Source organism: Aphis gossypii, chromosome X (genome assembly GCF_020184175.1).
Source record: "Aphis gossypii isolate Hap1 chromosome X, ASM2018417v2, whole genome shotgun sequence".
Taxonomy (NCBI): Eukaryota; Metazoa; Arthropoda; class Insecta; order Hemiptera; family Aphididae; genus Aphis; species Aphis gossypii.
In genome coordinates, this window is record NC_065533.1 from 41,915,093 (window position 1) to 41,987,181 (window position 72,089).

At 33.4% G+C, this 72,089-nt stretch overlaps 1 protein-coding gene across 1 annotated transcript; it reads left to right on the plus strand.

Annotated features, from left to right (window-relative positions):
- Positions 1–1,362: 1,362 nt before the first annotated feature.
- On the plus strand, positions 1,363–58,404 carry LOC114125104 (G1/S-specific cyclin-D2-like). The gene is made up of 5 exons (XM_027988600.2): positions 1,363–2,017; positions 24,123–24,338; positions 40,005–40,170; positions 54,027–54,163; positions 54,900–58,404. The coding sequence occupies exons 1-5, from the start codon at positions 1,823–1,825 to the stop codon at positions 55,041–55,043; spliced, it is 858 nt and encodes a 285-aa protein (XP_027844401.1). The 5' UTR covers positions 1,363–1,822; the 3' UTR covers positions 55,044–58,404.
- The last annotated feature ends 13,685 nt before the right edge of the window (positions 58,405–72,089 follow it).

Genomic DNA, 72,089 nt, shown 5'->3' on the forward strand with positions numbered 1-72,089 from the left:
ATAAACAGATGTATTTGAATAAAAGCCTTGAAAAACAAATTGTTCGGCAGTCGTGTATGTTTAACACGAGGACGTTTCGTTGTATTTAAAGACTTGAAATAGGTATAAAAATTCTGAAAGTTTCACATTTTATACTTCAAAAATTTGAAATTGTAAAAAAGGTTAATATCAAATGATTAAAGAAGTATTAAAACATGACTATCGTCGACAACAAAACATATAAAAAAAAAATGTCAATAATCTTAAATTATATAATATTTGTAAAACTTGTAAAATCAAAACTAAATTTGGGCATTTTCTATTATGACGATCGTTTATTATACGTGCTGTTGATACTATTTAAATTTCAAGTAGAAAAATTGAAGTGGATATTTGGGAACCTTCTTTGTAAGTTAATTTGCACTTTCCAATGTAACTAAAATATAATAATAAGCAATAATAGGTTTTTCAAAACATTGAATTGATTTTTAGCAAACTAGTATTTTCTCGAGTCGTTTATGTTTATACATTTAGAATGGAGAACGGGTTAGGTTAGGAACTTTCCGATTCTCGGGGCGCCTACGATTTTCTTCGGTTTGAGACGGCGATTGTTCCCGAGCTGTCGGGAAAAATCGAATGACGTTTGTACGACGACATTAAAATTATTTTAGAATACGCGTAATGGGTAAACGCGGTATAACTTGGTGTACTACAGCGGTCGCGGTATTCACAGTACTTTGGTGCACGACGTATGTTATATACCTACCTAAATAATATTATAATATGTGGCCATATAATATTATGTATAATATACAATATACACGACGGCGGTAATTGTATAATAATAATTTTTTTTTTATTTTTTTTTTTTTTCTGTAATGCGTACACCAGTGCCCCCCCACACTCTCGTTTTCATTCTCACGTGTGCTCGCTTACTCCTTCTCTCTATCCCTCGCTCGCTCACACGACGACACGAAACCGGTGCTCCGGCCGCCGCCGCCGCCACCACCGCCACCACCGCCACCACCGCAGCAGCAGCAGTCCCGGGTTTTTTCGTTCGTATTTTATTTATTCTTATTATTATTTTTATTATTATTATTATTTATTTTTTTTTTCGGCATGTGAAAGAATTTTTATATATCGCTGGTGGGACCTACCACCACATACGGACGAGGGTCTGCCTGCGCGCGCGCGCCGCGCATCGAGCTCGCGCGTCCGTATTCCAGTGCGCGCGTGTGTGTAAAAGCGGTCGTGTAAACGTGAGCATGTGTGCGTTGCGCCTCTCCTTTGACTGCGTACGGTTCGCCGGCGCTATACGTACAGACAGACGCGCGCACACACACGCACACACGCACACACACGCACACAAACGCACACCGAACGGCACACACTCACACGTCGCTGTCCCACTGATACTGATTCGATTCCGACGACGAGACGCGCGGCACACACGCATTCTGACCTGGTCCGTTGCCGGGTTCGGACGTTTCAGCGCGCATTCATTACGCATACGCTCTTCCACTCGCACACACACACGCCACACCGTTGTCGTATATTATTATAACATAACATACCGGTATCCCGTGCGTACTACCACGTCTCTGTCGATTTTTTAATATTTTGTGATTGACGATTATTAAAAAATAAAATACATATTGAAAACAGTTCTCTAAATTTAAACTATATAATCTCGTGGTATTCTGTTCCTTCTCCGCACACGGTATCTACCTCGCTCGCGCAAACACACACGCGCATAAACTACCAATACCATATTATTATACTCAGACGTTATATATATTATATAATATAATATTATATTCACTGCGAAATCATCGTTTCAATCATGGACTTGTTGTGTTGCGAATCCACTTCGAAGAGCGTCGCGCAAAAGGATCCGACACTGTTGTTGGACGACCGCGTATTCGACACCATGCTCAAGTCCGAGATCAGGTGCTTGCCGGCTCCCGACTATTTGGCGACCGTCCAGAGGGACCTCACGGCCAACCTCAGGAAGATCGTCGTCGATTGGATGTGGGAGGTCAGTATTTAATATTTTTATTCGGTAGCTACACCTATTATTGGTTTAAGTTGTACCGGTAGTTATAATCGAGTAGACTTAGCAGTAAATATTATACTTTTGTGTACTGTACGACGTGTGTCCTCGTTTTCGATTTGTCAAATTTTTTGTGACTTCTAAACTTATTGATATTTTTAAATAGTAATATAAAACAAGAAAAATTATGTGCACCTTTACAAAAGTTGTTAACTATTTGGTAAAAAATACGATATGATATTTTTAGCCAATTCGTTTAATGTGTCAAGTGTTTTTTTTATTATTATTACTTAAACGACAACCTAAAGGGTTATATCATGAATTGTTTGGATGGAGAAGGTATGTATATTGCTTTCGAGGCGTTTGTGCCAGCTGTTTTTTTACAAGCAACAAGTGGTCGGGTGTTACCGCACTATTCCCAATCGCGCTTTGAAAAGGCAACTGGTGACAATCTGACAATCGTACCGGTTATCGACACGTAAATATAATATATACTTAGGTGCCAGTATTTAAAACTGTTTTCCAATTATAAAATCGATTTGATTTACTATTTTTAATTTTGTAATATATTATACATTTACAATTATTTTAATATTAAGTGCAATTAAGTACATAACATATTAGTCTAGATATTAGTATTACATAAAAAATATACACGTCTATATAAGTTCATTAACTATAGATACTTTTATCTAAAACCTACTCGTTTGATTATTCTTTGTCACTTTTCATACCCGTTTAGTTTCCTTTTCTAATCACTTTCTATCTTGTTATATTTCTTTCATATCACTAAACCATTATTCATTTTTTATCAAGTCTTCAAACTTCGTAAAATAATCTTTGGTTATCTCAATGACTCATATATCTAATTATAATTTGATTTTGAATTTAGTTAATTCATTATATTTTAATTCGTTTTTTCACTTTTACAACATAATATCCAATGTGTTAAAGAAATGTCTAAATTAATTAATTATCAAAACAAGTTAATAATTAATACTACTATATAAATATATTTAAATATCTAATAAGCTAATAAGTACAATTTTGTTAATAATTTACTAATATTATGATATGTATTTATTTTATATTTAAATATGTTATATCTTACTAAATTAAAAACTGGTTTTTATTCCAAAATATTATAAATGGTTTTTTAGAGTATAGTAGAATATCGAACGGTTGTCATGAAACACATCATAAATATTAATAATTAATATCAATTTAAAAGTATAATTTTTTTAACTTAAGTGAGATTTAATATTTAAACGATTGTTAAATTAAAATTTGAAACTTAATTCATAATCAGCTTTAAAAAAAAGTTACTGACAGCTGGCGAATTAAGTTTTAAAGCTTCAATAAAATGCAGTTTTAATGTTTTTTTTATATAAATATATTTTACGGTACCTAAGTATATTTTGGTCTTTTATTTGCGCTAAGTTAATAAATATAACTTACCTAATATTATTAATGAAACACGAGCTTTTCATGTCCGACCAACCGTATGTATTTACCATTATGAACGTTTGGTCGTTATATTTTTCACCAGTAGCGAATTCAAAAATGATCGCCTCACGTTGGCTCTATGCCAAAAAAAAATGCAACATGATTAGCTTATGTGTGTTTCACTGTTTGTATAATATAAAGGACAACTTTTTAAATGTGGGCTATATTGTAACATTATAAATTGTCATGTTTGTAGTATACTATAATATTATATACCGAACACGTTTTAGTACTTCGGTGAATTCGATAAAAATACAATTTCCAGATGATTTTCAGACTCATTGTAGCAGCCACTCAATCGAACAGGAATTGTTAGACAGGTGCTGGGCGTGTATGCTCTCCAAAAGGCCCAAATTGTTTTTATAGGACGTGATTTTTTGGGGAATGTTTTTGGGAGTCCACGTTTAAACGACGTCTTTGTGAAAAAAGAACACACGCAGGTTATTTTTGATTGTAAATCACGTTGACGGTTCAATTGTGGGGTAGATAACGGTTAAAACATAGTGGAGACGTATCTATAACAATAGTGTCCTTTTTTTTCGTCAATTTGAATTCAATTATAATTACTGCGTGAAGCGGAGGAAGTAATATAAAAATCTGAATAGAATTTCGTACGTATCCTAAAAACTGCTAATATTGTTACATGTGAATTTGAAACTGAATTGAAAATATTACATACGTTTTGAATAGTTTTCAAATTGTGCGACATCAGTGTATCATTTTATTTTCCCGTGTTATTTTCAAATTTCTAGTTTAGACAAGTATTAAGTTTTAAATGTAAAAATAAAAGAGGTGTCCGTCAATAATAACGACGATGATGGTAGGTAAATCCCGTCTATATTATACACAATCGTCGTATATAACGCCCAAAGAGGCCGGTCCTGGGTAAACTGCTGGTTAGGTTACACACTAGAGGCGGCGAATTAAATGTTATAACTCCCGACTCTCCCCTCCGCTTATTGCCTAAAAATACGAGTATAATAAGTAATAACTAATAAGTAATAAGATTTTATTAATAATTGTAAATTGTAATATAATATTATGTTTTTAATATTATATAGTGGATATACCTTTCACATATTTATTAAGTGCTAGCGACTGTGTTTGTGTGATGTATGTCGTATGTATCTCTGTATATAAGTAAGACCTGTGTGTTTGTACACGTAATGTTCCCGAATAATTATTTTATTATAGTGTCCTATTAATTTTATGATATTCTGTGAATTGAAGGTAGTACGTTATAACTTATAACTTTATAAGATTAAAACTAAGTAAGACTTATTATTATTATTATTTTTTTTTTTTTTTTGATGAACTCGTTGGTGATTTTAAATATTTATCTGAAAAGGGGAATTTATTACATAGGAAAAGAGTTTATTTCCTCTATAGTTTACAAGTTTAGGTATTTTTAACCACTTAACATCACAAAACTCTACATTTTGTTTTATTGTTAATGTAATATGTTGTAATGTTTTTGTATATTTAAAAGACAACTCATACTTTTAGGTTTTCTGATTTTAATAATTTTTTCAAAAAACATTTCAATGATCAGAAATTACGTTTGATTACACGTTATTATAGTATGGTCACGTTTTCAAACATTTATAATTAAATTATAAAAAAGCCTTATTAAAAATATGTAATATTTTATTACAATATTAAATTGTCAACTTAATGTAAACAGGTTTTTTTTTTAATATTCATTGGAATACATTAACTACATTACTTCGTAAAAATAATCACGATAATAATAATTGTTATTACTAATTGGTTTGTTAAAAGGCAAACAAGAAATCTATCGTAAAAGTTTTTTTCCGCTGACAAATGTATGTGCGTACAGCAATTAAAGTAATACTTAATGGGAATCGTTTAAAATAATGAACCAGGCTCGTAAGATGGGAAATATACCTTTTTGGTTTGGTGTACTAAAATATTGCATTTGAATGCTTAAAACAGTTCAAATTATATTAATATTATTCGGTATTTTTTCGTACACTATTATTTTATGTTAATTATTATACTTATATGAATATAAGATTATTACTTTTATTTTCTTAAACGGTATCTGTATATTTATTATTTAGGTTATGTATTACTACAAAAATTTTCATAGCGGCATCGTTATTTGGTGCGATGTCGATGAATATTAATCAAATCGAGCGCGGTAGAGCTATGTGTTTAGCACAAAGTCAAACCGCCCGAAAAACTGCACTGCGTGACGTTCGGCGCGCGATCGGGAAGGCTGGTTGTCATGGTAGGAGTGAAGAGGACACACACAATGTCGTAGTCACAATGTGATATTCTTATATTATTTTCTTTTATCGGACGAATACGTCTAATTAATGAGTTAAAAAATAAAATTAAAAAAAAAAGTATAATTTGTTCAGCTGTTTTCGCATGCACATACACATTCGGTATGTAGTGATACGTCGTTCCGAGGTCATTTCGGGGTGGGGGACCCTCGCCGAGTTCCCCTCTGGCCAATGTTCGATGGTGAACACGTGTCGAAAAAAGGTGTCATGTCGACATTTGTGCTTTATTTAACCATTGATGCGTAAAAATGCTATTAAACCCTCCTCCCACTTTACTCAGAAAAACTCCCGGATTAGCGCAAACGATTATTATATTTACAATAGATAAGTAAATTTTTAATATTAAACAAGGGATTATCGGATTTCGGGACTAAAACAGTTCAATGAAGCTGCTCATTTATACGGTTTTTATAAATTTCAAATACGTACAAAGAACTTGTTTGCAATTTTATTTATTATAAAAATATGTTCTTATATACTTTAAATTCAACTTTGGTAGTTTATGTCGACTTTTTCGTTTAACCGTAGACGATTTTAAGGGTTCTGAAAATACCAACTATCTGGCTTCTAAAATTGTTGACATCGTCATCGAACATTAGTCCTCTTTTCAATACATTCACAAATTTATTCATTTTTTTTTGAAAATTTAGTGTTATGCCGTTATGCACATAATGCGATAATAGTTTGATAATATTAAATATTTTGTTGTATAATGGTACAAAAAAAAGATGTGATTTTATATTGAAAAACTACTATCAACTACCTCCTGCCGTTTAACATTGAACAATATTCTTAAATACGGCTAATAAATATTAAATTTCAAAATCGTGTATCTCCATCCGACACCTTGATCACTCATGCAGGAGTATAAGTAAACATAACGGGTAAGATATAATATTTATGATATTATTTTATGTGCTTAGCGCGGACGAATATTCAGCGTAACTCCGGCACGAATAATGGGCGTACTACTCGTGGGGATCTGCCGTATCCGAAATCGTTATCGCGTAATCGCGCGAACCGTGTGTGCTCATTATCATAATATTAATATCGATCGCCGCGTTAATAATCGATCGTATAATTTATTTTATGGCCGTGTACTTTTCGGACGGACGAGCGTGGTCGCACTCTTGTTTTTTGTTATTATTTTTTTTTTTAAATTTACTTTCGCATAGAACTGCGCTTGTAATAATTACGTTTGCGCCTTGGCCCTCAACACAGTGCTCTGTTATGTGTCGTTGTTTAGTGGTCACAGGCATAGACGACGACGATTCTACTCACGTTTAAATGTCATAGGAATTAATTACGACGGTAATAATTGTATTGTAAAATATACGAGACGGTGCAACGCGGCGTACGCACGCGATTCCCGAGAGATTCCTAGAATTATTTCCGCGCCTCGACGACGTCGATTTGCATTTATTCCGTCGCACACGTCTCGTGTTAATTTCTTAAACACGGGTACCCGATGTATTATTAAAGACCATATTATTATTTATTAATACGAGTCTTAACATTCGCTCGACCCGACCGCGTTCGATTCCGTATTGTCACGGCACATCCGCGATAATAAATAATAATATTGTATTATTGAATTGTATCATCGGTGTGATCGGTAGGTACTACGAGCACGACTATACGAACATACGATTCGTTAGATCGGCTCGTCAAAAATATTATATTTTACACAATATTATCCTCAAATTATGCGGCCGTCGTCGGTTGTTATACAATCTCGCGGGCTCGTGTTTAGGTGCGTGTTGGTAGGGGGGAAGCCCAGTGGGTACGTCGGTGGCGGCGGACGACGGGTGAAGAACAAAGTGGCGTGGAGGAGAGTGCGCGCTATCAAATTCTTACGTTTCTCGGGTTATCGGACGACGAAGTGTGCATGACACACACGTATATAATAATATGTGCGCGGGTTCCACTGACGCAAAAACAGCTGATTATCATATCGCGACCGCGGTAATGAACGTATAATATACGAACAACAATAATAATTATTATTATCGAGTGGTTTCGTGAAAGTCATCTTTGACGGCAACGAACTCTACTCTTCTATAGGTAAAGAAAAAAACAACAATGTTCGATTTGTTTTTTCTTTTTTTCGCTTTCCCATCGTGTACATAATACGATGATATTGTTATACACTGTTATTATACTCTCCGTTAAATCGATATGCCTAATATTATAAGACCTCGGAGCGGCGATTGCGACTTTTTTTTGGTTAATCAGGAACCCACTACCAAATTTTCTGTAAAGTTTCAAAACTTTTCGATTTAATTCCTAAAAACACCTTTTTTGAAGCTTACATTACTGGACTAAATATTCTTCCACAAAATCCGCGATTCGTACGAAATCGTCGAAATCCAACACCGTTACCACCGGATAAAATACGCATGCGTAAAATGTGTATGTACACACGCCTAGGAATTTTTGTCCTATACAGCCGTCGTGTCTTGTCGACTGCGATCACAAATAATATCAATAATGGTATTCATGTCGCCTTCGTCGTCGTTACGCATGTCACACGCACACATGCAATACACACATACACAACCGACCGAATAACTCGTAAAATAATTTTAATTTTTCTATTTGAATATTTCTACATACCGCGTGTGCGTGTGTGCATTTCGAAAAAAAAATATACCTATTCTATACCTTATTGCGTTTTAGTTGGTTTCGTGGAAGAGAACGCATCGCTTTTTTGGTGGGGAACTATTCAAAACATCTGCGTTTTTCTAGTCAAATCGTCCAAATCGCACTTTGCTTTGGATAAATTAATGTCAAGATGATGGTTGTAGAACTTTCTTAGGGATTTATGGAATAAATAGGTTACGTCGTTAAAAGGGTAATGCTTAGTCTAGAACATACTGAATTCGGGGTGGGGACGCTTTGTTTTATCGATGTAGACATTATATTATGTGTTCAGCCGATTTACAACTGCTGTCGCCCGTCGAGTTATCTCTCGTGTCTCATCGTATATTATGTGAATAAAGACAAGAGATAGGAGCAGACTGGGAAAGAGAGCAAAGTACGAAGTTTCGTTCGCCTTTGATTGTTAACCCCTATTATATAGAACCATAATAGTATAATAATATTTAATAAGTTGTTTGCCGCGGCCGTCGTACACTTTCAGTGGCCTTCGTCACTTCCTTTCGGCTGCTACGCTCATTTTATGAATGTGTTGAGTCCCCGAAGGTCTCTCGTCGACATTTCGATGAAATTATTAAAATTTAAAAACGCGTCTATAGATATGACACTATAATGGTGGTCAAAGTGACAACCTGAAGTCAGTAGCTATGATTATGAGTTAATAATTATATTTAAATATCAAACATTGTCACTTGTAGAGATGATAATATTCTATTTAACGTTTTTATTAAATTAAATTTGTTATTGAAAAATCATGGAGATCATTACAATCTAACATATCGATTATTGTGACTATATTATTTGACGATATTTAACGCGAATTCATTGGTTTTTTTAGTGACGTAGGCTAATAGACTCTTCCTTATATAAAATATAAAATATTTCAAACCCATAAATATTTTCACACAAACGTGTAATCATACCATTAGTATAATTTTTTACATAATACATAATTAAGCTGTAAATTGCACAAGGTTGTCGTCGTTTATTGGAGGTTACGAAAGTGGTCCTGTAGACTATCATTATATATCTACTATGTAAATACGTGTACCTACACCCGCAAGTGAACCGCCCAAAAAAAGGACGTTGTATTGATGGAAGCTGCCTATTGATTTGTCGTAAAATTATTTTGTTCATTAATAAAAATACAGTTTTACAATCGCATTCAATTTTTGAAACCAAGCGACTACCGTTTATTAATTGTTACTACTTACCTGTACTATCAAGAGTCAATTATTAGTTAATTTTTTTTTTTTAATTAACCTATCATTCGTTGTTTGAAAACGATAACATTAATACATTATACAATATATTATATTGATAATGCTATTTTAACTTATTTGGCAATATTTTTGTGGGAAATGGAAATTAGGTTCCGTTTAGAATTGAAATCGACGCTGTATTCACCAACACTCGCGTGTTGTGTTATCGTTTCAATAAATATTCGTCACTCTAAAGTCTAAAGTATATAATACGTCATGTGCATAATATCAGCTGTTGTATAATATGATAGTATGCGTTTTCGCTTCGAGTTTTCGTTTTGAGAATTCTTGTTCGTTAATTTATAGACGTGTGTGAAGTAGTATGGTAATATTGCGATTCTCAAAGCATTTAAAACGATAAACAATTGTTTATACACGCACATTACGCCACCTTGAAATGTATCGACGTTTAATGATTTAGTAATCCGCCGTGAACGTATTCCGTCAGGGACCTTATCGTCCTTGTAAGATAGTTTTGACTGTATGTCTGTACGTGAAACGACGGCGTGTGTGGTTCGCCAACTTGTGTTCTAATAATAATATAATATCACAATATGCAGCATTCATCGTACATTCGTACACTTGAATACTATTGTCACAGTAGTTGTCTGTATATAATATTATAATGTGACAAATATAGAGTATTAATGTCTTATCTACGGTTTTTTCCCTAGTATAATATAATCGAAACCGGGTTTTTGTTGTTAAAAAAAGGTTTAACTGTTCAACCCAACAGTAAAGAGTCCCCGTAACATCTGACAAGGCAGCGGGATCTTACTGTTGTGTATCCGACGTTGAATAATTTAGAAGACGTTTTTGACATTTACTGTGATTTAAAAAATAAAAATGACGCTGGACAATTTAATGAAATAGGTACCGTAATATGTTGATGTTGGTTTTATTTAGACTTAAGCTATAAGTCTACAAGAAACGTCACAATGTCGTTTTTGGATTTTTTCTTTTACCATCATGTGTTATACCCGTGACCCGTAAAATAAACACGGTTTATGATCAGTGGTGGTATGCTTTTTATTTGTACCTACGTTATTTTCGCTTTAAAATGAAAAAAAAATATGCGTAATTTCTCTACCTAGTGTTCGCGTGGCACGCGTGAGTACATTGTTTTCTTCGTTTGCATGTATTCTTCGAATTCGTTGTTATTCGTTTAACCAGGTTTTGGGGGGAAACGTGTGACGTGAGAAATATTGTTAAACCGCGTGTTTGGTGTATGAATTCCAAACGACGGGTAGGTTTGGTCGCGAGTTATTATGCTATGCGCAAGACAATGATATTTGTTTAAAACGCAATGCAATACAAATCTAAAAACTTCTAAATATTTTTTATATATAGTTTTGTTTAGAAATATCTTATCGGTCGTAACGCAATTTATGCTGCCGCGACACCACATTGCGTGACCCCTATAATAGTCTCGATATAATATTATATTGAATTTGTTGGAATATCATCGAACTGTGAAAATGTAAAAAATTAAAGAGTAGGAGTTGACAGTAAATCATTTGATAATTACTAATGTCTCTTGGAAAATAATTATTACATTTTTCCGGAAACTCGGAATTTTATTTGTTGTCGCAGTTGGTCTGTTCGTAGTAATTTACATAGTACCAAATCATAACATACTTTATGGAATTGGTGTTTGTGTCAAAAGAAATGGGACAACATTAGAAAAATTGGTTTTTGTACAAAACAATTTTGATAAATTAGTCTTAACGTAACGTTTACCAAAATATAATTAATAGGTATAATATATTGTTTTAACTTTTTGTGTAGGTACTTTTTCACCATTTATTTATTTAATTTTCAATAATCGTTCTCGCCACCCCAATTATCGAGAATATTATATATTAAACGAAAATTCGAGCGTCCCGAGGCAATGAAAACTAAATGGAAGTTTTCAAACACGTAGCGCTACACGTAATATACATTATATAGAAACGCGCGCGCTCGTTCGATTTAATGACACGATTATGTTTTGTAAAATCGAGAAGTATTCAAATGCGTGTTGTACATATTATTATTATATCCAATTATCGCTATTATTTTGTGTTCTAGTTAAACAGTTATAACACTTGATTGTTAAAATTACACGTAAACAATTAATAATTACATTAGAACGACAGCAACACAGTGTTTAATAAATAGGAGGTCACGAGTATTTTCGAAAAAGTATATTACAATTTAAGGACAACTCCGTCGAAACAATTATGTGGATTCTAGTAGTTATGGTGTGTGTATGTGTGTATATTATGAATGTTATGATGGTTGATGGGTAATGAACATAATTATAATAATGATGTTATTTTCGTGTTATTTTTATTATTTCTTTTTTAATTAATATTTTATGAAGATTTTATTATAATGTTAACGTCATTCGTTACGTACATTAATAAATGTATTACGATGAACATTTTTTATGCACTATATTTTTACTGTTTGAGTGTATACATTTAGTAAATGCGATAAGAAAAATTAGTAATTTGCTCTATCGAACACTTAAATATTAATTTATAAGTTTATTCGACGAATATGATAAATCTTAAAAATAAGATTATATAATAAGATTTATAATATATATATATTAATTATATTTATTATATTTATAATATATATATTGTATACATAATATATATATATTTATTTAATATTCTGTTGAACATGTTCTCTGATTATTGCTGGATATAATTTTTCATGTAATATTGTTTATTTGTTTCTAAAAACAAGGATCATTATTTTCGGTCCAGTTGCTCTAGACCTATTGATTTAAATTTAGTCATTTTAACATTTAAACGCTTGTTGTTATTCGAGTTTTCCGATTTTTTGTCATATTGGTATTATTGAACAATGAACATAGTGAACTGATCGTGTAATACCTATCGACTTATGAGATTAAATTTCAATTTTGAATTTAATTATAATGATAATGTAGAAAGCTGAAAGAATAATTTTCCACTTCTATGGTGTGCGGTGTTTGTGTTATTTATATTTGTCGGATGCTACAAAGATATAACTCGTATGGTTATTGAAATCCATGTGTATTATGTGGATTCTATACTGTGTGAATTACTTTGGAGTTACACCAAATGTATTTGTGTAACACGCAGACACAGAATTACATAAATATTTTATTATGATACATAATATTATAATGTACGGCGGACGAGATAAGGAACTAGATAAACACATGTATAGGTTCCCTGATCAGCGTAGACTTCAAAGCAGTCATTTCCGGCAGTTTTCAAATGGTTTGAAAATTAGTGTATGTGTTCTTTCGTTGCAACGTGATCACGCACGATTGTAATGAAATTGTTTAATATGTTTCAATAATAGTTTTTATACTTTCATTATTAACATGATTCATGGCCCGTTTCGCGCGTTCATAATAGTGAACAGTGACTTCCCCTCTGTTCAATAGTAAATAAGCTATCGGTATTAATACTGCACGATTGCTATTTACTTTTTTAAACGATAATAAAATTCTGAACAGCATAAAATATCTCTTCGAAATGTAATCGTTTAAATAAGTTTGTAATAACACACATATTAAGCCATAACTCATAACTCATAAGTCATAACATAACACATAACACATAACATTATAATAGGTACAAGAAACTATTTTCGATTTAATTACTAAACTATTGAACGACAACTAAAATATATTCTAAATCTATTTGCATTATAATTATCAACCGAGCATTGTCGTAATATGTGATCTGGCTAATACGTGTCATATCACCAATTAAATAATGTTGTCCGTAATCCCATGTTTTTTACCCAAATGTATCTATGAAAACGTTTATAAACACCTTATTTATGTTTCAAGTATTACTCTATCAATACAGTTTATACTTTGCCAGGGATGCATTATAATATTATAACATGCGGTTGAATGAAAGACTATAATATGAATTAATGAATTAATTATAAAGCAAATCGACGGCGGTTCTCCGTTATTCCGTTATCATCCTAAACTGACTCCCACTTCTTCCTACCAACCGGACCACCGAGTACGCGCGTCGTATTTAATGTTAATATTAATACTACCGACTATATTATAATAATGTCGACGATATTTAGTATTTATGCTTGTCCGGTCCACCGGATAGTTAGGTTAGGACTACACAAAACTAGTGTGTTGATTGTGAATACCCTTTGTGTACCCAGGATCACAACCCGAAGGCTTCCGGGATGGTTGCGCTGATGGGGTGGAGAAATTTTTCAATTTCGGTATTTGTTGATGAGTGTGAGTGAGTAGGGGAGGAAACAACGCTTTCTGAATGCATACGTGACGTTGCAGTCAGACTGTACGAGCGAATTTTAGCTGGTTAGTGGTTACTATTGTATAGTGTTTGCCACAACCAATAGTAGGTATACAAAAACATTCCTGAAACCAGTTATCGCGAAAAAACATAACAAATTAAAAGACAAATTTGAAGTTTTTTTCTATGTAATGTGTATGTGTATGATGTGTATACTTTGTCGTCAAAGTCGTCGTGTGGCTGAAACGTGTTTCTGAATGTTGTGTGTACGCGCATGCGCGCGCGTGCGATACTTCACCGGCAGCTTAAATTACATAATTATTGTACTTTACCTACAACTATCGCTCCGTGCGTTATTACGATTTCTTAAAAATTATCACTTGCTAGTTGGTTGTAGTATTTAAGTAGACGAGAACGCAAACACTGACTTCACTATAGATAATGCCGCTGTAATTCTAAAAATAGCAAATATTGTCTTTCTTTATAGAAAATATTATCATTGTTGTACTTTGGTAGGTCGTTCGTATACTAAGTAAGTATGGCATACGATGAAAAGGAAAAAAATCGAACGCGTGTCGGTTTGTTTAATTGTGTACTTGAAGAATTAAAATAAAAATGCATAGCGCCGTCTTTGAGAGAGTATTAAGTACTTACTCGTTTAATTTTGCTCTTTATAATAATATATCAGTAAAGCGTTGTGTCTTATACACGATTTGGATATTCGTCGTGTGTGTCTTATAACAATTATGAATCAATTGTACGATGAAATATTAAATTGATTAAATTGCCGAAATTGCCAGAGGATCGTTAATTAAACAGACATTGATTGATTTGTCGTACCGAAATAGTAATCATTAATCATCCTACCGTATTTACTGGACTTATTAGTTTTTTTAAACGAAATCAAAGGGATCGTTTTGTTTTAGTTCTATCTCGTTATGGTTTTAAACGGGATTATTTTTTACTGAACGTGTATCATCCACCAGAGTATTTTATTGAGTCAGTGTAGTAGTTATATACGCTAAGTTATGCTGTTTGGCAATCAAAAGATGGCCAACGTTGTTAATACGCGTGATTTCAAAAAGAAAATCTTCAAGGAACAGAATATAATATAATATGTTAGTATGTTACACACATACTGTAATGTTTTAAATGATGTGAAACAGAAAAAAAAATGAAAATTTAAAACACCTAAGTCGGTTTGAGACAGAGTATGAAAGATAGTGTGTTGTGTATAATATAATACATAAGTATTATTTAAAAAAAAGTCGCTTAGGTTTCATTCAGTGTTCGGATCAGCGGTGGTTGACCGTGGTGGCGTGTACTTGTAAGTCGTCGCCGAACGAGTGGCGAGTCGTATTTTATAAATCCAATAAATCGTGTGTGCGTGCGTGTGTACCCCTGTAAGTTTACTAAACATTCCGTTGAAATCCGTTTAAACTCCATCTTGTTGTTATATCTTATCCAACTGAGCGGTTTTATTTTTATTATTGTGACGTACGTATACGGCGGCGTAACATGATAGAGCAAAAGTAACAAAATACGACCCAGTCTATTAATGCACACATCCCTGCCCCCCTCGCAACCCACCGTTTTATTATAATTGTTATTTCGGCTTTCTCGTTGCATCGTGTTTTTTAACAGCTCAACATATGAAAACCAATTCGCGTCGTTATTTATAAAAACTAAAAACTGCTAAATGGGATTTCCTGTATTTAATATTCGGATAACACGCCCGTCGGGCTTATTTTAAGACGAACGAAGTCGCGACCAAAGGAAGGCAAACGATCGAAAAATAGATCCTTATAAAAAAATTATAACTTAACCATTCAGATTCAATAATTATTTGCATTTGTTTGTTTTTGAAGTTTTAAAAATGTGACAATTCCCAGTTTCCGTTTTTTTATTTTTACTTCGATGCAATGGTGGTTATTCGCCTATTCGAATTCACTTCACATTAATTTTCATGGAGTTAAATAAATACACATAACGGCAAGAACAGACCGCCCCCATCGATAATGCTAAAAGAAATGAAAACAAAAAACCATAAAAGAAACGAATGGATCCATCAAAACGACTAAAAATGGACGTAAAAATAATTTGGTCCTCCGCCGTCGTCGTTGAGTGCCGACCAAACTGGTTGTCGCGTTACCCGGCCACCGCCCTTTGTTATCAACATTTTAAATCTTCCCACTAAAGCAGTTCATCGTACAGTGTGTGTGATTACTGATTAGTATTATCGTAATACAACAAACAAAAATTGTAATACTAGTGATTTTTTATTTTGGATTTTAGTTTGAATTGAAACGATCGACCACTCTAGTCCGTTTGGCGGTATGTTTCGACGACAACCGAATGTTCGAGAATTTTTGCCATAGTATCATGATCCCTTGTAAACGTTTTCAGTGCGCTAATTATAATCGGTAATGAATTTCTAACAATTGTCGGATAAAAAACGATTTTCTTTTAAAGCTATACGTTGTGGTCGTCAACGTATGTTAAAAAACCACAATTTTGCCTCAGGTATCCCGATCTTGGTCGTATATGCAACGTAGATGGGAATTATGCTGGATGGATCTTTTGATAATAATTACGTCGCGGCGACGTGTTTTAATTACAGGGACGCGCACAGCCGTGTTTTGACGGCATCGCGTCGTCGGTATAAACGAGATAATGTTGTTATTATTATTTTATTTTTTTCTCTCAACTCGGGCCGCCGAGTTGGGCCCAGATTTCGATCGCCGCCCCGCATACGGACATTGTATCCTTTCCTTTTCGTCCATTGTGTAACCATCTTAACGTGACGTCGGCACTCGTTAACTTGAAAAACAAACGATATTTCTACTATATACTCTCGTGCCGTCGATGATTGGAAATATCGTTACCTATCATGCTATCATCTAGCTATGCCTTATTTACTTACACGCAAGTCTTGGTGTTTTCGTATAATTTTCAACCGTACCGTATATTGTATTTATAATAATATAAATAATACACGCAATGCCTTGGATAGTTTTTTTGAATCAAACAAATATATTTTTGGTATGTTTTCAAAAATGAAAGTACTCGCATTCGACCAACGCGAAATTCCAAAAAATATCGCAGACAACTGTAGTACTATTGTACTATCATTTTTATCTAGTCTACGTCATTATCGAATAAAATATATTATGTTTGATAGTAAACGACAATAACGCACTTCGAACATAGCTGCGTTTTCACATCAATGAAATAATTTATTTATTATTATTTATTATTTATTTAAATATATTAATTATTGTATTGTTTTTTTTTTGTATCTTCGTTGTAGGTTTAATATAATTTATAATATACATAACATAAGTGATGTGGTCATGTACAGTGGTTAATGGTTTTTGTGGTAGTCGCGGTCAGGAGCGGTGTTTAACGCGTATGATTTAAAATATAATATAACACTCTTCGGTGTTTCGATACTGATATTTTTTCACCGCGTTTGTTTATTACACACGTTCGATTTGTTCATTCGAGAAAAGCCTAATTTTTGCTGTTAGTTAAGCGATACATTTTTATTTAATAATCATCACCATACCGACCACCCGTCGACTGTCTATTTTTAATTTTTTTAATATTTTCATATTTTCTTTGATAATAATATATATATAAATTTACGTACTTGAATGTAAACATGACATGAACACGAAGAAAACAAAATTAAAAAGAATCTATTATGGTGATTTAGCATTTTTATTTCTTTCTATTTATCTGTTCCGTTTTCAACACATTGGCAACTTTAGTATAATAAATTTTACTACGAAGTAGAGTAGGCATTTCTTACGTATAAAAATATTTATACACTGATGGACGGCTTCAGCTGTTATAATACCAATATTTATAAAAATATTTCTTTTTGGCGCTGACTAGGCAAAGTATGATAATATTATCGAGGTTGGCCGTCATTGTTCTACCAAATTATACATAAATTACAGTACACAAACTCGTAATCAATGTTGCGCTTCTCTACTTCCCTAGACAAATAATTTATTTCCGGTCATTGATCAATAGCACCGCACAGTCGCTGTGCGATGGACCCAATGTATATTTTGTGTATTAAAAACATGGAAATGGATTTTAAATTAAAGGATGGAGCGGTGATTCTCGATTATATCGCAATTTTTCTTTTTCGGATATCCTCCAAGTATGGCGAACCACAATTTTTTCCTTGCTTTATCGTCGACAATAACGCAATAATTTCAATAGTAATTCTTCATTAACTGTCAACTATCCTCGTTCTTATTTTCTTTCTTCTTTTATTGTTAAATATCGTGAATTCAAATTAGTTATTATAGTCGATAACAATCAGTATGGAGGGAACATTTACGCAGAGTAGATGGTGTGTACGGGTAATTATTAATTACAGACATCGTTAATTATAAAGTGTATACGTCACAAATATTCACATCGGTGCAGTTTTGAAAATTACTCTAAATATAATAATCGACGTGCATTAAAGAAATTAAAAAACTGATCGCGCTTATTATACGAAAAAGGTGGTCTACTGTTCCGACTATAATCGCGCTGACGTAACGTGTACGTTGGAAAATGCATTTTATTGTTTCGCACACATGGAAAATGTCGATCTGTTCATTTTTATATATAACGGAACGTAAATAACAATCAAGAATGCTTTGGGCGTGCTTACCTATATACAACGGATAATCCTGCATTATTTGCCCATTGTATATAATTATAATCGAACGATAACTGTATTGAAAACATAATATGCGTTTGTGGGTGTAAATCCCCTCCGGATACCTTTTTTTCTGCAGAGTTATGTCTTACAACATTAATTATTAATAAAATTGTTTTTAATCATTTTTCAAATAGTAAAAATAGTTGTACATACCCAGTCGTAACATTTTCTCCGACTATTTTGTTGTGCGTGTGTACTAAACGTTTTTATAAATTTAAGAATAATTAAAACTTTAGTTATTATATAGTTTAATTTATAATTTGTGTAGCTTTTAAGTATGTAACTACGGTCGAATCATTAAAAAGCGTGTACGTGTGAAGATGGCATGATGCTCTTCAGAGAAATTGATAAAAAATTATAATGATCACATTCCCGTCTAATACCAATAACTGGTAAATTGTAGGTACATTTATAGTATGTGGGTTAGACGCGGTTAATGTACATAAATGATTACCAGTATTGTTATCGTTATAACTTATAATTATATTAATGTTTGTTTGTTAATTTGAACATTTCCGTCGTTTTTGTACGACTGCAACCGTCGTAGATAAAAATATAACAAATATTATATAAAATAGCATATATTTTTAGTCCACAACACTTCTATGCGTTACCGGCTTGTGTTTTTTTTCTTCGATGGGTTTCTGGTGTTGTGCACTGCGAGAGAAACACCATCACGTATTCACGTACTATCTTATCTCTCTTCTGGCTTCTCATTTTTATTTTCGGCGTCCGACTGTTGGCGATGACGCGTCTAGCAATCTCGTACGGAATATCGAGTTTAATACACTGTTCGGGAGAAGTTTGGCGGAAATATGCTAAAGCCATCTGAAAAATTTACTTAGTCGCAAAAAGTTAGTCGACGTCGTCACGTCGTCTATGATTGGCGATTAGACCAACGGACTACGAGTTATTGACACCTGTTATTATTTGCACGCAACACACGACTAATAACGGGCCAGGGCTTGAGGTTATACTGTATTATTAGAAAGAAAAGATAAAACGATACGAAAACTAAATTAATAGCTCTTTCCGAATCTTCTGAACGTAATATTATAATGTATTAAACGATGCATATTATTTAAATCCATCGTCTGGTGGCCGTCGGTGGGACTACTCGAGTTTTCATCAGAACGCGTTTGTTTATTGTTTTTAACCATTCTGAATTTTTATTTTTCGGAACGCACGCCTTTGGGGACGTATACACGTTAACGTACTATATACGTAATATTTTGTGTATAATATAATAATATAATTTATTTCGTCGTCATCGTCGTTGAACGATGTCAATAAATGAACAGAGTTAGTGGTTGTGGAATGGGTGGACGATATGGTCACTCGATATATTTTATTATTATTTATTATTAACGACCGTGCACCTATACGGACGTGGATGGTGGTACACACATTATACGTTACGCGCGTGTTCGTACACCAACGGCGACGATTTTCTACTCCGGTCGAGACGGCAGTGGACTTATTTTATTATTAAGAAAAAATGCGATTTTGCGACGAGTAATATACCTATCGCGTCGGCGTTGATAAGTGCGGTGCATTTGGTTGAATTGATTCAAGAATAAAACAATAATTATTCACATACCGAATAATATTAAAATATCGTTGTCTATTATGTGTTTTTTAAAATTTCGAAAATATCTTTCTCGTTGTAGTTATGGGATTCTTCCGTGGATACTTTTGAATTGAAAATAAAACCGATAAATAGTAAACTGATATGGACACTTCCACAAAAACTCTGATCTCTCCAACCCTAAGTTTATAAAATTATAATTTATGACCAATGTAAACTCGAAATATCGCGCAAAACCTTATTATTATACGTCGTGTAGCGTTTTAATTCGATGACAGGCTTTATGCGTATATATATATATATAGCTCCCCTCCAGCCGCGGAAGTACGCAGTATCCCTTCCTATACAGGATAAATATCTCAATTCACACGTACAGACCTTGGGTAGACGCGCAAAAAATCTATATGCGAATAGACAAGGTCGAAACAACGATTTTTTTTTGCCACACACATACATTTACAAACACACACACAAATACATGCATAACATTTTCGGCACAAAGACAATGTCGTATGGTCGTATACACGCGCGGTTTTTTATACTTTCCTGTTCTCTTTTCATATTATACAATATATAACCAGTCGATGCCAGTTCATTACCCAATAAGTCCTATCAGGTATATATTATAATAAAACCATAATGATAATAATAATAACATGTATTAACGCGTTATGATGGTTTTCTATATTTTGCTATATTTTTAATTTTTTTTACCAACACGCATGTATGTTCCCGTACGATATTCGTATGTATATTATATTATATATCAATTGAACGAGCGTGATAAATTTTGATTAAGCGTTTTTTTATTATCCATATGCCCGGTGGCAACGTGCCAATTATACGTGATCCTAGAACCTGCCGTGTACTGGTAATTTGCACCGAATAATATTGTATTAGCTGTTTTATTTTAAGTTTCAAGTAATAATATAATATGACGCTGTCGTTGTCATCGTCATCACGAGCAATCCAGTACAAATTATTCTTAAATGACCTGCTGTCCACGTGTCGTTGTCGCGTATTGAAACGTGATTATATGCGGTACCTATTCAATATATTTTGACGCGTCCGCGTTCTATAGATCGATAATAAACAACGGGAGTTTCTGTCCATTTTCGATATCACCATAGCTTACGACGATGAATTTCCGCGGAAAACGATAGTGTAGTTTTTCTTTCCTTTCAGGTCACTTCTAACATAGATCGATTTCGACTATCGCGCAAGTAGAAGTAGGTGCATCACACACGATACACATACAAACGAGTCTCCTCTCCCCGTCACTTGTCTACCGGTAGTACTATACACAGTATACACACCGACCATCGGCGTCGGTGATTAAAATTCTATTTCTTATATAAAAGTCGTCGGTTTTTAATTTTCTAATTTATTATTCCCCACCACGGGCGCCGTAAAACGGAACGGACACACGCACTAAAAAAAAAAACCGAAAAGAAACAACCCGAAAACCCTATCCTTCAATTACGTGTACATGCGTTTCGGGTTTAACAACATTCCAACGTCCATTGTCGGCGTCCGGGCCCCTCGTCTCTCTGACAACAACCCGGTTAGTGGTACTACCGCCGCCGACGACGACGACGACTTGGCTCCACCCATAATCTCCGAAAGCATTATAGTATTATACATTATAATATACAGACTGAGATGCTCATCAATCTCACAATAAAATCTCTCACCTCCAAGCTAAGCCAATGGTCGTCGTCGTTATCCCTTGGGTAATTGACTGCTGCTGCGCCACGGCGGCGCGGAGAAACGTTATTATGTATATATCATCCCTCGCGATCGGGATTCGGATAAATACTGTCGACTAGCCATCCAGTCAGCCCAGCCACCCGGAGGCACATTCCATCGGTGGTAGTATATAATACCGTAATATATATATAGGTATACTAGTCGTTATGATCGCACGCACACATCATATATACATATATATATTCATTTGCGGCATAGCATTCCCACGTATTATTATTATTATTATTATTATCGTCGTAGTCTTAGTCCAGGTCTCCACCTAATTTATAAATTAATTTCTCGCTTCGTTCGATCGCGCGTCTTAGACGCCGCCACTACCCCGTGACAACACGTGTGCGGCGGCGCTCTGTATAATTTAGTGCCTCATAGTCGTTTTTCGTGTCCTGCGAACGGGTCGACCGGACGCATATATCACGCGCGGTCCAAAGGAAATGTCCGAAAACGCCGCCACTTGTTGTCGTTACGCAGCGAGTGCATGTTACACGGATCCTGTATGTATACTGAGAACATATAGTCCTAAATAACAAAACGGTGCTCCCCCGGAAACTGTGTATTGTATATACAAAAACCTACAGTCGCCGCCGGTTTCTTCCCATGGTTGTCGTAAAAATTATTTATATTTTATTTACCCCATTAATGATTTCGCTCGACGAACGAGAACATTGCAGCTCGCAGCCACTTCGCGTAGTCTTGTGTAGTCGAGTACCTTACTAATAATACGTATACCTCTATGCAATGCAATAGTACATATTATTATTTCAATAGTACATGAAGGTGTATTGTTTATGCACCGTGTTTGCCGCGTGTGTGAATGCCGCGACCGCCTCCACCGGTATTGTTCGAGACAATAAGACCATCGCTCGAAACGTATATCAAAACAAGGGAGGATGGCCCTTCCTGAATTTTTTTCGGAATACGTGTCGGATAGAAGCGACGTATTTCGTGTGTAATCGTGTCTTGACTTAGGCACCCTGTAATTACTCGTCAACGTCAACGACGATTTGACTTGAGGCGACACGACACCGGTTCTTTCGACCAAAAAACCAGATAATTTCATAATTACAATTTTTAAAACTTATATTATGTAATATTATAATATAATTGAGCAACCTAGTGCCGTATTATAATTTTTATTATAAATGTTCATATAAATTTAATGTGTATTATTATCACTAATCGATATATTTTATTATTCCGTCGACGGTTGTATGACGTGTTTCCTTTACAATACAATGAACATAATTCATTATATTTAACGTGTTCACTTCAAATGATTATTCAAATCGATTGCTCGTAAGAACAATATTTTCATTCTTAGTTATTAGGCCGTATACGCTGCGATTAAAAAAAAGTCTGTAGATAGTACACTTTTTATAGTTCATTATTATATTGTATTCAAGTTTCAAAGGTTGTTAATGCAGTGGCAAAAACATGTTATACGTATTTTATCGAACATATTATATTTATCAATGTTCTTTTCCGGTTCAGAGATGATAAACGATGATTACGAGTGAAAAATAACTCGTGTAAATAATAATAACAACGTTCACAAATTAGTCGAAAATATTTTGACGATAAAAATGGTAATAAAATTAATAGGTGTAGGTTTATTTGGAATTTTGAGTACACGAGTAGAGCGCTCGTCGCAATAATTTTTAATTATTATGATTGAACGGTTGCGTTCTCGTTTCTCCGAAAACTAACCAACTCGTGAATATCGTATGCTTAATATTAATATTATTTTCAATATTATAATAATGACTATCATGACGTGTCTTGTACTCGGCGTTTAAATCGAAAGTATAATAAATTATATACCTATATAGTATTTATAAAATATATATAAATGATATAATATCTATATGTATGTTGAATTATATTATTGTAAAATTGATTATTCCATGAGATATTATACTATTAATTATATTCTCGTGCCTATTTTATTTGACTTGATGTTGTAAACGTTTTATGTTATTTTTGTTGCGCAGGTCTGCGAAGAACAAAAGTGCCAAGAAGACATTTTTCCATTGGCCGTCAACTATATGGACAGGTTCCTGTCGGTAAATCCGATCAATAAAAATCACCTACAGCTGCTGGGCACCACTTGCCTGTTGGTCAGCTCTAAACTTCGGGAGTCCGACTGCCTTTCCGTCGACCTTTTGGTTCTGTACACGGACAATACCATTACTTCTGAAGAACTGTTGGTAAGTCGTTTGCTCGTTATATTTTTTCGTTTAAGTTATCATTATAATATTGAATCCGATGGGTTCGATGTTTTCTTGTCTCACAGCTCATTGTCCATCGTCATTGCAAACCCATTGTTTTTTTGTCGTCTCCGCTTACAATTGTTTGCTTGTTTTCGATGACTAAAAATAATTTTATTTTTATATTTTCTGGAATGGCTATTTGGGGTATTTTTCTAACTAATTCGTTCTAATAATACTCATTAATGTGTTAAATTTAATGTATCCGATAATTAATTAAAACAACTATTAATTGTAGATATTTTTCAATTATAGATATTTTGGTGTCTGAATATACACGAAATCGGGTTTTATTATTAGTTATTTTTTTGTCTGATATTATTTCAAACGCATTATTGTAATCTCGATGATATTTTCGCAAAAAAAAAACTGTCAATTATGCACAGTAGATTCATTCATTTCGGTATACAACATAATAGACATTATGAATTATGAAATACACGCTTTGTTGAATTTGTTTTCTGTTTTTTTTTTTCTTAAGTAAATCGGCGTAGTGTTTAGTATTCGGTGTTGCACACAAACCGCCGACATATTTTAACGACGAATTACACAAATACAAATAAACTGAAATTCGTTTGGTCGATTTGGCTCGGATAAAAGAAACATTTATAAATGTGTATGTGGAAATGATAAAAAATAATATACGTTTCTTCGAATTCATATCGTCGCGTATTTGCTTGCCATATATTTTTTTCATTCGCTTCAATCGGTTAGTACGTGAAATTTAAAAACTACGTCACGAACGCCGTCTGTTTGAGGTACCAAGGTGGTATGTGTAGGTATGTGATTTCGTGCTTTAGAAACGTAAAAACCAGTTGAACGGCGAGTACCTCCTAGTTTCATTTACCACCATCTATGCACCCATTTTAGAATATTTACATACTTTTAATATGACGTTTAATCGTTTGTTCATAATATAATGGATTTACAATAAATATATCTGGCGTGGTCAGGGTTTACACTGTTTACAGACATAATGATAATAGCAAGTTATACTGCGTAGAAATACAAAAAACGCATAAATCTTGTGTTACGAAGGTGAGTGGGGAAGGTCAAAGGGGAAAGCGTAATTTCGGGGTATACCCTTTCACGTGAATGTCTGGCGACGAAATAAGATCTCTCCGCCTTCGTTGGGAATTAATATTGTTGTGCGGGCTACTCCGACGCGTGCGAATCTTGTGTGGTGTGACCGACTTTGTAGTTTGTATTATCCATTCGGCTATTTTTTTCGCGAGTATCGTATTATTTTTGTGTCGTAGTTGCGTGCGATCTCGATAAAATAATAGTCAGTCAGTATGATATTTTTGGGAAGAACATAATAATATGTACCGATTAAAAAATAAATACTGAAGAAACGACGACTGAATTCTTTTACTGTCGTGTTTTGGATGTAATTAACAGCGGGTGTATCGCAAAGGTGAGACGGGTAAATGTCCGGTGTGTGTGTGTGTGTGTGTTGTGTGTGTGTGTGTGTACCCGCGCGATATTAGACTCTGCTGCCGCAGACGAACACGAAATTGGGCGACAAAAAAAAATATTCGAATAAATTATTATCGACCAAGAGTGGTGTTACCACTGCGCCGCCACTATCCGTCGTCGATTATTGTCGTTGTGTGAGAGTGTACTTACTTTTTTATGTATATAATATAGGAGTTATGCTAATAAAGGGCGGTGGCGGCGTGTGGTACATGCTACGGCGACGCAGGAAACGTTGGCCAGTTTTTTTTTTAAATTCCTTTTTTCCCTCTCGCGCGCGTGCGAGTGTGTGTGTGTGTATGTGTTTGTGTGTCTTTCGTGATTTGGGCGCGCACGGAAGACCACCACAATGGTATAGAGTGTGCTAGACAGTGTGAGAGAAAATCGGTGTTTTTGAAGGAGAAGAAACGATCGTTCGCGCGCTCACACTACTACTACCACCTTATACATATTATGTATAACAACCGAAACGTGAATGGTCGAATAACCGAAATATTATTACTGCGTGTCGTCGTGGGAGGATTCTGTCGAACAAAAGGCGACGGTAATAATAATTACTATTATTGTAAAGGAGACGAGCCGGACGGGATTCGGGAGGGCGTAATAGAAATAAAAATAACGCGTAGTACGTATATATGACGAAACGAATCGTTTCAAGAACGAAGCGCCGCTGCCGCTGTTGGATACCGCGACCGTGACGTACACAATTGTGGATTATTCGTTAAGATTTGATAAAAAAAATGTCCGCATTGAAACTCGCCGTCGTCTTTGTCAAGTTATGTTTTAGCATAAACAATATGTCAAAGTCACTTCAATCACTGTTAAGAAAAAATACGTTTCCTCTTAAAGATCGACAATTCTATGATATTCCGCGTGTGGAGTGAAGGAACAGATCGATCTATCGATTAACCCGCTCGATGGGATAAAATTATATAAGTAGGTATGCGTCAGACGATAATAGTAAGAACTAAGAACAATATTGATATGCATAGAATAATATTGTACTTATACGGTCCCGTTAAAAAAAAAAAACGAAATTCTTTTAATCTCTTCGATCGCGAATGGCTCGATATTATTATTATTGTCGTAAAACAACAAACACGCAGACGTACGTCGTATTATAAATTGTTTACCTTTATGCGGTGCCCGCAGACGATGTTGTTTTTGTTGTTTAAACGCGCGACGTCGACCGGATGCCGGCCGTAGTCGTGTTTTCCTGGCCGCCGAAATGTTCGGGTTGGAATTTTTACTTTGTTTTTTTTTCAATTGGACCGACAACGATAAGTCGAATATTATAATTTGACACGACCGTGGTAGTCTACTAGTATAATATGTGAATAGAATGGATCGGGCCGGACCGGGTCGCGTGCGTACACGCGCGCGCGTGTGTGTAATGGTGTCTGACGGGCGTCTTCGGAATATTATATTATTTTTGTTATTATTATTATTATTGTTGTTGTCCTGTTGTAGCTTTGTGCCCCGCGGGTGGGTGTATTGACGACACTATTATTACCACGATTATTACTACGTATCGCTGGTCGCATATAGTCGTGGCATCAGAGACTTGGCGCTCGGCGTCTAGGAAAAAAAAATGAAAAATAAGAATACGTGTTTACCCCTTCGCGCCCACATCCCGAAAAAAAGACCGTCTACACACGTAATGATTATAGTACATTATACACGTATATAGTTCACACTGTCGCCGACGCCACTATACTCGTTTGTTATTGAAATTATATTTCTCGACCAGGTCCGTTGTTGTATGTATATATAGTACGCGCGCATTGTATGTGTAATACACGCTAGCCGATGCGTGTATTGTTGTTTTTATTATTATTATTGTGCTTAGATGCTGCCGCCGCCACGTATAAGGAAATCGTGATAATGCGTTCGCGCCACTTTGTTTTTTCTTCTTTCAATAAGTCTTCCTGCAAGTCGTGTCGCTCGCGACTACAATATTTATCGATTCGGACACACCGAGCCTCGCAGGTTATTATTACCGTTGCCGCCGCCGCCGTCATAATAATATCGTATACGCACCACATAATACTTACACTACGTATCTTGTCTCGCGCGTGGTCCTTAAGGAGGCGCTTGGTTGTTTGTTTGGTTTTTTTTCCTCACGATGACTCGTTTTCAGTGGGCGTTACGGGCCACATCGTATATTATTTAATATACGCGCGCGCACTTTAAATCGCATTAATATCCGCCGCCGTTCGTCAAATTGATACGTAACTTAGACCTGGGAGTCGTGCAGTGTAATGATGAATATGTGTGTGTGTGTGTGTGTGTGTGTGTGTTTTTGGTACGCGCGAGTCGTGTCTCCCTCTAATTGACGGTAAACGCGTCTCACGACTATAATACGGGTCTCGTTAACACTGCCGCCTCTGTTTAACATGTCGTCATAGTTTTTCTCGATTATACAGACGTCCTGAAAATATTTTTTTGGGCATAGAATAAATCGAGTAAAAACATTAGGAAATATCTACACAGAAATGATAATTGTTTTTGTTAAACTTTCATTTCACACGGTGATATTTCAATATTTTTGTAGGTAATAAACTAATAAATAATGGTAAAATATACGTCGTGTAAAATTCGTTCGGTTACCCATACAAATAGTAGGTATGCGTTTTGTGCGTACAATTGAAAACTATCCGATCACACCATGTGATCTATGGTGTACAGAGCGTAGAGACGATTTGGAGTTTCAAACCACGCAATGTAGTCGTATATTATGTCTATATAAAAAAAATCGTATTTGTTCGATAAACATGTGTGGATACACCGCACGCATCGACGTTACGTGTTGAATACGAAATGCGACGTTTTTATACAATGTGTGCGTCTCGTATGCGGATGCGTGTTGGTGCTGCTGGGACGCATGTGTGTATTTCATTCGTTATGACGTGTGTGTAGTTGTAATGTTTAATGAATGGTGTGTGTGTGTAACGTTTTTGCGTAAATGTTTCCCGTTTGGGTCCATTCATGTTTCCGGACGATGTCTGCTCGTCTGTAAAAACAAACTCTTGGTCGGACGGGGTTCGTATCTCTGTATGTGTGTGTGCGTGTGCGTTCGGTCAAAGAAAGGCAAAAAAAACGTGTCACATAAAACTAGTGTATTTATCGTTTTTTCGGCTTTCATTCATATGCGTATTACACATACGGCAGCGGCTGCCGATGGCTACGGTGCGGCGGCATTCCGGCCGGGACTCGTACACTTAAAAATGTTATTATTTTTCCTTTGTCGACAAAACTGACGAATATAAAATAATAATCGTAATAGTATACAACAGCAGTATACTCTTTATACTGCTATTTCCTATACTCTAAAACCTCCGTACGTACACATCAATATAATTTAATATATATATGCATAACAAACTATATAATGTTATACCTATAACGATGTTTGGTGTTATGCCGCTTTTGAAAATGTAATTTAAGATCACTGTTTGTGTCGGGAAACACTTTAAAATATTTGAAATCCGATTTTATTACAGGCACATAATAATACGTGTTTACAGTTTACGTAGAATTCACTCCGCGAGACCAATATATGCATACAAAGGAATGTTGTGCTAAAAAAGCACGTGACCAGTTTTAGATATAAAATTTGGTTTTATTTTTTTATTTATGGTATTAAATCTGCTAGTAAATTTTTTTGTTTCGTGTTTTATTATTCGTTCGAAGACCAGTTCTGTTGGCTGCGGGTTATACGATACGCGTACATCCAATGTGCGCTGCTTGCAACGTACCTATATGTTTAATGGAAGTATGCATAAAAAACAATACTATTCAGGCACAAACATTTAATGGCGATGACCTTCGACAGTTGCAGAGTAACATTGCTAATTAATTTAATTATTATCTATTTCATACGTACGTCATTCGCCGTCTCGTTAATATCACAAAACCAATAATGAGAAAGACAGAGGCATAAAATAAGTGTGTGTGTGTGTGTGTGTGTGAGAGAGAGAGAGAGAGAGAGAGAGAGAGAGAGAAAGAAAGTGAGAGAACAAGTCTCGAGTCGATTAAATGATTTCACGAAAGTATAGATTATAATATTATTTGTATTATTATTATGTAGTAGTGGACTCGACAACCCTCTCTCCCACGGAGTAGTGCATTTGAATGGACAACTATACGCTGTGTGTTGCGTACGCGATGCAGGTAGTTGTAGTAGTATTATAGTAGTAGCCATGTCACAGTTAGCCAGTAGGCACTAGTAGTAGCAGTAGCATTCGTATAGTAATACGCAACAGCTGATATTTTTTTCGCTGCCATATCGTTTTGCTTTTCCCCGAATCTATTAATTACTAAGGTCCGGTGAAGAATGTTTTTGAAATAATGCCGACAATTTTAAATAATATATGGCTTTTGTTGTTGTGCAAGGTCGTTGTGTGTGTGTTTAATGTGTATGTTGTTTAAGGGCGTTATTGCTAGCCTAAGGGTGCAACTATACTCGCGACCTGACCCTGGGGTAACTCATATAATGTTCCTCCTTATTTATTTTTTCTCTCAGTCGCTTTTTTGTAACTACTACTCTGATGCCTACAACCCAAATGGACGAAACGTTGATTTATGATTGCTTGTTATTCTTGAAATTCCATTAATGCACATTTGTTATTATGTGTATCCTCTCTCAGTGGGTATACACTTACAATATAATATATTGTATATAAGTATATAACTCTATAGAATCGTTTTTTCAAAACTGTTGTACAGTATCAATGGACAATGCGTGTATACATGTATTATATATTATGTATTATTATTATTATTATAGCGTGTGAAACATTGATAACAAATAAAGAAATAAACAATGCCAGTTAATATCGAGAGTTATATGGTAATGAAATTGCCGCGAGATAATATTTTTCATATATTGTGCATGTATTGTATTATAATATCCTTCGGTTGTGATCGTGCGTATCTCTCGGACTGGTTTTATCGTTGATATTAAAATTGATGATAGTCGATATAAAAGTATGTTTATTGTTGCAATAATTGTAATTAATTTCTTGACCTAAATATAATATGATTTAGGTATTGCCGAAAGTTTTTTATCCCCATTCTACGTAACATTAAACGATTTTTCCACAAGTTAAAATATAATTTTTCTTTGTTAAACATTTTTTGGAAACACCAAATAATAATAAAACAATTTTAGAGTGCGTTTTCATCTACGTTTTCACCGCGTGTCAAAATTATTGTTCTAGTGTGGCTCGGCCGTAATAATGCCGAATACGTATTGCGTGTCATAAATCGTAGTTTTGTCGTTTATTTAAGCCACACAAAAAATTTTGTTTTACAAAATTAAATTAAAATTTTTAGTTTAATGCAAATAAAGGGAAAATACCGAACCATTATAAATTATAATTAGGTACGTTTGAACTGAAATGCAAGTATCGAGTGCTTCTATAAAAATTCGTCCCTCAAAAATTCACATCACGATTTCCCACACCGTAGACAAGTTTTTTGTGTGCATAAATTATAATTTTTTTGCTAACAGGAAGTCAGCCTAATTGTGCACCTTGCGAATGAAACCCCATTAAAAATAGGCTTGTTTTGTTTTTCATGTTGTGCCGCTCATTTTTAAGCTATATCGAAAATAACACACACACACATAAGTCTTCTTGGGTTACATCACTCGCAAAATTAGCCAGAGGATTTATAATTCGATTTGGCGGTGTCCCCGAGCAGGTTAATACGGTACCACAATAATCGTAAGTCGACGTTGCATGTTTTTCCTATTTGTTTTTTTCTGTACTGTTCATGAATCCGAAATGTAGAATTCCACGAGAGATCATACAGAGGGAAACAGACGAATTAATAATATTTCTCAAACAATACAATTTTCAAAATGCTAGTGAACTAATAAAAAAAATGTCTTTATCCTCCTCAGTAGAACTGAGCGCTATAGATCTTCGGTAATATTTGAACACGTGATTTGCGATTGTGTGTTCGTTCGCGACATAGCAATATTGTATATTATTATTTCGGTGTAGACTGCAGCCCTTTTATTGTGTATTGTGCAGTAGGTCGAATGCTTGCGCGATGCCGTCTGATGAGACACTTCCGGCGAGTAATTACATGTAATACAATATATTATTATAATATCATGCGCGAATTGTCCTTAGTGTATAATTTGTTTTTGACTAGTGTCATACTAAAAATTGGTAGATTACGCGTATTACAATAACAATAACGCAATGTGATAACAATCATAATGAATAATGATATTAACGTACTATAATAGATACGTGTAAGGTTGACGACTGGTCTATAATTATTATGTCGGCGTTCGCCCAAAAATCATCGGAAAACGTTTCCTGTCGACGTAAAACATTTTCACTGCAGGTGTATGTTGTGTGTGTGTGTGTTTGTATCTCCATCTCTCTACCTAGCTCTATTGACAGTTGACGGTCTTAATAACTGGCGAGAGAAAATTTCCATTCAGTAGTATCGACTTTGCGTTGTTATAACTTGTCGAGGTAAAAACATTATCACAATAATTTAACCTAACCAACTTAAGAATGCACAAAATAAGGCAACAACGTTCGAGTTAAAATAATAGACCTGTTCACTCTGATGACGTGTAGAAAACACGAAATCGAAACTTCTGAATGTACCTGCGTCAGTAAAAGAGGAACACCACGCGGTGGGCGTACGACGTCCTATCCGGCGTAATATTTTTATTGCTGAAATTCGGTCGCGCGATCGTATCGCGTTACACATTATTTTATAACATACTAACTACTACTACCACTAAAATATTGCGATAACAATAATAATACGTATATCTCGTCACACGGTGTGCGGTCCGGTCGGGCGATCGTCTCGTCGAGATTTCGTCATAACCGTTCGATCGGTCCACGGTAGTGCGCCGCGGCAGAGGATTTGGTGGTGGGAGGACGAGGGGGCGGCGCGTCGTGTGCACAGCCCGTTCAATAATAATAATAATAATAATTATACACTCGTCGTCTCACCGCCACCGCCACCGCCACCGACACTCATGGCTCGCGCGCCGCCGCTCGTCTTTGCCGTCGTGAGAGAAGGTCGGCGGGGTGATACGATGATCGTGTGCGGTGCGGTGCGGCTGTCAGATAAATTTTATGAATGAAACGCATTCCAAGTACACACACACACACACGGAGCAGCGGCCATATAGTTATATACGTAAATACATAATATGTATATATATATAATACAAGTCCGTGGCGGTGTTCACCATTATAAATTATTATTATTATATTGTATACACTTTTATACACCGTGCGCGCAACGTGTTCTCATTAGCATTCTCGGCGCGTCGTGTGCGAACCGTCGCGGACGTCGTCGGACCATCGAAACGATTATTATATAATATATTTTCTTCCTTTCGGGTGTTAACTTTTTCGTGTTTCACATTCGTCTTCACTCTCGTCGAAGGTTTTTATTGCTTTACCGTATTTTGTTCAAAGTATAATATATTGCATTTTTTGTATGTACCTATATATATGCATTGTAGACGTGCGCAGACTTCATTGACAGAGAAACGAGAATATTGGTTACTTCCCCTCTAAGTAAAATTGAAAAAATAAAGTGTGCAGTAATATTAATATAATTTTTTTTTTTTATAAAACGGGGTAAAATTAGTAAAAGTTTTCATGACATTTTTAACTATATTGTTTATAACTTGTTTAATGTTTATTTATAAAGGGATTCGAAGGAATTTCTAAAAGGATTAAATTTAGCGGCTTTACACAATCCGCTACCGATGTATTCGGATCGTATGATAATGTAGAATGTAGATGGTTTTTTTATTTCAGATAATGAGAAAAAGTAGTCAAATCATGTTTATTTGCAATTTGTTTTTAATAGTTATATCGGCGACAATTGTCGCTCGAACCAGCAGCTTTTCATTGCCCATAACTTTTTACCGATATAAAAAAATGATTTTAAACGTCCGTAGTGCATTTAATGTCTTACAATTACGTTTTGATTTCACAAAGATCGTAACGATAAGGCTTGTTAGTTTTTTTATTGCTTATGATGATTTCGCGGGCAATGCAATTATTCCGTTGCGAAATTAAGTCGTAATGAGACGATATTAATGTATGTATATAAGCAGAAACTATCGTCTGTAGCTCTAATAGAAAATAAATTTATTGCACATTTATATCGACATCATTATAATATCAAAGCTATATTTCGGTATTATAACTTTGCTAATTTCTCGTGCGATAATGCCAAACGACGAATAAGCGTAGTTTTCTCCAACGTGCAACGTGTTCCATGTATGCTGAAACCCGTACTTTGTGTGTACATCTAAAAACCAAAAATATATTGATAATAAAAAAAACTAATAAAACATACTATAACCTAGCCATGTATATATTATATTGTCGTTTTTAATAATAATAATAAAAAAAATATGAACACTATATATTATATGCAATTTGTTTTTGACGTATATAATATTATATTTAACCTTCTAATTTGTCAATCGTCGCGGATGTCGAAACACCACACTTTATTATCAGCCAACGGCAAATACAATGATTGTTGCTACATCCGTTCTAAAAATCAAAAAAAAAGAAATGTAATATTGGGTATATCATTATAAATGGTCTGGTTTTATTTCTTTCATTTTGGTGGTTTGCGGTTATACATATGTTAATGAAAAAAAAATAATAATCGAGTAATCTTCAATTTTAATACGTATCTATATCATCATTGTCTCTACTTCCTGTATTGAAAAATAATCATTACTATATTATTTATACATTAAAAATGCTCATGAAATTTTGTATCGACATATATTTTATCATCCAGTGTACCACGTGCACGGTGATGATCCTTGGGTATTATATACAGACAAAAATTTTTAGGTGCTTGAAATCGATTTCTTGAATACTATATTGTATTATATATTGTTGACGTCAAATTGTAATAATATTTATCGTATTTACAAATTACATTTGTACCTAATCGATTTTTTCATAAAATGAATCATACAACTATTGCATTTTAGAAACGTTTATGTCTACCATTAAACATATTTAAATAAACAAGATAAAATTATAATTACATTTTTTTATTTTATAATTTGTTTTACTTATAAGTGCTTATATATAATATATAGTATAATGTATTTGTTTTGTTATATACTACCGATATAAATTTATCAATATTTTTTCTAAACTCATTCGTTTTTATTTGAATTTACGTTTGTATTGTGTACGGTAATCTATATACATATAATATATTTCACACATGTACTCGCACCATAACCATATATACCCACTTATTATGCGTTCGTAATTTATTTACAATAGGTTCACGTTACGAGTTATTCCCATTAGAAATAAATTGAAAATCATCACATCCACAACGTTTGCTGTGTGTAGTGCTTATATATATATCCACACGTTTTCGTGAACAAACACAATCTCTACTCGGTATAAGTACTCGGAGATCGTTGTCTTCTCGTTCGTTGCCGTCTCCTGTCTCGCGCTTAGGACTTTAAAGTATATATTATATATGTATAGGTACGTCGCCGGGTCCACAGCTGACTCCGAAATTTACTTTTTCCTATGACAAAATATGTCACATCGGTCGAACAAAACGCGTGTTATTCGATGTCTCTCTTTCGATGCGTATACGAATTCTACCGCTCAGAATATATGTTATATGGACACTATATAGTATATATGTATAATACTGCTGTGGGAGATGTATAATGGTATATGATATTTTCCCGCGTATTGCCCGGCCAAATAATACTTATTATAATATACATACACAGGACGACGAAATACGACTCGACGATGCGGCGACGGCGGTGTAATCGTCATGATTATTATTTTTCTGTGTCCTCCGAAAGGCGTCGGTCGGGTGCACGGGGACACCGACTCCCTTTATAGCTTATAGTCATAGTATACGACGATGCTTTTTTACATGTATAGGTATATTATATGTTCCACCACCGGCGCGGCCGGTCCACGGTATAATAACAATAACAAAACGACAGGTAGACACATATACTGTATATGTACTCGTATGTATATATACGTATATTATAGTGGTGCAACCACCACACCCATGATGATTGTACCGCCGACGTTAAGTCGTTCTCGGTAAACATATTTTCTTCTCCCTTCTTCAATAAAAACCCCCCTTATTACTTCGTTCAAATATCGCCGCCACCGTTGTCATCGTCGTTTTCGACAAAAATCTCACAATATATACATTCATATGACCGAGCACATTCCAAAAAGTACTACTCCTTGTCAACTTCCTTCCATTGCTTATTCTCTCTTCAACCTCCGCCGCTGTATTTGTATAACAATACATTAAACACCGTTTTCAGCACTATCGCTGCAGTGACATACCTTTGCAGTTATTATTGTTTGTGAAACATCAAACATAATAATATAGCGACCGTGCGTGTTTATATGTAGTGAGAGAGAGAGAAAGAGAGAGAGTGGTTACGAAGGTAAAAGGAAATCGAGTTTCACATAAATATTTGCCAAATGTATCGAAGAATAAAATCTACAAGACGTTTTCAATCGCGATAACACAGTTTTTTTTCTGGGATTTAACGAGGAAACGACGTGCTTATCGTGTCCACCCATATAATATATATGTATATGGATGTATGTACGAATTTGCCATTTTTCGTGGAACTGTCTTTATAAAATGCTGTATCCTCCTTAAGATCCCTGCGTGGCGTTCGAGTAAGAGACTAGCTGATACGCTAAACCATGTTTAATCGATTACCATCGGTTGGCGGTGTATATCATATGTTATATATTATATATATATATATGGATACATTTATAATGTATTCCATGAGACTAATGCTGCATGATAAAACGACCGCCGCCGGTCTGACTGACAACACTATTAAAAAAAGGGTTGTACCATATATATATATTGTATTATGTAAACGGTGAAGAGAAGTCGACCTTGAATGGGTGTCTTTAATCGTCAATCGAAAACGGTTCGGGTTCGTGATGAATGGAACGGGCGAGTCGATGCGCATGCGCTAGCCATGTAGCTCATTATTAAACGCATATAATATTATAAAGGTATATACGCTGTCTGCCGACGGGTTTCGAGCGTGTTAAACGTATAGGATAGAGCCCCACGTGTAAACGCCGAGCAACGCTCTCATATCGAGAAACCCACGGGCGCCGGCGACAGCGTCGTGGTGGTATATAATATCGCGTGGTCGCCGAGGACAAAAGCGAAGGTATTATAATAATAATATAATATGTAATAGCAACAGTGTGTCCGCATCGATTTCGTCACACAAAAGTCGTCATTTGTCCCTGCTGCTATAACCGTGTAAGGGGCGAGTCCGGGGTAAATCGTATTCGCGTTATAAATGCATTCGACATATATAGTATTGTAATGTCGTAAAAACCGCTGTTGTATTGCAGTGCTCTCTATCTCCATCCCATCTTTCCGCCTATCATCCATTATATTCCGAATGTAGGTACCTATTATGTGTGTGCGGAGGCGTAGCCTGTCGATCACGTCGAATGACGACGATGCCGCGTGTTGTACGCGCCACGCATACTTAGGTACCATATATAATCGGCTTCTGAAGTCTTGCACGGCGTAAATTATAACGTATCGCGTATATAATAATATGTATATAATATGGACACACATAATATTATAATTGCCATACGGCTATCGGGCTATCGGTTACCGGTGTACGTAGATAGTTGCGCCAATAATGTGTGTAGCCGCGTTAATGAGCGACGGACGGACCCGAACGCGAAACTTGGACTCTTTTTATTGTTTTTTATTATCACTATATACGTATAAATATATTGTATTATCTACGCCATTATTTTTTCTACCGTCGGTTTTACGCGGCGGTCGCAAAAGAAACGAGATTACTATGCCCGCCGAATTAATAGTAATATTATAATTTAATATGCTAGTTGTTTTTCGTTTCTCTGTCGATCGTGTGTAGTATTATGCGGAATAAAGACAAAAACGGTTAGGTATACACACACAATAATATATTAGAGGTATAAAATTTAAATACCTATGTTATATTTTGTGTACGGGATTATAATAGTAGTAACTAATAGAATATATAGGTATATATAGAGAAGGTCGGTCGGCCGCCGGTTGTAAATATATAGCGTATAAATAATAATATATAATAATACGTATGTACCTATACGAAATCGAACGGCCCCGTGGTGTTTACACGGCGGTGGCGGCGGTGATGAGCTATTAAAGGGAAAAAATCTTATAGGCGTCGGACAATGTTATCTAAAATATTCATCTTTACGTTTTGCTCGGGGGCCAGGTTTTTTCTTCTTTTCATCCGTATACTACAATTCGATCTACTGCTTCGTTAGAATATTACGCGGTTTGTGATCAATCGTCGTCGATGGGTTCCAATAATAATAATAGTTGACTCCTGTTCCTCCACTACATACTCTTTGCTACTATCATCGCGTTCATTAGCGAGGAATGCCAAAATATCACGGGTGTTTTTGGAAACGATTTTAAAATTAATTGTATTTATCTTTTGTGGTGTAGGTTCACAATTCATTATTCGGTACCTACTTACACGATACTGTATAATATTAACGCGAAGATTTTGTTAACAAACCAATAGAAATTAAAACTCTCTACTATATCATGCATTTTTTTTAAACCGTAAAAAAGTTGTTTTACCCTCACATAATATACATATACAGCAGTGATTTAACGAACCTTTTATTTTTAATGACTTTAATTTATTTAGTGATCGTCTTGGCCCGTCTACTGATTTAGTAATTTATGTGACAAAATATATTTTTTCTTTTACACTCTATTTTATTTGAAACATTATAAATTAAATTTTATGATAGTGAACACAAAGTCCAAGATGTTTTTTGGATAAAATGTTGTACAATAATATCAAACTAAATAATACTTAATTATTATTAATAATATATTTATGTATGTATTTTATATAATGGGACTAATGTATTGTTACAATCGTTTTCGTATATAAATGAAATTATTATTTACACTGTATAGTGTTCGTTATCTGCGTAAAAATAAATATGAATAAAGTAACATCATCATGGTCACACGTTGATAATAATAATCATTGTAGCCAGTGAAAAAAGAACCCGTCAAAAATGCAGGCTCTTGAAAGCACTTAAATTGTCTATACGGAACGCCGTGTAAGTATAGTACACCCGGCGCACTGCGTCTGTATACTATATTATATATTATCTTCGCGGGAAACGTGTAACACAAAAGAACAACACAACGAAACCTCCTTCGCGACGGTCGTCGTAACATTGTATTCCATAATATAATTTTATTTATTATTTCCTGGTTTGGTCCTGAATTGAATTCGTTGTCCCGAGTCCCGACTCTCAAGATGAACCATAATATACACACATGAATACCGCATCCGTTTGTAAGTGATGTTGGGCAGGTCTCGAGAGGGTTTCTTCTCGCATATATTTTATTGTACATCATTCCACACACAGCACGCTGTGACCGGTTTTGGGGGTTGCAGTGATTTTCGAATTCTCGGTATACGATTGAATAGAAGTGAAGTAAAAAATGTATCATTTAACGATAAATATTCGGTTTGAAACGAATTTGACTTTTGAAACGTCGATATACCGTTCCTCCTCTTTCACCCATCAAACATGCTGCTTCATGCATACCTATCTGAATTACTTGTTGTTTTATTATGTTATATATATACATTATACATCAATGATTTTTTCTCTTGTAATGAGTATAATGTACATTAATAATTGGGTTCATAAAAAAAAAATGTTATTAAACGGTATGTGATTTATGTGTGCACCCGACGGGGTGTGTTGTAGTCAAACGAACGTATATATTATAATAAACGTTTTCCTGCATACCACCGATGCTGTTGGTGGACAACCGCCTGTTGCTGCAGCGGTAATGACGATAACGCTTGATGACGATGGGAACCCAATAGCCTTAATTCGTTGTAACTTGTAGTCGTCAAATGTCTGGTTAAATTGATTATTATTATTATTATTATTACTGCTACTACTACTATTATTATTATAATTATTATTAATGTATATAAACATTGTATAAGTTATAACACCGTCGTTTGGCTTACAGATGTGGGAGCTGCTCCTGTTGAGCATCTTGAAATGGGACGTGTCCGCGATCACGGCTCACGACTTTCTGTGGTATATACTTAAAAGACTGCACATGGACACGGCCAAGCCATTCGTTGACGTTGTTATCAAACACTGCGGCACGTTCATTGGCATGTGCGCCAGAGGTAAGTCTTAACAATAATATACATAATATAATATTCTAGTTAATATTTTAACTAATTTTTTTGCATTGTATATCGTGATATTCAATCGTAATTGATATGCTATGTGCAGTGGCGTAGCCAGAATTTTTTTAAAAAAGGATGAGTACATAAAAAAATCTTATTAAACTAAATTTTAATTCCATGCATTATAATATGATAAACTCCATTTACGGGAATTACAAAGATGATTATGAATGTGGTGTATAATGATTGTGATTTAATTTGTATGTCCTTTTAATTCTAAATACTTATATCTTCAATGCAGTCCAGTAATTGTAATTTGTGGGTTAAAAAATATTAGTATGTAATATAAGTTAATAATTAAAAATTAAATTTTACATAGCTTATTTTTGAAAGATAAAAGATTTGACTTAGTCATACTGTGCTATAAATTTATTAGTTTTAAATTGTAATTTTTTGGGTTATTTATTTATTTGTTGAGTCATGCTGAAGAAATTGGATGTTCTTATTTTAATACGTGTAGGTACTACTTGTTTGAGGTAATTTAAAAACTTGAAAGTTATAATGACGTCTGAATCTAGATAATTTTAGCTTAAAATTACGTTAGATACACTAAAGTGGTTTCACGTGTGGGGATTTACGTTTTTAATTTATTTACTTATTTTAATCACGTATATATTTATTTTTATCCGTGTACATATTATGAATTCTTTTTAATTAACTCTTACGTAGAGACTTGTGTTTATCATTATACATCTATATTTCATATATTTTGTCAACTTGTAATTTTTGATTTTTTAACTTTAACAACAACACTAGCTTTTCAAGTGAATTATAAATATTTAGAAGGAAATAATAATTAACAATTATATTTTTTATATATAAAACACACACGAGTATTATAAAAATGTACATATATTCGATTATCTCGACCTTATTTGGTCTCTCGCATGATGCTTAGGGACCGGTTTAAGATGAGCGGTGGTAGTTTAAACCGTGCTTGCAATCTTATCTTGGCATCAAGTGTATGTGTATGCGCCACAGTCTGTATATTATATGAGTTAAAAAAAAACATAAACGCTTAACTCTGTAAAAGGGTTTCGGATTTGTACTCGCAAATTTGCTTGACGTTAAACAGCTAATTTAAATTAAAATATTGTAAGCGTGACGACTTCATGCCTTGTATAGTAACATAGTAATTAATAAATAATAACGACAAATTAATAAATGAAATACCGTCGTCGTTGCTTATAACTATATATATCAAAATTAAGTATATAATAATCATAATAACATTTTAAGTCTATAAAGCGGTGATCGTATTAAGGTATCGTAGGACGGCGTGTGAACGTATCGAGTTGTTTCGTTGCATTAGAGATGTATCCTCGCTGTAAGCAATTCGGCTGTAGGTATATAAGCAGCATTTCATTATTATGTTTATTACCTAATTATTTACGTGCTTAATAATAGTTGTAAACGCTGCCTCAACTGCATAATAATATAACTGACAATATTATAGTAGATATTAAAAATGTTTTTTCAATTCTCTCCATGCACAGCTAAAATTTTCATACGATCCGGCGTGCGAACGAAGGTTTTGTGCTTTGTTGTTTTGACTTTTGGTGTATTGTGTATTGTACGTAGAAAATCGATCGACATAATGCAATATTATTAAACGATGTCCCCGTCAGTGTACCGTGTTTTCAATATTAATTCTTGGGCGGATTCGCACGGTCGATATAGCGCACGTCGTAATAAAAACGATAAATAATGATGTAAAAAAAAAAAAAAATCGGAGGCGGCTGATTCTTGCTGCACGACGACATTTATCCGTGTATAGAGGTGGTCCCAGTGTACATATATATATATATATAATATATGATTATGTACTAACCTCCGCTGCGCTGCCGTTTGCATCGTCCGAAACGCGTCTCATTGTCTCGCACGTCTGTATGCTCGCAGTTCGTGGAAAACGCCACGTAACAATCTCAAAAGAAACGTGCCGAATGAAATATGGTTTTCTTTTTTATGATAATAATTTTAATAAAAATAATAATAATAACGTCATTATTATTATTACTACTACTTCCAACACCTTTGCCCCTTCTTGCGTATGTATCATATTCACACCATCTACATAGTATTATACTTATTCCCACCGATTAAGTAACCAACGCCGCCGCTGTCGATTGCAATTTGTTACAGATTTTGCGGACGTTTTGATGCTTATTGCTGCCACTGCAGCAGTACAACATAATATACCTGTGTATATAATATGTATGTGTTCGCGTGTGTATAGTGGACTGCTCTGTCGTCGTTAAAAAAAAAATATTTTATATCAACTCAAAAAGTGTCAATAAAACATTTTCAAGACAAAACTAGACGGCGATGTGACGAATGTTATGTATATAATATATGTGACGCATACGCAAGCATGCATACATAAAAATATGTCGTTGATACAACACTCTTAATATTCTTCTTGAACATTTATGAACACTTTAAACATACTTAAAATAATTATATCTGTGATGGTTATGTAAGTTATGTTTTAATGTCTTGGTTTCGATTATATGCTTGGCACCCCCCTCCCCCCACCCCCTTCCATCCGCTGACTACCGTATAAATAATAATTTCAACAGTTTTCGTGGTCGTCCTGTGTTGTTGCTACGCGCACTGCGTATATTATTTTAATGTACAGTCATGTCCCTAGGAAATGTGAAATGTGTATAACACGTGAAAAATGTTAATTTCGAAAATATTATACTATTCAGGCCTCTCATAAAACCGTCTATATGTGTATGCACGGCGGCGGTATAATATATTGTGGTTTGTGTTTACGTTATTAACCGGAAACTACTTGTGCGACCAACAATTCTCCGGGTGGTTTGTTTTTCATTATCTGTCCGCGCAAGGTCAAACAACTTGGATATAAACAAAAATAAGGGTTGTGAAGGTCTTATTATATTATTATTTTATCTTCTTCGTTGGGAACTAGTTATATAGTTATAGGATACGAGACGCGACGCGTATTATATATAGGCTGCAAGCGACGGCGACGGCGACGATGACGACTGATTCAATGACGCAGGGTCAACCATTATCATGCGTGCGGGCTCGCGCGTGTATAAATGTCTAATATATACAAAATATATTCATCCCTCTCTCCGTTCATCGTTAATGCTTACAATAATGAATGGAGGATGTGTATATAGACCTCGACGTTTCAATGAGAATTTTTTTTTATGGTTTTTAAAAACAGTATTGAATTCGTCGAAAGAGATATATAGAGAGAGAGCCAGATAAATGCAGCAGCGATTCTTACGTTTCATGTATATTATTGTACAAACAGGCGCTTTCGATTAGTGGGAGGGTGAAAAAAATAAACCCGAGTAACTGCGCTATAATATAAGACTTTTTTTCGGATTTTTTTCTTCTTTTTAAATGTTTTTTTGTTTCAATTTTTTTTTTCATGTATAATACATACAATACGGTCTTCGATGTTTTTCTCTTCTCGTACATGTGTTGCTACACCGTACATAAAACGGTTGTGTGTGTGTCATCTTGGGAATATCTTTGCGCGGTAAACATATGTGCATGCTGCACGGTTTTTATATGATATTGTGCCGTATGTCGTATCAGTATGGCGACAGAAACTCGCGTCCGTGGGGCCTAGTGAAAAACCGTAAAATCGCTGAATGCTCGTCGTCGTCGACAACGACGCTCCGCTTATGGCCGGTCGATATTTTTCTTCTGTTAAAAAAATAATAGTGACATTTAGTTAGATTTTGGATACTAATAACCGGCATGTTGACGAGTCGTCACGGTCCCAATTTATGAAAGACATTCATAAAGTGCATAGATCATCTGGTACCTTATACTGATTCCGATCTATTATCACTCTCCAGTACCTCAATCTGATAAAAAAAAATTTATTTTTTATTTAAAAATGATGGTTATAATTTTTTCACTATCTACATTTAATTTTTATTTTATCCAGTTAATAAATGATGTATGGGCGCTTTTATAATAATAATAACATTACTATTATATATATATATATATATTTATCATTAATTGGCTACCAGCAATAACGATTATAACTATGAGCACTGCTATTTTAAACTTAACAATCACGTTAATCTGTTTTCGTTCACAATTATAGAATTTAGATCACTATCATTGACGGTTGAAATAAACTCTGTCGATTCGTTGTCGCTTACCACGCGGTTTTTCGGTAGTCGTGCGTGCGTTTGATTCTCGCTATCATAATATTATACTCGTATTTATTATTATCATTATCATTACCTACTTTAATACCGCAGAACCGCCGACCACAGAATACTCTCGGGTTATCGGTGGCGGTAAATGTGATTTTTTGTCACACGTAGTTGTTATCTCGTGTGCGTACGTGTGTGTGTGGTGTGTTGTCTCTTGTACCCCGGCGGCACATGCAACACATGCTGATGGCATCAAACGCGGCCGCCCCGCAACTCCTCGCCCGTACGGGGTATGGTAATATTACGTACTACGACCGCGGTGGTCTCGCGTTATTATTGTTATAAAATATAAATATTAATTTTATTCGTGATAATTATCCGTTTTTATTTCCCAGGATTATTATCTGGCCGGCTAAAGGTGTTTGTGCTCGGATAACGCCCGTGCTCGGCATGGCGGTATATCTATACAATACTAAATGCACACATACACGCGCGCTTGCGCTCGTTTTCACACAATATATTATTTTTAATTATTTCTAACTATATAATAATACGTTATGATTTAATGACGTGTTTTGTATTATTGTCTTAGAGTTTATAAAAACATGACAAAACGAGTTTTTGGGTATTATAAAACCCCACGTATACGTTAGAAATGCTAAGCGGTACTCTTGCATCGATTTCATTTAAACAATTTGTTGATACATTTTATTTGTATTTGTTTATTATATATTTTATAAAACCATCCTCTTAAAAATATACAACGTTTCATTATAACATATACAGAAATATTTGTTTCAACTCATTATAAACCTCTTCAGACCCAGAAATATAAATATTTGTAGTTAGAAATTGTTTTTACTATACATGTGGTGGTAAATGGGGTATAAATATATTATTATTTTTTTAAATACTAAAATTGTTTAAGTTGTTTTCATATGAGATGTAATAGCTTGTTCCATGTGAAGGATATTGGTTCCTACGTAGTCAAAATTATACTAATATAAAATATTTCATACTATTATAATATTATATTACGTACCTATTTAGGTATATAAAAAATAAAAAAAACATTAGACTTGTTCATATAAAATTATACTCTCATCAATAATGGACTGTAATCTAGAGATGTTTAAATAAAATAAATTCAATATCTATATTCTATATAGACTGTATACTAAAGGGATTGAATATTGAACTTTGAAATTACGAACTTTGAGCTAACGGTTAGAGATTGTTTCTTTTGTTGGTAGATTCGTGTTAGTTTCTGCGCGTTCTTAAAAAAGTAGGCAGATTTCGATTATCGACATACAATTTATTGGTGCTCATAATTATTTTATTGTAACGGGATCTGGAAATCTGTAATATTTGGGTGATTCAGTTAGGAATTTGTGAATTATAATTTAACTGTAGCTTAAGTTAGAACTTTAGAAAATATGGTACAAATAATAAGTTCTAGTTAAAAACTTTTATTTTTATGTACACAAAATCATTACACAATCTTAATTATATCATATTATACTCGTGTTTACAATCGTCTTTCAGAGTTCTTTATATGCAGATTGAGGTAATCCCAGAGCTAATGAAATTTACATTGTGTTTCGTATATATTGTTAACATGAGTTTATTTGTACACGGATGACTATAATATGTCTAGTAAGCATTATAACTATACTTCCTTATTAACTATTTATGTTTATAGTTGTAACAGTGTCACACGCATCCGTGTTCCGTTACTGAAGTATTCATAAACGTTGGTCCTATAAATTCGTATATATTCACATATTATTATGAACTTAAATAGTTTGATATGTAAGTGTCTACAATATACATATTTAATTATTACCAAATATTTATATTATAACATTATTATGTATCTAAAGAGGGTCAATTACGTATAATAAGGCAAAGTATGTTGACACTGCTACTGTAGCGATGTCCGGGCAACTAGTTTCTCCTTTTCGGTTTAATAAATACATTGTACTTATATATATATAATAATAATAATATCTAGTATATACTCATGTATTATATTATGAAAAAGAAGATGAAAAAAAGCCACACGTACAATTACCGATAAATTGGAATGCGATCTAATATAGCCAGCCGACGGTGGACTTCTGAAAATAGTCGAGACAGTGTGGTGGCATTGTTCGGAAACCTATAGTCCTTGAACGGGGTTCAGGTTTTGTTGACATTCCAGACGTCCGGGAGTTGGTGGATACCTTTACCTAAAGTACCATAATATAATATATTATATGGTCCCTTCAAGGTCTCTTTCAAAAAAAAAAGTCGTGATATCACTTTTTTTCTTCTTACACGCACGCTCAACGTAAACATTCGCTTGTTTTTACAGGATTTGTGCGTTGCATAATAATAACTTGTTAGCGTTGCATTGTACTACCTATATATTATACTATTACTATTATGTTCGGTGCAACGGTTTACGTTGCCGCCGCGCTACAACCCCCTTGGACGTCTCCCAAAAACAAAATGGCGGTCACGCAATGATAGCTTGGAAAATCTACTGACAATCTCACCACATTTAACATTGTGACCACAACGTGTTTTTGTATAAAGTGTTGAGTTTGTATAAAATATACCACCCAAGAAATTTAATAAGACAATATTTATCAAGTTGTACAATATTTTCTAAAATTTTTTTTAATATATTATACAAGTATTATACTAATTATTCTTAATTACTTAGATACTAAATTATGTGCATTCATTTGTTTATTCGTATGTAGAGAAACAAGGAAACGGTATAAAATGATAATAATTATATGCTCCTAATAAACAGTATATTAAGTAAGTCTCGTGCCTAACAAAAGTTTGGCTATCGTTCCATTTTTTTTATCATTCATACTGTAAAAGTTAGTTGAATAAACAAAAACCAAAAAGGCCTTTTTCAAAATCCATCATCAGCATAATATCGATTTAATTCTATTCGCCTGTGATGTGTAGGCTAAAGTGACAAAAAACAGTCGTTATTGTTAATTATATTCATTTTGCACATATTACATTTTATTGACATATAAAAAATGTTTATTAAGAATATATACATTTAACGAAACATATTAGCTTTTAAAACCCGAATTAAAATAATCCTTAGTCAACTTGTTTTTGATTACTTCAATAATTATTTAATTGCAGATAAATCTATCGCATAAAATTAAATGTATATATATTTGCATGATTTCTGATCGATGCAAGTTATTCGATATTTTATAATGTTCTTTGGTAACAATCATTTTTAGAAACAATTTTTATACTTAAAACTATTTAAATGACGTCAATTAAGTACAAAAAAGCTACATTAGTTTACCGAAATAACGTGATTTTTTTTGTTGGTTTTAATTTTTTTATTGTGAATACCTTTCCCGTCCGTGATGACTGCAAATACTTGTAACCCAATTATTATCTGGGTTAAATTTCAAGCAACATGACCCAGACCCAAAAAGCTAAATTATCAGGGACAACCTAGATAATATATATAGTGCCGTTCACATTTAATCGTTTAAAAATGTCTCGGAATGTATTCTCTTGTTTTTTTTTTGTGCTTTTATTATTATCAACGATTTATATAAAAAAAAAAATTGTGTTGAATTTAAATAAAGCGCATTATTGTGTATTAAAGACGGCGCGGGTACAAGGTAATATCACAAAAATGTGACCAATAAAATTAAATAGTAACATTCTTGTGAGCAGTTTACACGTGTATTTTATTACAAGAGTATCATAATAAAATGTGTGTACATTTTTATATGTAGGCTGTTCATAGAGGATATAAAATATATACATTAGAAAGATGTGAGCTTAATATCGCTATTTGTTGTAAATATTGTTATCGTACGACTCAGATTATTATCCTTAAAATCTCCAGAAGACATACTTTATTAGTTTTTTTGGTCGTTTTTTATTTTTTTATCGTGACTAATTGCGATAAGTATTTCATTTTATCAAATGTTACTACTAAAACGGAAGCACATTTTGGAAGGCTACGTCTCGTTATCCTGTGATGTGACAGGTCAGTTATCAGTGAATCGTATTTCTGAGCGTAACTATAAAAATATTCCTGTTTTTGGTGATGCTTATTAACTATAAAGGTTGTTTGGACGAACTTCAAGGTTTTCCAACCAAAATTAATATATTCAAACATCAAATAATGAAATTCTAGAAAGTATAATCAAATATTTTAGAACCGACTATGTAATAAAACAGTGTACCATATCTTAATAAATTCCTTACACGTAAATAATATATATATACATATTATATAATAATAATATTTAATGATCACTATTCACTAATATATTATATTATTTCGGAAATTATAAAACAATATAAAATATGAAAAACACGAACACACATGATTATTACAATGTAGTGAATTCAGATTTTTTTACACATTTCGGATTACATTATCGTTTTATGCATACTAAAATCCGTGCCTATATGATATAACTCGCCTCACGAATGTGTGTTCTTAACAAGTTAAATTAACAAAATGATAGTTAAACATTTTTTCATCGGTTGGTCAGCTTAACTAGCTGAACCGTCTAACAAGGCGCGTGAAGTGAACAAAACGCAACACACAATAGCATTACATAATAATGATACGATCTAGTTGGCGCCTCCAATAATATACGCTTTTGACATACATAAAAATTATAATAACGCGATGAAAATACTGAGTGCGCGTGCGTGTGTTGCGTCCTATGGACTTGACAGCTCCAGCTCTGTGAGTAGCTCGTTGTTTTCTCTCGATTTTGATTGGCGACCCGGTGTGTCAGTACTTTGTGTGTAAGTAATTCGATGCGGTGGCGACAACGGGTCCAAGGGCAACGTACAACCAAAGACACATACATGAAATGTGTTTGCGCAAGGGTTTTAATTATTTTTTTAATTTTCGCTTTCCTGACCGTTGCGTCCTCGGGGGGCCCCGGGGAAAACAAGTGCGTTTCTTATTTTTACTCTCAATTCCTATAATAAATTAGTATATCGTACATACGAATAGACTAAATGATATGCACACGATAAGCGCTCATTGTAGTATACTCGTGTAGGTTTAATGGTTATCGACAACCGTACGATTTTGAGTTTTTATTCGATGTGCTTTTTCCAACTAATAAATTCCTTTTTTTTATTTAGTACGAATTACTTATAATGTATCTGTAGTGTAGTGCTACCTCCCTTCTCCCATGGTTTTCTCGCTAGTTGACGCGACAACCGTCTATAATGTTTGAGCATGGTGGGTGTACAGCAGTGACGGGGGCCACACATGGGATTTATTATGGTTTATAATTATTATTATTATATCATATGATTGTGCGTACGACGATTGCTTTTTCACCAAGTCGTTCTCAACACCCCCTCCACTATAGGCTGTTGTCCTTCAACATTCCGCGCTCGATCGTTCTCACCCAACCACCCTCTAATGGCGCACCCTGCTACAACAAAACGCTCTTTTTTTCGCAGTAAATAAACCCTCGAATTTTGGAGTAACAATGATTTAGGTAATCATGCGATTACTACCCCGAAGGCTAAAATATTTTGTCAGTGATTCTCTCTTGTGCATTGAAAAAAAAAATGATTGGTAAGATTAGAAATACAAAAACATAAAGATTTCATGTTGTAAAACTAAAATTGTGGAGAATATAATAAGAGAAAATTAAACTCATGTTTTACAATTCTACCACTGCTTAACATAATAAATGTATGACTGTCACATCATCCAGCCACACAAATTGTAACCACGGACCAGTATCGTGTTATGACGTGTATAAAAACATCGCGCAGCGATTTTCCCGTGGAATTTAATTATTTCTATATACCTAATATAATATATATTGTGGAAGTGTGTACAGTGCTACGATAAACGATTGGAGTACAATCGAACGCGACGTTTTTAGACTATATTATCCGTTCTCCCACTTATGTTCTCATCTGAGACGAGAGTTAGATATTAATCGCTGACCGGAATATTCTGGTCAAATCGTTTGTGAAATACAATATCAGGATATTAAACGAAACGCTGTCGGAGCTCCGTGTACCTACTGTTATTTACGTACAGGTATATTTTAATATACGATTAAGGGCTTACGATATTATCATTATTATTATGCAAACGTTTCATTCACGAAATCGGTTTACGCACGCGGGACGATAAGTACAAAGAGAACCGCGGCGAAACGATATTTCGAAAGTCAACGAAATTATGTAGCTGGCCTCTATACATACATGAGCTATCCGAGACAACTTCAGCTGCGGCGGCGTGGTTGATATACATGATATTATATGGTAATGCATATTTATATATATATTCTAATACACAACAGCGGAGGTGTTGCAGCGCGGTATGCGGTACCGACGTTTTTTGGACGAAACCGGGAGACGATATTTTAACCCAAACGATGCGTGTAAACGAGACGACCCCTGCCTGCGCCTATATATGATACGCTCTACGGTTAGGTTAGTTATATGAAAGTGGTTGGTAGGTTATCCTATACACGAGAGAGGCGGCGGTGTGTACCGTCGTCTATCGTTTGATCATCCCATGGCCATACAGAATACGTACGGCGCAATATTCGAATATATAAAAAAATAAATACCTAAAAAGTATGTATAATAATAATGTATACCCGGTCGCGGACTATCGCCGCCGAAAAAACTTGTACCCCACACCCGGTCGACCCGTTGCCTGTCATCTGACCCATACAATATATTATAATATACGCAACCACAGCAAAACGACGACGTGTACCTAATATTATAATAATATGTAATGTCCGGAATTGCGGTTTCACTTGGATCTCTCGATAAGAAAACAAACATTACAGCATCTACACACACACATTTGAATCTGTTTCTGACCCTCTCTCACTCTCTCTTTCCTGTTTTCATATCTCGTACGTATATAAGATTTACACACACGGACAACGAGTTGTGTTATTGCAAAGCTTGTTCCTTCTCTCCCCCCCCCCCAATACCACGAAAGCGACGGCGGTTTTAATTTGTTTTGCTCCACCGACGAGAAGAAGACGACCTCTATTATACCTACAATATTATTATTATTGTGTATCGTTTGCAACGATCATTATATACCATCGATGGAGATGGGTGGTTGGCAGAAAGAGGAGGAAAAGTAGCATTAGTAGTAGTAGTAGTAGTAGTATAAGGGCAGAGATTCATCAGTGGTATTTCGTCGCCGCCGATTATGATGTCTTTTGCTCGCGGGAGGAGGCTGTACGGTCGCTACCTCCCCTCTTTCCCGAGGGTTGTCAGTTGTCACACGACGTTCTCTCGATCGTTTATCTCTCGACCAACGGCGGCGGCTCCCAACGCTGTGCGCTACTACCACAACGCCATCGCACCGCCACTGCACCGTTAACGACGACGACGACGACCGCCACAAGTGACGGCCACTAACCAGTACCGGTGCGCGCTAGCGCGTCTGCGTGAAAATTTATGGCGTTACGTCGCATTGTTTTATTATATTATATTATATATATATAATATATTTACTTACGCGACGATGGCGGCGGGACCATATCGTCGAGATTTATTGAGTAATCACGGGCACATATTTTTCTCCCTCCTATGGCGTGGCGCATATTTCATATTATTTATATTTGGTTGATACAAAAATTCAGTCACGTACCCGACATCCCCAAGTGAGCGTCCGACCAGACTCGTGCGAGTGCGTGTATGCGATCTCGCGCGCGCATAAAGAAAAATCGAGTTGGCGAAACAAAGGACGGTAGTGGTGGTGCGGTGGCGGTGGTGGTTGAGAAGAATGCGGTGCGCAACATATGATTTAGACCACCGGCATCATATATTATATACATATACCTACTATAGTGTGCGTGTGCACGAGAGAGAGAGAGATAGTGATTGTGTACGAGAGAGCTGCTGTGAGTGAAACGAGTTGACGCGGTAGAGAGAGAGAGAGAGAAAGAGAGACCAGACCGCTTTGGCCCCGGGCGTCTAGACTATTATACGTTTATGTGTGCTTATATCCCGACTAGACCCGAAACGCGCGCGTTGTCTGTCATAAATTGGAATAAAAAAACGGTCTAAAAACTACAACGCCCCCGACCACGGAGCCATCAATACATCCAATTCTGATGGAATTCTCTGCGCGTGCAATTTATTTCAACTTCCGGCAAGATAAATAAGTTCTTATAAATTTTATTCGGTTCCACCGTCGCGGGTTGCGTATTTCGCAAATCCTTCAACAAACACTGTGCCCCTTGAATCGTGTTTTTCTATGTATACGTATTTCTATGTTCATAATATCCAAATTAAAAAACCTGTCTTGGCACTTTTAATTGATATAAAATAATTGCCGATTCTTCACACAACCTAAACGTTTTGGGTGACTTGGCCACCCCAGTCATCACTAGATGATGCGTCTATGAATGATATATATTACAATATGTAGAATTGAAGACATACCATTTATAGTAATCTATAGGTTTATGTATACATTGTCGTCGAAGAACTCGCCGCTTTGTGTAATATATTATTATTTTACGTAGCTACACATACTTGCGCAGTGCTCACTCGCGTCTATTTATCGTATCATCATTATTATTATTGTTGCGTCGCAGCTCTTGAGCTCTCTCGGACAGCATGTACATAATGTAAAAGCATAATAGGTATACCGGCCGCTGACGGATTGTCCGAGTCCCCGAAAAAACAACACGTGTACCACACACACACACACAACAACGACGACGACGCGTGTGCATTATAAATATGATATGTAATATATTTATGTATTGTACACGCACCGGTCGATTTCCACATCGAGTCCACACGTGGTTATACACGAGCTCATATATAGAATATAATAATAATATACGCGTTGTAATAACAATATTATTATACATCTACTAAACATCTCGTCTTGTTACCGTGTGCCCCCCGGAGTAGCGCCGTTAATAAACGGGCGCGAGGGGGTTCTGTCTATTCTCTGTGATCCGCTGTGGCGGGGAGGACGGCCGTGCCGATCGTGTCTCCGGGCGCCGCTCGACCATCGCCGCGTCTCGGAAGAGTGTATAATAATAATAATAATAATAATAATAACAATAATAATAACGTAATAATAATAATAATAATGTTATAATAGTGTATATAAAGAATATAATATACGAAAACGTTGAAATATTATCGTGTACACGCTAGTTTCGTGTACGGTCGGCGCCGCTGCCGTCGTATTTTTTTAATAGCGGTCTTCGGCCGAAGGGTGACGCGTGAGAGCAAAACATAATTTATTATATTTTCATATATTGTTTGTAGAGAAGTCTCCTCGATCCCTCAGCGGCAAAGGAGCCCGCGAAATTTCTAAGCCGCGGTCGTTTCCGTTATTATTTCCTCTTATTATCTTTACACGAAACTAGTCCATATAAGATTATTATCATAGTATTATATTATCATAGTTGCTTTAATATATTATATACCGGCTACCCGCTGCGCATTTGCATACATATTATGTAATGTTCCTGCACAGTATCAGTATTATAACGTTGTATAATGGATATTTGCATTCCATTACTATAGGCATTGTAATTCATATTGTTATTTAAATAATATATGATATTAACGTGTGCCGTTTTCGGTTTGTTTCAGATTATAAATTTTGCTCGTACAAGCCCAGCGTGATCGCCGGGGCCAGCATCGCGGCTGCTCTCAATGGACTGGAATACGCGGCCATTTACAAGTACGACTTGTTCACTAAGCTGCACGTCATTACTGGTTCTAAAAAGGTAAGCGCTTTTTTCTAACAATAATAGTATGTGCTGTGTAGACGGTGCGATAAAATATGTGTAATATTTGGTGAAATAAGTTTAACAAATGTGAAATAAAAAATGTGGCTATTAAAATTTCAAATGGTCGTTTGACATGAACTAAACGCTCGTTTTAGCACATACATACTGTCGTATGTATCATATCTGTCATATTATAATATTATACAATACAAAGACGGTATAATTATAATCATAATAATAATTATTTTTACCATTATCGTTGCCCGCTTGTGATGTTTCCATTCGACTTCAATCTGATGATGTTATTTAACAGCAATCCTGCTTTTACCCCGCCGCGCTGCCACCGCCGACGCAATTCGTCGCAATTAAGCGTATTTAAATTTCGAGCTCTCCCCTCTCTCACCTATCGTCGCCACACACACACTCTTTTATATTGAAATACAAACACATCTAATGATACGTAATTAATATTATACACTGAATAATAACTCTTCCTGCTCCGACCGCGCAGACCTCGCGCTAATGGTGTTTACTAGTAAAACATCGTGACACCGATGACTAAATGAATTAATTAAATCTTCGCGTTTAACACCATCACACCGTTGAAACACTTTACTCCACCGTGGCAGTGCCATATTTGTCGATTTGTTTCATTCCTATATAACCCCGCCGTCTGAGACGCATTTGTAGAGCTTTTCATTAATCTTGCGCTGGTCGTTTTTTTTTCCCTCAGGAGGTCCTGAAGACGTGCCAAGAGCAAATCGAGGCAATGGTCGAAGGTCACAAGAGACAACGCAAAGAAATGGAATTCGAAATGTACGAAAAGCCGTACGACAAGACTGCCGAGTCGGACGATACTACAAACTGTTGGATTTGAGATCGTCGTCAGACTTACAAAAAATATATTTACGAGGAAAAAAAACTACAGTGAAAAAAAAAACAAAACAATTTTTATTTTATTATTATAACACAGCAGTACATTTCACTTATTACAACCAATCGGTGATAAATCGTCGGTACATATATTACACATTTTACACACAACAATATTATAAAATGCTAAATAATACCTATATTGTTTAAGGTACTCGCATATGGTTAGATTTTTGACTTTTAGAGACACTGTAATATGATTATTAGTAGTCTTAAGATTAGGTTTTATGATTATTTTGACTTTATTATTATTTTTTAATGGGGAAGGCAATAAAATACGCTTCATGTTTCCGTACATATAATGTTATTATAATAAGATTATTATTATTACCCATAGCAACTTCAGTTTATTAAACAGTGTAATAGTAATTGTTTAATACCATACAATATAAAACTAATTTTTATTAAAGTTCAACGTAATCTAAAAACGAAAAAAAAAAAATCAATTTTCTAAAAAAATTGTAAATAGATTCTGTGAACCACAGTCGATCGCGGCAGACGTACGCGATATTTATTATATCTATCACACGTCATTGTGTTGTATATTTTATTTGTTCCATTTACTACACCGAGATTTGATTTAAATGTACAGTAAAGTGCCGGTACGGCTACCTATATAACCAACAGATTCCTAAAAATTATTAACTTTTAAGTTATATCAAAATAGATAGTTATTATATTACATATGATTATATTTTAATATATATTATTTACTTAAATTTTTTTTTAGCGTTTAAGGTAGATTCGCCGACCCTGAGTTCAGCACATGGTTGGTGCGACATTTTTTTTAAAGATCTCTTGCGTCGGCAGTCTTTTTTTTATATATATATATATTTATAAATAATAAAGCTCAAGTTTCCATTGATAAATAAAATATCACTCACGATTGTAGCTTTCTTTGTATTTCCGAACGTTTACACATTTTTACAATATTGTTTACAAAAATTAATATTTGTTTTCTACAGACATACTAATTTATATTCACTGTTTTTTTCTTCAAAATAAAGAGTTAAATTAAATTAAATTAAAATTAACATAATTTAATAAATACGATCCACTGGTAATACCGAAATAATATAATTAATTTATTATTATTTTTATCATTATTATTATATATATTTTTTTCTGTTAACGTTAAGAGTTTTATAGCAATTATTTTTAAGTATGTAGCATACACCGTTGTTCTATTATTCACATTGCCCCTCTCCATTATCCATTATTTTAAAATTCGTTGAGAAATCTACGAAAAAAACGATAGAAATCACGTCTTCCACAGGCTTCAAATCCGCGCGAAGCCATTGGCTTCCCGAGATTTGTCTCTCCTCCATTCCCCCCAAATTCACTTCGTAGTGTATTCGGATTATAACATATAAACATACTCATGGGACGTGGGTTAACGGCTCGGGCACGGAGGGACGAAATAAAATTAACACAAAACATTTTTTTTTTTTTGAAAACGTGTTTTTTATACACGCACACAACATTACATACCTCAGTTCCAAGTTGATTTATTTATTTTTTTCCATAGTATAATGCTTAATAATAATAAATAGTAATAGTAACGTATATTATAATTTGTAAGTCCTGGATATGTCCCGAACCGCTTGTAAAATATATTTTATAACTTCGTCCCAACGGTCAAAATTCGATAACTAATCGGGGAGAAGGAGGGGAACGTAACGTTTCGGCCTCGTTATAATTATTTTAGAATGTAAGTCGCACCACAAACACAAACACACTTTTATGTAATATTATAATGATGTATAATGCATATAATAATATACCCATTGGTGAATTTTAGTTGTTTAGAAAAAAATTTATATAATATTATTTAATATATACATATTTATATATATTTATATATATATACATATATAACTACCCAAGTTAATTCTATTTAAATATAAATAATAAAACATAAAAAAAAAGATTCTGCTATTCACTATAGTTTTGCACTGTTATCAACGCAGTTGTTTTTATTATTATTATATTATTATTATTATTACATTTTTATATATATATATATATATTAAAAATATTTTTTTTTTCCACTCAGGCTATTTCAACTTTTATTTTCTCCCGATTTATTTCTACAGCCTTTACACGATTGTTGAGTGTCTGAAGGGTAGTGGAAATACATTTTAGAATTGTTACCAACCGAAATAGTCAAATAAATCTTTGGAATATGATAGATTATAATACCATGTTTTCATTTTATTATATATTTATAATTTTTTTTTTTTTTTTTTTTTAAAGTATATCGTAAATATTAATGTTTTGGTCTTGTAGAGAACATGTGACATCTGTTTCTATATTAGGTATATGTCTACAAATATATTTATATTACACATATTTACACATATACATACATATATATAATATAGTTGATAAGCATATTAAAGAAAATATAAAGTAAAGATTTAAGACACTGTTTTTTTTTTTCAATGTTATATTACAGTTTTTATGTATATGTATATGATATATTATTATTATTATTATTATTATTATTATATTCACTATATGTTGTCATGTGCTTTTTTTAATACAAGCCGTAAAAATCAAGCTATGATAATTTAACTTTTTAACTTTTTTTTTTTTATGGTAATAATTAGTACAAATATTTATAGACTAACGAATTCGTACATCGAATGCCAAGTTTTATGTGTTCCCGTAAAGAAAACAATAGGACTTAGATAAGACTCAAACGCTTAAAATTTCGTTTGAAAATACGCTTACGTTTTTCTTTTCTTTTAAATCTGTGTCGATCATATACACAAACGCATAGACTTTCCATATTAGATGTATAAGTTGAGTCAATCTGGTCATGTTTGCTCTGTTTTTCTTTTTTTTTACTGTGCCATAATATAATAGTACCTAAAAAAAATTATATTGATATGGTATATGTTCATATTGCCATCATTAATACACCATTTTTATTTTATACACATATTACCTATATATATATATATTAAAAAGTAAATTATACATACATTTTTTTTCGTATTTCAATAGCTGTTGTTAATCATATTTTACGCGTCGTCTGCGACGTGAAAAGTATTTGCACAGCATTTTATTATATAAAAAAAAAAATTATACTTATCTGAACATATTTATCAATTTGTAAGTAGATAACCACCGCATCATATTGTCAGGCAGTGGTTATACATATTTACGAACTTTTAACATGTAACAATGTATAATTATTTACACATTATATTGATATTTTTGTACTTATTCGTTTTATTGTAAGGTCAATATTATACTATAATATCAATAAAGAAAAAAAGATTTACTGAAATTAAAAATCTGTTTGTTATTCATACACTATCCTCCATCGTAGATCAATTGTCTAACAAGATCCTGTGAAATCACTCAAACCGTGATTATGCGGCGGTTGACGCCGGTTAAAAATAATTTACTTGTCTTCTTGCGTGGCGGAAAGTGAACCCGCGAAGATGTACTTTGGATTTTTTAAAAGACGTAATGATATTTTACAACCATCCAAGTATAAATAAAAAAAAAAAAATGAAAATGCATTTTCCTATAGGTAAAAAATACTATAAAAGAGGTGGGCATGTCGGTAATCGATTTATTTTGTATATGTTTAGAGTAAAAGAGTAAAATACCCATAATTACATCATCATTGAGTGTAGAAGATATCACTTAAATTGATTCAATTCTAATTCTAATATAATTCCAATGATTTCAATAGAATATGATTTCGATCGGAATCGGTCTGTCATCATATATGGATATGAGTTATACTAAGTAGTTTATTTTATTACATATTTATAATATTGCTATATTATATAGTAATTATTATAATTTATAATATCGTTTTACTATAAGTAACTGGAGGGCTCACTTCGCTCACCAATCACCTTTCAATCTTGTTTGATCTGTGTAACATTAACTTTCACTTGACCAACAATTTCCATGAATGAAATACCACCACCATAGTTAATATCGACATTCTGAGCATTCAAAAAAAAAAAAAAAAACAGCGAAAATAAATTGTTTTAAACAATTTTGTTTAAATATTTGTATAAACGCATTATCACTGCGGTACAATGAATCTTTCGATTTTGTCGACGTTAGGTTAGAGTTTTTTACGCATCATGGTCTGAAAATTAAACTTTTTTCTCGATGACAGAAAAAGTGTTTGCAGATATTTCCGGGTTTGTTTTTAAAAATCAAAGGATTACAATGTTGACATATTTAACCGATATCTGAAAATGAGGTTTATCTGTTATATAATCTTTCTTTAATTTTTGTTTTTGATATTTTTTCGTTTTTATTTATTTTTATTGCTTTTATTCATTACTGACTGAATTTTCAAGCAACGCGATATACCCCATTATTGACATTACACAATTTTTTTTTTGATTTTGATTTTCCAAGGAATCTATGATGAAGTATGGGCCGGAGAAGAATATAATAATGATCTTTTTAATAAATATTGCAGTATACTATTACTATGCGGTAATGTAGTGTGGACCTGTGCTATTATTATTCAAGCGGAAAATAAATCCTAAGTGATTTGAATTTATTAAGGTTATAGAGTTAACGATTTAATGAATACCTATCAACGTTTAGGCGCTGTCGGCGGTGACCGGAGATCATTCGACGGGACCGGAGTCGAAATATTTCTCCCGTGAAAAAGTAAATCAAGTATGTACACACACGTTTAATGGTTATTGAATACCGCAGGTTAAGTATCTCTGTCGTCGGTGTATTATATCACCTATATTATGTATTACTTACTATCTATACTTGTGCGGACGACGAGGCGTTCCACACGCAAACGTCTCCTCTCCACGACCGACGATTGTTGTTTATCATCCCTTCGTGTTTTTTTTTTTTTTTTTTATGCGCGTCTTTATATTGCGTTCATCACGATACGCGTCTATTGTATTATTATTATATTGTTGTCCGACTGTACGTCGGTGTCATACGGTAAGTTAGCCGAGTACGTATAGTCGATATTTTTTGTTATTCAAAAAGTGTTTTCAATGGAATTTTTATAGAACCCAACGCGAGAAAATATGCTGTCGGTATTTTCCCGTGTGACAAAAATATAAAAACTCATTATTCAAACGCGTGGGCGACACATAGTTATAATAAGTCACATGCTATATGTGTACGAAATAAACCTTAAAGGTATAGTAGTATAACTACCACTACGGCGGTATAAGGGAGGGTCCGAAGATTAATCGTGTATATCGCTATTAGTTTCGCGTATGTATTGAGTTTTCGAAATCGAAACTGCAATAACGATGTACGAAAATATTATCGATAGTTCGAAAACAAATTATGTATTAGTATTATTTATACACTAGTGTACATTCATTATTTAGTTATGACAAAGGAGTGGATTTTAATGATCGGAAAAACAAAAAAAACGTTTATAGTACATTTAATGAAAATAAATCATTTTTAAAACTTTTTTATTTATTTTTATTTTTTTGACAAATTGGTTCAATTTCATATCGACAATTTATAGAAAACAAACTGAAAATACTAAATAAAAATTTCAATTTTTCATTCTACGAAGCATAAAATTAATATTTTGGCCGAGAAAACGTTGTCGATCCACCAAACAAAAAACAATTTACATTTAAATTCGCGTTCTTGTTACTCGTGCGCAGGGCTATGAATCGAATATCGACGAATTTTATTCTGAACTCTGAATATGTGGAATAAACATTTTATGCAATACAATACCATTCTAAATACAAGCGTATGGAATATATGTATAATATGATCGCATAAAACTGGTTTTTAAAAATGTTTTTATTGCATATTTTGGGGGAAATAATAGACGTGGCAACATGGCGTTTTATGTCAATATGTTCGAAATAATATTTAAATTTTAAATATATATTTTTTCATACATTTTTTTCAAAAAAAATATTTGTTTTTGTGAAACTTAATTTTTTTAATTTCAATATACTTACGTTCTTAAGGTCTAACTTCCATTTTTCTTCTTCATTTTTATTTAACACAATTAAAATATATTTAATAAAAAAAATACCCACAACCACTTAGATATATAATATATATACATATATAAACTACAATTAAAAAAATATAAATTTATTTTTAAGAATGATTCATCTTATTTTTATACAGAACAAATTATTATAGGTCGTGTGCCATGATAATTATAATATATAAGCCCATCATACATATTATTTTACTATGTAAAATTTTGTGAATATGACGTCCATGACTGTGTGTTTAATATAAAATATACACAAACATTATAAGGATTTTCCTAGTTTTAAGCCTAAAATTTAAAGACAAAATGTCAAATTCAATTTTTTTTAAATTGCTACGTATTATATTTATATTGTTTGTACTTGTCGGCAGGTAAACGATAACTGATTTCTTTTGGAACGAATGTTGCTTACTGAAATATGTGTTTACACTAAACAGGTGGTAGGTAGAAAAAAAATTAAATTTATTTATTGTGTCAACATTTTATTAAAAATAAATCACTTATAACATAGGTATGTGAAAAACATATTTTTCTCCTTTGTTTATAGTAGTACATGGTTAGTTCCATGCAACTAATAAATAATTCTTTATTATCTATTGTTAGATTGGTGTATAATCTGTTTGAGTTCAAATACCAATTGAATTTCTATCAATTTCTATAATATTTAATGTTAAGATAACATTCATAAACCACTTCAATAGAACTCCACTCAAAAATAGTTACAAAATGATAAAGATGTGAAGGTTTTCAACACGTTATAAAATTAATATTCAAGTATAAATTTCAGAATTTTAAAAATTTTGAATGACTAATACTTAATATATGAGTTTTATTTGTACACTATTAATAAAAGTCAAAGTAAAACGATGAAATTGTTCCATTGTGTACACACTTAATATTAGTTTATTTTCCGTATTTGATCAAAATTGTTTTAATTTTAACCATTAATTGTAATGGCATAATTAGTTTTGTGAGAAGAGAATACAAATTGTATTTATATAAAATATAATAATAATTTTTTATAAATATATTTTTGAATCTATTTATTTAAATTAATTCTTCAGACGATAAAATAAGCCCCACTCACTAGTCACTGAATATGTTCGTGTGGGGCCTTAAAACCCCTGTAATAAACACGGAGGGAGAAAAAAATATAGAAAGAGATAGAGAAGGAACCAGAGAACCAGAATGAGAGGTAATTACTGGGTAATAAATCTTTCCCTCCTACTTTTAAATTTACTATAAAAAAAATTAAAATATATTATTATTATTGTTATTACATGAACAGAGCTATCCTAGTTATTGGATTTAAGCGGTGAGTTTTATTGAAAATTATTTGTATAATATGCTAAGTTTAAAATAAGTTTCAGAATTATAAGTATTCCACACTTCAATTACTAAAAACAATCATTTACAATAAGAATTTATTATATTGTCGTCACTTTTCGATATCAAGTTTAGAATTTCAAGTAGACATAAACAATATTTTAAATTTAAAAACAATGATATGATATCCAAATTACGCGTAATTTAATTAAATCTAAGTAATGTAAATTTAAATAATTTTATGAGATATAAAATTTTGTATAACATAATACATATTATGAGCTGTTCTTCGAAATTTCATATATTCCACAGTTTTGATTACAGGGGAGGAGGAAACATTATATTAGATTATTATGCAATTGTATTACTTATTTGGCCACATACAATGGGAACTGCTATATTAATAAAATTATAAATTTAAATATATTTACTCCCCTTTTTATTTATTAGTGCCTCATCCATAATACATTACACTACTTCAAACTATTACAAAATGAATGTATCAAGTTTTTTTACAAGACTTTCTATTATAGGTGCACGTTACTGTCACTATATATAGCCTTAAACGTTGAAATTTTTCTGAATATTTTGAAACATTTGGGTAAGTTAAATTACATAATTTAAATATTTTACGGCTATTCTATTTGACATTTGTACACACTGAGAACAAATCAATTAAATTTTATTGCGATATTTATATTATATTATATACCTACTTGAATATACTGTTAAATTAGATATAGATAATTGTTGTTGGCAAAAATTTTGTTAATTTATATTGAGCTTGAGCATACAAAATTTAGTGCGCTACAAGAATATCTATAAGAGGTTGATTGTGACTTTTTAAAATTTTGTTTCTACGTATGTTGCAGGGTCCGTTTTTATAATAATAATAAAATAATAGTTTATAATAATTATAAACGAATAAATTCAATTTACATAAAAATACATAATAATATATTTTATTACAGATATATTGCTACATGAATATAACACTCTTAATAGAAAGCTAAGCTTGTGTTGTAACTGTGAGAGTTAAATTGTAATTATGTATTTGTTAATTATAATTTATATTGAAATTATTAATTAATATTAAATTTCTAACATTTTAATTCAAAATCAGTCTTACTATTCTCTAAACTAGCTATATTACCTTTGTATCAAAAGTATTATTACACCACATATATAGCTAAACCTATACTGGTTTATAAAAAATAAACCAATTATGAATTAAGAAACAGACGAATCGATATATCACACATCTAAGTTCCTGTGCACAGTAACAATGAATAGAATAAAAATGCAGAACAAGAAGACAAGAGATCAATAAAATCTTCAAAACTTGTATAATATTTATGCAAATACAAAAAGTCTAGTTAAGGAACTCATCTAAATGCCAAACACACCGGATCAAACAGAACACAAAATTAAGAAAAATCTTAAACACCTTTTGGTTAGCTTAACTTCCCTTTGAACAGAAAAGATAAAACAATTATTAATTATCAATCTAATATACATCGACCATACACTTAACATCAGTACAGATACCTCGTGGCAAAGGACGAAGAACCAATGTTCTATATTTCCAGGACCAAACTTTCAGTCAATCACATAAATAATCACAGAATGCCTCCAGTACGTATAAACGAACTAAGCGACCCTCAACATGTCCAACACTCTTGTAGTTGTTGTTAATATTTTGATAAAATCAGATTTGTATAAAATAACTGCAAAATTGGGTAAGAACACTTAATTCTGAAATATGAGCTTTATGTTTTAAAGCTCAAGTTTATTCAGTAAAAATGCAACAAAACTATAAATAACTGTTGTAGCTCTAAAGACGACATAATATCATGATACGAATACTAACCTATACTGCAGGTACCTTTTTACAATGTTGTTATTGATTTCTTCGCTCACACCAGATATTTTAATTATATTACAACTTTTATATATTACTATATTAGTATATAAGAATCAAAGCTTTTGAACGCATATAACTTTGCATTATTAATTATTTAGAGGTAAATTATTAATTATTATTTGCAGGTAAAATGTATGTGATACGAATACAATAGGATCGGGGGTTTTTTCATAATACGTTTTCATTCGTTACCAGTGCATTTATATGTTTGTTAAAACGCGTACTATATATTTTAAGGTGGCATCCGAAATACATTGTTCTATAAAACAAAAGGTAAATAAAAATTAAAGTGCGTACACTTGTACTCTATGACACTATAATATGTATATGCACTACACCTGCAGGTGATGAGTATGATGATATTAATTATAATTTATGTGAACGTTTTACCATTCAACGTTTCACTTTAGACGTATTATTCTATATTATTATTAGGTATAAGGTGTAATATCACGTGCCTAATATTATATATTACGTATATTCCCACGCAATGCACTGAATGTGCAGCACTGGTGCGCGGAAACGATATTATATCGACACGTGTTAGAATTTCGAACGATCCGTGTCTGCGACGTGTGTTATGTAGTACAATACGTGGTATATGATTGCCTATATATACATTCTAAGGTATATAACATGAACGCGGTTTGTCGATTCGATGAGAATCGTGTCGTCCGTCTGCTGTCCTGCCGGAGAAATGACAACAGGAAAAAATAAATAAGAGGAGAGAGACATAATAGCTAGTATAATAATGTAGGTACTCGCGGTACCCATCGTGTGCAGTACATGGCAATACAGTACATTGTACCCGTCACGTTAACGTGTAGAACCGCCAAAGGAAAAGTACGCGACAACAAAAATATTGTTATTATTATTATTATTATCGTATATGTATAGTGGACAGTACATATTGTTTCGATTTCACGCGGTTTCGAGCCGCAAATATTTTAATACATTTTTTTTTCCAACACCGAATAATATACGTTTTACGGTCGTTGCGAAACAGCAGCATCAGCTGCTCGCAGCTTGTATATTATATTATAGAATTACCCATACCTATAAACTGCACCTAACACAGTATCAATATCATTATAATATTATGACTCGAAACGAAAAAATTCGTACGAGGTCTACAGGTATGATGCCTATATGATTTTTCATGCTCATTTACAAACCAGCACCAGTGGTGTAGTGTAAGCTTGTCCGACAGCGGCAGAGGTGGGGAGGAAGTGCTTGGGCGATTAAGTCGTATTTTAATACAAATCTTGATTTATAGAGTTTTCCCTTCAAGCCGCTATTCCCTGCATAATTATTTAATTACTTTTGTTTTTTTTTTTCATAGTAATATTTATTTAATGCCAACCTGATATTTTATCATAATAATACAGATACAAATATTATAAACACATAAAATAACCCAAGGACCATTCCCCGTGGGACCGCCCATCGCTCTCCTCAAATACGCCAATGGACCATGACTTTCTGTCTATACCCTCTCTTATTGATCAATTTATAATTGCACAACCGGTACACAAAACACACACATACCTAGGTAATAATATGTTTAGACCAATTCCGTAGAAGCTAGAAAGCAATTATATGTTTTGATATCGGTTATTTGGGTTTCAAGAAAGTTATCGAGATACCATTGAGTGATGTTGATTTATTTTCGTTTTGATTATTTTCACGACAATAAGCCATTGACCAATAATATTATGATATTTTTACAAATCCGTTATTGCTGATAACAGTAACGGGTCCATTGACGGCTTATAAGAGGTATGGTAAAGTTAGGTTTCTGTACTATACAGCGCATGAATCGCGTATGCTTACATAGTACACAATAGAAGGTCACTTAAGTTCAGTATCAGTGTACCACCCTTATAATACTGTCTTAGTAACTAATCGAAATTCAAATTTTGTAATAATAATCAATAAAAAATGTACTCCATTCATTGGAAAAATATTTAACTGTTATAGATTGTTCTCTCAGAGATACTTATAGAACGTGTTCTACAACCATATCGCTATACGGGATTTATGGAGTAATAAGTAGTGAACAGAGAACATTGAATATCATTGTCCACACTTCCAAATGTATGCATAATACTTTGTGATTAAATTTAAGGTATCATAACTCAAAATTGTCGATAACAATTTGAACAGTAAAAATAATATTTTTTATTATTGTTAAGGTATGTTTGTGTCAAATGACGGACTAAACTCAGGCAATCTATAATCTCATCGTCGCTAACCGGAACTGTTGAGATAGTAGTAACTTGTAAATGGTTTTAACGTCACAAGTCAATGTAAAGGCACCGATATAAAAAATGATGTTATTTATTTTCTCAAAATACTCTTTAACAGGGTACATTGGAATTTAAATCTTGGTTATTTGCTTCATGACAAATCATATTAGTATGTGAGAAATAAGTTATTTTCAACTTTCAATTTCCCAAAAATGTTTTAATATATTAAAATATTAAATGCATAATTATCCTTAAACCTCATATTATATTCTATCGATAAAATACATATTATATTGCTTTAAAAAAAAAAATGTAAAATGTCAATAAAGAAAAAATAGATTGCTTATTGTACTAATTTACACCCCAATACCCCAATTAAAAAAATATTTAAATGGCGCCACTGCTGTCTTAAACTTGTTTACGCGATATCCTTTGAACTTCATTCGAATTGTTTTTGTTGACCGATACTCATATAGTTATATATATATATATATCATACCGTTGACATTAATATAATACATGTAAATTGTAAGTACTACATACCTAATACGTGTGAGTATATATTATCTAAAGTAAACTCCAAATGTAACCGTTGCCGAGTGAAATAAACATAATGAATACGTTTCGCATAATAATATTATTATCGAAACAACATAAATTATAACGGTTTACCTATACGAGTATTATATTTATTTCATGTTATAATTTCAAATTTTTTTGGTGACGTACAGCAATTAAAAATAGGTAGGTTTATATAAAGGGCGGTATAGTGTATGTATACTATATATCCATATAATGTATTTATAAAATATGTCTTATATACGCAGTATACCACAAATAATGTATCGACTTTGGTTGTTTACTTTTTCAAGTGAAAAAAGGAAGGCAGTTTTTATAAGTTTCATTCATGTCTGAGATGTTTTTACACATGCCAACTTATGGCTTTAGAAGCAATACTATAATCAGCTCAATTCAAATTATTTATTTGTTTTCATTCCACCACAGCAATTCCACAATAGATTTATAGCTTGTGTCAAATCTGATGTACTAGATTCTAGCTTTAAGGCGTGAATGGCGATTGGAGGCGTTCGGTAAGAGGACTAGCGGCTAATTAGCCCCCGAAAATTATTTCAAACCGCCCCCCCCCCCAAAAAAAAAACGATAAAATAAAAAATGTAATCTAATCACCCCTATATTGTCGAAGGGCACGTTGAAAATTTGGGAGAGTGTTGTATACATGTTTTCATAATATCTCTTATTAACAATAAAAATGTATAGATACATAAATATTTAAAATCAGTTCATTTTTTTTTTAAAGGGTTAAAATAGGGGTTAAAATTATGACGTTTATAATTACAGGGCGTACGAGAATTATCAACATCACCTAAAAATATTAAGATATTATGCCAAACCTATATATTTATATTGTATATTATGTATTTATATGACAAAAACGTCTTATAATATACAAATATATTATATATATATATATTATGTAAGTGACGTTACAATATACGTACTCGTTATACAGTCACATAAAATTATTATACTACAATATCATCGGCCTATACGTTATTCTCGATGTTTATATACGGAGGTACATATATATAGAGGTATGGAGCCATGGAGGTATATATATATATACATTCGTTCTTCTTCATTAACTGTCAAACAGAAATGAAATAGGCACACCGGCCGCGGCAGCAGCTGTACTGCGCTCGGTGACTACCTATATATACCTGTAGATTCCGCCGGCCCATCCGATCCAAAAAGCTAATTTAACGTGTCGGCGGAATGTGTCTTTTATATTATACTATACTTAACTATATATATATATATCGCTAGTAATTGGCCTCAGGCCCGAAAAACCAGCGGGTTGCCCGCGGGATATGCACCGCCGCCGTCGTGTTCGGCAGGTATATTTCACACACACGGGGCATTAGATGTATAATATGCGGTAATGTATATATATAGTATATGTACCTCGGTAATATTAGCAGCGTTTTTAATTGCGTTTTTTTTTTAACCTACTGCGCGCTCGTTCGTATTTCATGTAGGTATATATATATATATATGTATAGAGTTTTGCATTCCGACAAAATTACGTATACCTATATACAATATAAATATGTATACGTATAATGTAATATTTTTAATACGTTATTGTTATTGTAATGCGTTGTATATTATGTTCGTTTATTGTTAGTCGCGACAAACGGCGGAAAAAAAATCAAAACAAAACAAAACGGCGAAATAAACCTCCCGAAACGAATGCTCGGTCGCAGGAGAGCGTTGTGACAAAAGAATAATATAATATTATGTGTGATATGAACGTCGTGAACGAGAAATGCCGACAACGCCACGCCGTAGTGACGCAAGTTTAATACGCATAATATAATAAATACGCACACGGTAGCCGCGGCTTATTATTATTATTATATTTTATGAAGTCGAATCGTATTAGGTAATGCGAGTGTATTATAATATTATAGTTTCGTATATGGTACTTCTACGTACGCGGTACCTATACTTAGAGATGAAGTCGAAATCATAAGTTTTTTTTTTTTTTTAGTTTTCTTTTGAACGCTTTTAATTATTTATGGTGTATGTAATATTAATATTATAATATATGTGTACTGACATAGTATAGGCACTGTCGACAATAATAATCTTCACCGGCGTACAACGGATTTAAGCGGGCGCGCCTTTTGCCCATCACCGCCACCGCGTTTCGGTCTGCCGGAAAAACACAATGATTTTTGAAACTGGAAACTGAAAAAAAAACAAATCTCTCGTTTTTTAATTGTTAACGAAACAGAGGTTAAATAAATTTAAGCTGATGGATGACGTTGACTTCTGAATCCGATAAGAGGATTTCTTTTTTTCCTTGTCCCTTTTTTGTGAGCCCTTACCAGGGGACCTTTAATGTGAGTAAAAACAATCAGAATTTTTTTTTTATCAACACACATGTGTTAGAGACGATGTATTTTTCACGGCAATGTGATAATACGAGTACAGTAATAGCTTGTTTTAGGGGAGCAAGTAGGCAAGGAGGCAGTCGTTTGTTTTTATTTTAATACATATCGATTAATTTAAAAAATGTGTTGTAATACAACAATGTTGAACATAGTTATCATTAGTAAAGTTGATAGTTATACTAACTATAGCTACTGATTTTTTGATTTGTAACCTACTATAATAGTAGTTTATATTTTAGTTGAATACATTTTGGTTTGTAGTTTATACCCATAGTAGTTATTTTATTTAGTTATCTATACTCGGTTATAATTTAAAATAGTTACGAAACAAGTGTATAAATATCACACGATTAACTATTTTTTTTTAGCTAAATATACTTACACTTGTACTAGCATAATACAAGCGTCGCTTCTGCTAAACGATAGTTTTTCAACTTTAAGACGGTAATGCTTTTATGCTTATCTTGAATGATTTTTCCTATTCATTTTTCAACGCTTATGATAAATCTGTTAGTCATTATAATTTAGATAATGGTTTTTATGACGTAGAAGTCGATTTAAATGTTAAATCAATAATACAACTTCATAATATAGTAGTTGATACAATAAGCATTATTTACTAAATTGTTATCAATCTAAATTGTATTTTATTATTTTCTAACATTGGCTTGTGAAATTATAATTACACTCTATTTGCAATTTAAAATGTAGCAATGTCCTTATCTTTTTTATTGTCGTTGTATGAAAACAGGTTGAGGCCACAAATGGGACCAAAATAATATATTTACAGGTCTGTGTTGCTCGTGAATAAAAATATCGTTAAATTTGTTGATGAAATTATTAACGAATTTGAATAAATAAAATAAATATTGACTTTGTTATATAACTGTTTAAAATAAAATGCTTATCATATAATATATTAAATATATTATATTTTTTATTTATTTCCTAGAATGAACATCTCCTTATTGAATAAGCACCTTATTGTTACAAATAAAAACAAAACATTATCGTTTTTTATGCTGTAATTGTGATTAAAGCCTATACCATATGATATCTGTACGACTTTACTTTTAAATCATAGTGTAATAGTAGCTAATACAGTCAGTTTATAACATTTAGTTTTATATCAATGTTATTTTATACTATACTGATGTAGTATTGTTGCAATGGTTCTGCGATAATTTCTTCACTAAGCATTGAGCACGTTTCATAGAACGTCTTATTTTCTGCAATGTCCATAACAATAATATAATATAATGTATACACTTATATTAAATAAAAAACGGAATATATATATAATTTCTAAAATTAAATTCCAATATATAACTACCTACGAACAAGCTGGCAGGACTTAAACGAGAAACACATTCAGACACTAACACGTGATTAATTATTGTTTCTGGTTACTACCTATATAAAATATAGGTAAATACCGTGCGCATTATGTTATAGGTATACGTATACAGCTCACATTGACATAATACTGTCTGTATTGTATTCGAATGACAGATGCTTCAAATTAAGCATAAACGGTAGTACAAATATAGAGCACTCGCGTATAACGTACCACACCTATACTAACTTATTTTTTCACACAAAAGTTAGTCGAATGATGACCTGCAGTCATCGTGACAATGCGAGAACACTACGTCATATAATGTATCTATGATTAGAATTAGACGAAAAATGAAGTAGTTTACAGATTACATTTTTATTACATTGCTCACATTACAGCAGTAGTTGTACTGTACATAATACTTATAAATAATTGTTGTCTGTTATCAAATTTATATTAATATGATCGTTGCGTGAATGAGATATTAAAATATGAATAAGACGCAGACAAAGTGTGTTGTGCCCATGCTTATAATAATAATATACACTCCGTTATCATTGCAGTATCGTTACTATATACCTATCTATCAGTGTCAGTATTGGGGAAATGAGGAAAGCAATTTATATGATATTTACGATTATATTTACCATCTTTACCGTATAGTATATTGTATATAGGTACCTGGTGATATATTTTATATAATATATATAGGTATCTATAGGTACCTATAAAGGCGAGCCAAGATGTGTTTATAGTGTCCCTTCAAGATTTACCAATTTAATACAGCGGGATAATTTATAAATGTCATTATTTATAAACTCCACCTCCTTAAATTGGTAAATTATTTTTAGAAAGTGTTTTATACGAGCCGCTTTAAGTACTTACTCGTCTTAACTCCCGCGGCGCAGAGGCGCCTGCACATGGTTTAGGCGGGATGTCTGCGAGGAATCGAACAACCTTTTGTTTTTCGTATTACACCCTTAGGTAGTTAGATCTAACGAAAACACGTTCAGCCAATATTATTAGGACGGTAAACGCAATATATTTTTTACTTTATTTTATTTATGGGTATTAATTTTATGGGGCCAACCCTTTAACGCAATGCGATATAGAGCAGTAACCTGAACAACCAAACATAAAATATATAATATTTTGTTTAAATAAATAGGTTAT

Coding starts and splice junctions, on each gene's coding strand:
- LOC114125104 (XM_027988600.2), top strand. CDS start 1,823: ATGGACTTGTTGTGTTGCGAATCCACTTCGAAGAGCGTCGCGCAAAAG. Junction 2,018..24,122: donor TCGTCGATTGGATGTGGGAG/GTCAGTATTTAA, acceptor TTTGTTGCGCAG/GTCTGCGAAGAACAAAAGTG. Junction 54,164..54,899: donor TCATTACTGGTTCTAAAAAG/GTAAGCGCTTTT, acceptor TTTTTCCCTCAG/GAGGTCCTGAAGACGTGCCA.